The sequence below is a fragment of the Eucyclogobius newberryi genome, unplaced genomic scaffold (genome assembly GCF_026437365.1).
Source record: "Eucyclogobius newberryi isolate DKJ021-1_F unplaced genomic scaffold, fEucNew1.0.hap1 SCAF_8, whole genome shotgun sequence".
In the NCBI taxonomy this organism is placed as follows: domain Eukaryota; kingdom Metazoa; phylum Chordata; class Actinopteri; order Gobiiformes; family Gobiidae; genus Eucyclogobius; species Eucyclogobius newberryi.
The window spans coordinates 31,694,286-31,756,344 of NW_027316500.1; the positions used below are offsets into that span (position 1 = coordinate 31,694,286).

The 62,059-nt window shown below is 43.0% G+C and overlaps 2 protein-coding genes across 3 annotated transcripts in view; one reads left to right on the plus strand and one right to left on the minus strand.

Annotated features, from left to right (window-relative positions):
• Nucleotides 1-17,812: 17,812 nt before the first annotated feature.
• LOC140350815 (B-cadherin-like) lies at nt 17,813-32,939 on the minus strand. Its single transcript, XM_072436331.1, has 20 exons — nt 32,858-32,939; nt 27,212-27,264; nt 26,972-27,086; nt 26,556-26,644; nt 25,840-26,029; nt 25,199-25,260; nt 24,973-25,041; nt 24,629-24,727; nt 24,117-24,272; nt 23,440-23,584; nt 22,582-22,754; nt 22,362-22,490; nt 22,095-22,280; nt 21,165-21,409; nt 20,612-20,754; nt 19,299-19,390; nt 18,970-19,102; nt 18,366-18,575; nt 17,963-18,090; nt 17,813-17,869 (listed from the first exon to the last, which is right to left on the minus strand). Exons 1-20 carry the CDS (start codon nt 32,937-32,939, stop codon nt 17,813-17,815), a joined length of 2,556 nt encoding a protein of 851 aa, XP_072292432.1.
• A 9,125-nt stretch (nt 32,940-42,064) lies between these two features.
• The window catches only part of LOC140351354 (putative transcription factor p65 homolog), a 25,699-nt gene continuing 5,704 nt past the window's right edge, over nt 42,065-62,059 (plus strand). The window contains exons 1-8 of one of the 2 annotated variants that reach the window (XM_072437161.1): nt 42,073-42,111; nt 42,573-42,611; nt 43,572-43,711; nt 45,334-45,482; nt 48,386-48,477; nt 58,403-58,543; nt 61,282-61,386; nt 61,902-62,059. The exon at nt 61,902-62,059 is cut by the window's right edge and continues 61 nt beyond it. In XM_072437161.1, the coding sequence (XP_072293262.1) occupies nt 42,105-42,111; nt 42,573-42,611; nt 43,572-43,711; nt 45,334-45,482; nt 48,386-48,477; nt 58,403-58,543; nt 61,282-61,386; nt 61,902-62,059 (831 nt within the window). In that variant the 5' untranslated portion in view covers nt 42,073-42,104. Of the gene's footprint in view, nt 42,112-42,572; nt 42,612-43,571; nt 43,712-45,333; nt 45,483-48,385; nt 48,478-58,402; nt 58,544-61,281; nt 61,387-61,901 lie in introns of both variants that reach the window. The other variant, XM_072437162.1, reaches the window with a different exon arrangement.

Below are 62,059 nucleotides of genomic sequence, written 5' to 3' on the forward strand. Positions count from 1 at the left end.
ACGGGCACTGGAAGTTGTATGTGCGGTAGATGGAGGTCCGTTTGCCATCAAGACCATTCTTGGTTGGACTGTGAATGGTTCCGTTAAAGGAGATTGTTCTCTCAGTGAAAAGGGTCAGCAGCCTGACCTCACAGTGAATTGGATTTCTGTGGCAAAATTTGATGAACTGTGGGAAAAGCAGACAAATATTGATTTCCCTGAAACCCAAAAGGATAAACAACTCTGCCTGTCCAAAGAAGAGGAGGCACTGTCTTTGTGTGCTACTAGTGGCTTTAAGCTCACAAAATGGATCAGTAACCCACACACAGTTCTTGCAACTATTCCTCCTGAGGAGAGAGCTAAGAAAGTGAAAGATTTGGATTTGGACAGTGACATCTTACCTGTGTTGCGAGCTCTGGATGTGCAGCGGTGTTTGAAGTCGGATTCGTTTAAGATCGCACTCGAAAACCGTCCACTCACTAAAAGAGGAATCTTATCTACCGTCAGTTTTGACTATGATCCTCTTGGTTTCCTTGCACCCATCATTTTGATTGCCAAGAACCTCGTCCAAGGTCTTTGCAGGAGACGGTCAGGGTGGAACGACCCCTTGCCTTCTTCTGTGGTTAGAGATTGGATGGCTTGGCTGGAGGATCTGCATCTCCATGGACAATGGGATGTCACTAGGTGCCTGAAACGTGTGGACTACGGTGATCTTAAATTTGCTCCATCACTTTGCGGATGCAAGTGACGAAGGATTTGGAACTGTAACCTACCCGTTGCTCCATGATAGTTGTGGCAGAGCTCACTGTACATTTATGTGTATTTATGTGAGTGAGGTGCGTGTTGCTCTACTGAAACCTGTCACCATCCTACGTATGAAGCCTACTGCTGCAGCGATGGCCAGCAGGATGGAAGGAAGTTGAGGAAGAAAGAGCTGTGGATAGTTTTTGATCGTGGGAAAGGTTGAACTATCTACTGCTTCTTAAATCACAGCCATCACTGCCACCTTGTTTGTTTGAGAAGGACGATATATGCTTATCGCCGTTGGAAGCAGGTGCAGTATTAGTTGGACCTAAGCATTGGCTGAAGGAATATCTTCCGAATCTTCGTGTTGGACGGAACTAAATTTCTTGAGATATTGTGATGTGGATTATATGGCACAGCGCAATTCATGGATTACACTAAGAGTTTTGGATGTAACCTGCTTCCGAAGAGTGCACACGCTTTTTTGCTCGCTCCGCTTGATATCGCTGCTTTCCTTATTTATTTTGCTTTTTAATCAGTTTTTGTCTTCCAAACATTTTTGCTTTAGACTTTTTCAAGTAAACCAAGGATTTTAAGAACATTATTCCAGTTTTAACGACATATCTGACGCCAGCGACATGTCCGGGAGAAGAAGGGAGAAAGACTGTGAACGCTGTCGGAAATATCAACAAGAAATTAATGAGCTGAAAACACGAATATTTGTTTTGGAATCTGAAAAAGTTCTTCACGATACCATTCCTGTGTCAACCGACGGTAAGAAGAGCACACTTTTTACAAGAAAAACTGCTACTTTCAACCTAAACCGCAGTGACTCTGTGTCGTTTCCAAAACTGTCTAAAAACCAGAAAGACCAGGCTGTTTCTTGGAACAAACTTGGAGCAAAGCCTAAACGATACAAAGATAACGTGAAGTCACCTAAAATACAGCTCACCAACAGATTTTTACCACTTTCAGAGATGGAATTAAATGAAAAAAGGAAAGATGACGTGGCCAAAATACAGCGAGGAGGATCTGTGCCAGGAGCCAAGGTCACGCAGATTGTTTTAGTTGGCGATAAGTCACGTGACGCATGAAAAGATAAACACACATTCTTTTCCAAGCGCCACTGTTTCTGAGATAACGTCACTCCTTCCAAATATTATGGCTAAGCATGGAGGAGCTAAACAGCTGATTGTGCACGTGGGTGCAGTGGACATGCGGCGGGAACAGACTGAAGTTTTGAAAAAAGACTTCTTGAAGTTATTCGACGTGCTTGATAAAATGGAAATCAAAACATTCATAAGTGGACCTCTTCCAAACATTGACAGGAGGATAAACAAGTTTAGCCTGCTTCTTCAGCTGAACACATGGCTGTCCAAAGAGTGTTCCCCGAGAGGACTACACTACATTGAGAACTTCTATCTATTCTGGATACGAGAGGACCTGTTTAAGAGAAATGGCCCCCACCTATGCAGAGGTGGAGTGAGGGTGCTGACAGAGAACATGCTCCACGCTCTGAGGCATTGGACTGGGCCTGGACAGGGTCCTGAGCAGATAGTTAGAGAAGAGAGGAATGAGAGAAGAATTCCTGCTCCCTCAGCCAGAGACCGAGCCAATGTTTCAACATCAAAAGCACCACAACCTCAGCCTCCACCAAAGGATTCATCAGCAGCTGCTCCACCACCACCAGCAAAGGATTCAGCTCCAGCTGCTCCACATTCTCCTCCACCGCCTCCAGCAAAGGAACAATCTTCAAAGGCCTTGGACCCATCTGTGACAAGCCCAACAACATCCCTGTCATCGCCCCTGCCTTCACACCAGCCCTGGGTTCCCCCTGCAACATCTACTCCCACTAAAGATTCATTATTCTCCTTCTCATCTCCACTCTCACCCATGGGCCTTCCCAGCCATTTTGAAAGTCTGATCAAATCAGGCATTAAGATGGCTCCACTCACGCCCAATATAGCAAGGGCTATGCCGACTACACCAACAAAAGCCCCACCACCCATCCCCCCTCGCCTCTCACCTGGTCCCAAACTCTCCTTGGCTACAAAAGCCCCACCACCCATCCAACCTCGCCTTTCACCTGGTATCTCCCATAGCTAGGATGCACTGGGTCTCATCGTTGCCGGGACTTATTGTCACATTAAAAATCAAACCAACCCGGGGCCCTATGTAAAAAGAGCCCCCCCTAGTGCTATTTCTGTAGTCACATCATCACACAGATGGAAAAACAAAATGCGAGTCAGGCCCAATCTGAGAAATGTGATTCATATTCCCTGTGAAAAGATAAAGCCCAGTCTCACTGAAACTAGTCTGAAACTTGCTGTGCTAAATGTCAGATCCTTGTAACAAATCTCTCTTAATTAATAATTTTATTTCTTCTTATAATCTTGATTTTATATTTTTAACTGAAACATGGCTTGACAAAAACACAGGAAATGTAGTTCTGATAGAATCTGCTCCACCCAACTTTAAGTTTGAATCTGAAACACGAGAAAACAAAAATGGGGGTGGAGTCTGTGCTGTCTTTAGAGATGAAATAATTACCCGCAGGTTGTCTTTTGGGGTGTTTTCATCATTTGAGTATGTATCCTTTAAAATGGAGCTAAAACGGTCTCCATCCATTCTCTTCATTGTTTTATACAAGCCTCCCCAGCACTGCCAAAGTTTTATTGATGATTTTCCTGAGATGCTTTCAGTCATATGCACAGACTTTGATGGTTTGGTCATTACAGGTGATTTCAATGTGCATGTTGATAATATTTGTGACAGAAACGCTAAAGAGCTTGATGCTGTCCTTGAAACCTTCAGTCTTACTCAGCATGTGAGAGGCCCCACCCACAGCAAAGGACACACTCTAGATCTCATAATTACAAAGGGGGTAAATATTTCAAATGTTAATGTGATCGATGTTGCTCTGTCTGATCATTTCTGTGTCTTCTTTGACCTGTTTGTTTCTCCCAAACCTCCGGTTGGTCCTGCAGTTGTTCAGAGGAGACACATAAGTGATGGCACAGGTGCACTGTTTATGGAAATGATAAACTTTGAAAATGTCTCATGTTCGAATGTAAATGATTTGTTGAACTCTGTTACATCTAGTGTTTTGAATGTTCTGGAGACCATCGCCCCTATAAAGGCTAAAATGGTTAAAAATAAGCAGAAGGCGCCGTGGAGAAATGATGATTCGGTCAGGGCACAGAAAAGGGAGTGCCGCAGGGCCGAAGGGAAATGGCGCAAGTCAAAGCTCCAGGTTCAAAAAGAGATTTACAAAGAAAAGCTGAACATGTACAACCTAATCTTATGTAGAACTAGGGAAAGATATTTCTCTGAAATAATTGGAAGCTGCAGTAACAACTCGCGTGTCCTGTTTGCCACAGTAAACAGATTAACAAACCCCCCAGCTCAGCTGCCGTTAGAACTCATTTCCACATCCAAGTGTAATGAGTTTGCATTATTCTTTAATGACAAAGTTCAGGGCATTAAAAATGCTATAAATCCCACAATGCAAAAAAATACCCTAAAACCACCAAGACACTTAGAGCTAACTCACTTTGCACCAGTAACTGACAAAACTGTCCATGAGATCATCACCACCTGCCTTGATGTGTTACCCACCAGATTTCTAAAGTCTGTGCTGAACAGTTTGTTAGCACCATTCACTCACATAGTTAACATGTCGCTTCAATCTGGAACATTCCCAATGTCTTTGAAAACTGCGGTCATAAAGCCTCTCCTAAAGAAGAGCAGTCTTGATGCCGCAGTACTGAGTAATTACCGACCCATCTCTAATCTGCCATTTTGGGGCAAAGTCCTTGAAAAAGTTGTTTACCAACAGCTCACAGATTTCCTCTTAATAAACAACTCATTTGATGTTTTTCAGTCAGGTTTTAGACCTCATCACAGCACTGAGACTGCTCTTGTCAAGGTGACAAATGACATCCGCCTGAACACTGACACGGGCAAAGCCTCAGTCTTAATTCTGTTAGATCTGAGTGCTGCTTTTGACACTGTCGATCATGGGATCCTCTTACAGAGACTAGAGGACTGGGTGGGCATCACTGGCACTGCCCTAAACTGGTTAAGGTCCTATCTGGAAGACAGGAAGTACTTTGTTGAAATTGGTAGCTGTGTCTCAGACCACATGACCCTGACCTGTGGAGTGCCCCAAGGGTCAGTCCTGGGTCCCCTTCTGTTCAACCTCTACATGCTGCCGTTAGGTCAGTTGATACGCAGTGAAAATGTGTCCTATCACAATTATGCAGACGACACTCAGATCTATGTTTCACTATCGGCAGGTGACTATGGACCAGTAGATTCACTCTGTCACTGCATCCAACAGATCAGTTTGTGGAGGCAAAACAACTTTCTCCAGCTGAACTCAGACAAGACTGAAATAATCGTTTTTGGCCCACAGAAACAAAGAGAAAGTGTTAGCGGTCACCTCCAGAGTCTCGCTCTAAAACCTACAAACCAAATTAGAAATCTGGGGGTAATAATGGACTCAGACTTGAACTTTAATAGCCACGTCAAATAAATAACATCAGCAGCTTTTTACCATCTAAAAAACATTGCCAAAATCAAAAATATAGTGTCAAAACCAGATTTAGAGAGACTTATCCATGCGTTTGTCTCCAGTAGATTAGACTACTGTAACGGCCTGCTCATTGGCCTCTCCAAACCAGCTGTAAAACAGCTGCAGTACATCCAGAACGCTGCTGCTCGGGTCCTGACTAGAACCAGGAAGTATGATCACATTAGTCCTGTTCTCAGGTCTCTGCACTGGCTCCCTGTTGCTCAGAGAATAGACTTTAAAGCAGCTCTGCTTGTGTACAAGTCTCTCCATGGCCTAGCACCAAAGTACATCTTGGATATGTTAGTGCCATATGAACCATCTCGGACTCTGAGGACCTCAGGGACCGGCCTCCTGCTGGTGCCCAGAGTCAGGACAAAACATGGGGAATCTGCGTTTCAGTTTTATGCAGCTAAAATCTGGAACAGTCTTCCTGAAGATGTGAGACAGGCTTCTACTCTGACAATGTTCAAATCTAAGCTAAAAACAGTTTTGTTTAGCTGCGCATATGACTGAAAGGATTTTTTCTTTGCACTCTTCTCTTTTGTTTGTGATTTTATTAGTTTAGAAAATCAGTTGGATTGATAATTTTTAATTTAGTTATTTTTATTGTAGTTCTGTTTCTGTAATTACTTTGTGATTTGAATGCATTTTTCCTGCTGTGTGAAGCACTTTGAATTGCCTTGTGTATGAAATGTGCTCTACAAATAAACTTGCCTTGCCTTGCCTTGCCACTGTTCCTGATAGAAATGGTCTTGTGCGCACCGTGAGGATTAAAACTAAAACTAATATTCTGGACCAATCACTAAAGTCTGCCTTCTGCAGGAAGCAGAAGAGCAGTGAAGCTTGACGTTGGTCTTTTTTCTGACTTGCTTGGATTATATGAACTCTTCGATCGTTTTGGAATATACAAACTCTTTGATCGCTGTGGATTATACTAATTATTTTATCGTTTGGATTATGAACTCTATTGATTGACATTTTTTCTGAAATTAAAGACTGTCTATTTTTGCTCATTGTATGGTTTTCTGAATTGTCTCCTACAAGTTGTTGTTCCTTTCAAAATGGACAGCAACGTTCCTATAAGTTCTGGGCTGGAGAGAGGGCGCAACTCCAAAAAGTTCCCTACTTGCTCCACAAAACTCAGAACTTCAGCGGTTTCACTACCGTGTCCTAACGTGGGGAAATCCAGGCAGACAGGAGGCTTAGAGTGGAATGGGGATACACCAGGAATAATAAAAGTAGCACCTAGGGGAGGCTGACCTCCTATGTCAGGGGTGTCAAATTCAAATACACAGTGGGCCAAACTTATTAACACAACCTTTTTGCTTATATTGAAATCGGAGCCTATATACTCCCTGTATAAAACATGAATTACAAAATAGATACAATTTAAACAATAAATAAATCATAAATCAAATTAAGTCTCACAGCATTTACTTGAGTAATTTCAAGTTAAACATTTTCTTCAGGCAAGCAACAACCAAATGTAATATACTTCAAAGAAAAATAAAATGTCCTGTAGCAGCAAGAGTAAATATATAAATAAAAGGAACCTTTACAAACTGAAAAGGTGTCAAAGCACTGTTTGCTGTTCTATGCTGTTCACTTGTCAGAGCCAGATACTTTGTGTCTCATCTTGGATACAAGTTCATCCATGTCTGGGGTCAGGCTCTGAGCTGAGGAGATCCTCGCACCTCTGATACGGCAGGTCACCATGAGCCACCACCTCACCATGAGCCACCACCTCACCATGAGCCACCACCTCACCATGAGCCACCACCTCACCATGAGCCACCACCTCACTATGAGCCACCACCTCACTATGAGCCACCACCTCACCATGAGCCACCACCTCACCATGAGCCACCACCTCACCATGAGCCACCACCTCACTATGAGCCACCACCTCACTATGAGCCACCACCTCACCATGAGCCACCACCTCACCATGAGCCACCACCTCACCATGAGCCACCACCTCACCATGAGCCACCACCTCACCATGAGCCACCACCTCACTATGAGCCACCAGCTCCATGTTATCAACACATGTAGACACCTCTTCACAGAGATCTTTAACCGTGGCCGTGCCGTGCATTGACTGTAAACCCAAAACTCTTCTGTTACGCACAGGTTTGAGTCCACTCCACACATGAAAACTGAGAGCTGGGCAGTATCAGAAGTGTCAGTGTCTCATCCACGGCAATGAAATCCTTTCCCTTTTTCACAAGCTGGATTGGATATTGTCCTCGAGCTGACGCACACGGTCTGCAACGGTGTTTTGGCTCAGGCTCACATTTAAAAACAATGTCCTTTTTCTTATGTTGTATTCTTTCATCACAGCTACACTGTCTCCGCACAGAAGACATACGGCTTTGCCCTTCACATCCGTGAACATAAACTCTGCTTCCTGTCTCTAAAATCCCTGTTTTCAAAGTCCACTTTTCGTATAGTCATTTTTGGGCAGGACAGTTGGAAGTTGTCACAAGTGATGCCGATGAACAAGTGGGGCACATTTGCGGGCCGTACCGAAGCACACGCAGTGCATTGTGGGATTTGTAGTATGATGGTGTTGCGTGCGATATACCGGAGGGCCAGCTCTAATAGTAAATAGATTTTGTCGTGCGGGCCAAACATAATCCCCTCTGAGACCGGACGTGGCCCGTGGGCCTTGAATCTGACACATATGGCCTAGTACAGGGGTGTCAAATTAATCTGGGTCGTGGGCCGAACATAACGTAAAACATAAAACTATTAAAAATATAAGAAATAAATAGCTTTATATAGCCTACGCTGTTTTGAAGCAATTACTGGATCGATTTAAAAAAAATTACAAAACGTATTTAGAAAAACAAGTGTAATTTCACCAATACTGTGCTTCAGTTTATGTGCATTACAACTTCAGAGTTGATCTACAGAGATAAACATTTGACTTTATAACAAAATAAACTTCTCAAGATCTAAAAAACCTTTTAAATGTACTAACTAACATTTCCACGTCTGTGTAGTTCTCTGTATGTTGTGGCTACGATAGGGATAATGTATTTAGATGGATATCTTCCACATGAATTCCAATTTATGGGTTAAATAGTTATTTACTGTATCAGTATCAGTTGTACCACCCTGGATTGGTGCCAGGGACAGGTAAAGGCAAGCGCAGATTGTTTGATTGAGTGGACCAGGAGACTCGGATATGGGAAAAAGCTTACAGTTTATTATATTTAAAGACAGAATAAATAACACAACATTTGTATTTTTACTATTAAAATTCGGTAGACTACTCTCATTCACACATTCACACCTTTAAAACAGTGGACACCTTTAAACACGATTCACAGAAATAACAAGAGTAAAACAGCAGCCCAGATTGTCCCCTACGGCACTGAGCCCAATTACCCTACCAGAGGTGGCGCTGGTCCGTAGTAGGCAAGGCAAGTTTATTTGTAGAGCACATTTCATACACAAGGAATTTCAAAGTGCTTCACACAGCAGGAAAAATGCATTAAAATCACAAAGAAATCACAGAAATAGAAATACGATAAAATTAACTAAATAAAAAAATTTAACAAAAAAACACCTAGCCACAAAGGGTAACGTGTTTTCGGAGTCCAACTCCTTTTTCAATCCTATTTAAATCAGTCCAACTGATGGTACGTACTATTACACGTCCAACGTGTTTTGGAGTCCAACTCCCTTTTAAATCAATCCAACTGATTGTCTAAACTAATTAAATCACATAAAAGAGAAGAGTGCAAATGAAAATCCTTTCAGTCATATGCGCAACTAAAGCTTAGCTTAGATTTGAACATTGTCAGAGTAGAAGCCTGTCTCACATCTTCAGGAAGACTGTTCCAGATTTTAGCTGCATAAAACTGAAATGCAGATTCCCCATGTTTAGTCCTGACTCTGGGCACCAGCAAGAGGCCGGTTCATGTTTAGTCCTGACTCTGGCACCAGCAGGAGGCCGGTCCATGTCTAGTCCTGACTCTGGCACCAGCAGGGGGCCGGTCCATGTCTAGTCCTGACTCTGGCACCAGCAGGGGGCCGGTCCATGTTTAGTCCTGACTCTGGGCACCAGCAGGAGGCCGGTCCCTGAGGTCCTCAGAGTCCGAGATGGTTCATATGGCACTAACATATCCAAGATGTACTTTGGTGCTAGGCCATGGAGAGACTTGTACACAAGCAGAGCAGCTTTAAAGTCTATTCTCTGAGCCACAGGGAGCCAGTGCAGAGACCTGAGAACAGGACTAATGTGATGGTACTTCCTGGTTCTAGTCAGGACCCGAGCAGCAGCGTTCTGGATGTACTGCAGCTGTTTTACAGCTCGTTTGGAGAGGCCAGTGAGCAGGCCGTTACAGTAGTCTTATCTACTGGAGACAAATGCATGGATAAGTCTCTCTAAATCTGATTTTGACACTATATTTTTGATTTTGGCAATGTTTTTTAGATGGTAAAAAGCTGCTGATGTTATTGATTTGACGTGGCTGTTAAAGTTCAAGTCTGAGTCCATTATTACCCCCAGATTTCTAACTTGGTTTGTAGGTTTTCGAGCGATACTCTGGAGGTGACCGCTAACACTTTCTCTTTGTTTCTGTGGGCCAAAAACGATTATTTCAGTCTTGTCTGAGTTCAGCTGGAGAAAGTTGTTTTGCATCCACAAACTGATCTGTTGGATGCAGTGACAGAGTGAATCTACTGGTCCATATTCACCTGCCGACAGTGAAACATAGATCTGAGTGTCGTCTGCATAATTGTGATAGGACACATTTTCACTGCGTATCAACTGACCTAACGGCAGCATGTAGAGGTTGAACAGAAGGGGACCCAGGACTGACCATTGGTCAATCCACAGGTCAGGGTCATGTGGTCTGAGATACAGCTACCAATTTCAACAAAGTACTTCCTGTCTTCCAGATAGGACCTTAGCCAGTTTAGGGCAGTGCCAGTGATGCCCACCCAGTCCTCTAGTCTCTGTAAGAGGATCCCATGATCGACAGTGTCAAAAGCAGCATCAGATCTAACAGAATTAAGACTGAGGCTTTGCCCGTGTCAGTGTTCAGGCGGATGTCATTTGTCACCTTGACAAGAGCAGTCTCAGTGCTGTGATGAGGTCTAAAACCTGACTGAAAAACATCAAATGAGTTGTTTATTAAGAGGAAATCTGTGAGCTGTTGGTAAACAACCTTTTCAAAGACTTTGCCCCAAAATGGCAGATTAGAGATGGGTCGGTAATTACTCAGTACTGCGGCATCAAGACTGCTCTTCTTTAGGAGAGGCTTTATGACCGCAGTTTTCAAAGACATTGGGAATGTTCCAGATTGAAGCGACATGTTGACTATGTGAGTGAATGGTGCTAACAAACTGTTTAGCACAGACTTTAGAAATCTGGTGGGTAACACATCAAGGCAGCATGTAGATGAACTCAGACTGGTGATCTCATGGACAGTTTTGTCAGTTACTGGTGCAAAGTGAGTTAGCTCTAAGTGTCTTGATGGTTTTAGGGTAATTTTTTGCATTGTGGGATTTATAGCAAATTTTAATGCCCTGAACTTTGTCATCAAAGAATAATGCAAACTCATTACACTTGGATGTGGAAATGAGTTCTAAGCTGAGCTGGAGGGTTTGTTAATCTGTTTACTGTGGCAAACAGGACACGCGAGTTGTTACTGCAGCTTCCAATTATTTCAGAGAAATATCTTTCCCTAGTTCCACATAAAATGAGGTTGTACATGTTCAGCTTCTCTTTGTAAATCTCTTTTTGAACCTGGAGCTTTGACTTGGGCCATTTCCGTTCGGCCCTGCGGCACTCCCTTTTCTGTGCCCTGACCGAATCATCATTTCTCCACGGCGCCTTCTGCTTATTTTTAACCATTTTAGCCTTTATAGGGGCGATGGTGTCCAGAACATTCAAAACACTAGATGTAACAGAGTTCAACAAATCATTTACATTAGAACATGAGACATTTTCAAAGTTTATCATTTCCATAAACAGTGCACCTGTGCATCCATTTATGTGTCTCCTCTGAACAACTGCAGGACTAGCCGGTGGTTTGGGAGAAACAGACAGGTCAAAGAAGACACAGAAATGATCAGACAGAGCAGCATCGACCACATTGACATTTGAAATATTTACCCCTTTTGTTATTATGAGATCTAGAGTGTGCCCTCTGCTGTGGGTGGGGCCACTCACATGCTGAGTAAGACTGAAGGTTTCAAGGACAGCGTCAAGCTCTTTACCGTTTCTGTCACAAATATTATCAACATGCACATTGAAATCACCTGTAATGACCAAACCATCAAAGTCTGTGCATATGACTGAGAGCATCTCAGTAAAATCATCAATAAAACTTTGGCAGTGCTGGGGAGGCTTGTAGTAGCAGGCCTGGGACCCGGTACAGTCCCACAGTCCGGCCGGGTGCCAGAGCCGACACTCAGAAACTCCAAACTTTGATATGTTACAGTCTGTCAGTGTAGAATGGGGCCGGTGCGAACGTGCCTGAACCCACCAAGGGCACTTGGAGGGAAGTTCATGGTTTTGGGGTCGAAGGAGAGACCCGCGGAGTTACCAATCCGGTGCTCAAATCTGTGCACCATGTGCGCCTGGGGCAAGCAGTCACGGACTGTTGCCGTGGACACGGATACAATACGCGATCTTAATATGGATGAGGCGCCGCGGCTGGGAGGAATCCCGACGCACAAAACCTGCACCTAACGTCACGCACGGAGCGTTAAACCTGGAGAGCGTGCGGCACGAGTCATACAGCAAGGTTGAGCAGGGTTTGGTGAGCGCACGATGCGCAAACCAACCTGGTTAACGCGCTGGTATGATCGCTGGCTTTAAGCCTAAACTTTGGGTTGTTTTTGTACGATCAGAACTAATGCTCAGGTCCTCATGCCGCTTGCACTGCTCCCAGGTGGCGGGTGATGTCAGAAGTGAGAAAGGGCCAGTGCAGGTGAGGAAGCCTCCTTTTAAAGGTCCCATAACATGCAAAATCGACTTTTCAGAGCTTTTAACCTTCTTACATTGCTATTTGTGCTTCACATATGTACCCAGAGTGTTTTTTGATTGATTCCCGCAGTGTTTAGCTATATTACAGACTATCTCCTTTCCTCGAATCTCCAAACTGACGGGCGGTGGGGCAAGACCGCGTCATAAGGGCAAGCACGCGTCACCATCCCCCCTCTCCACCCCCCTCCCCTCCCGCCTCCCGCCTAAAGCCTCCCGCCCCCTTCCCCCTGGCTCCGTGCTGCTCGTGTCTCCCTACAAGCCTATTCCGGAGTTTTTCTGCTTCGATTTACGACGAAACACGGTTCAAAGAGGCCCAAAACGTCATTAATGATATCACACTCTTTACTATTATCACAATGGTGAAGGTTTATGTGGCAGTTGATGCAGCAACCGGGAAAATAAACTGAGAGAAGTTCTATCGGATACCGAAAAACCAGGAAATAAGAGCGCGATGGACATAAGACTTATATATAAGTATATCTATATATATATCTATATATATATATATATAGATCTATAGATCTATAGATATCTATAGATATATCTGTTCTGCGCACGCTGTAGAATAAACACCAGCTTTATTTAGTCTCAAAGTAGTGTTGATCTGAAGTTCTATCGTTTCTCCCCCACAGGACACACTACGTCACGGGTGGGCGGGGCACACACGCGCTCTGAGACTGCGTCACAGGTGGGCGGGGCACACACGCGCTCTGAGACTACGTCACGGGTTGGGCGGGGGAGACAGATTGCTCTTCGCAAGGGTGGGGGCAAATATCAAACCAAGCCGTTGGTGAGGGGGTCCAAGGTATGGGTGATATTTCTTAACTATTATGTTAAGGGTGTTGCACAACCCTTATTATTATCAGTACATCTCAGACATGTTAGTGCCATATGAACCATCTCGGACTCTGAGGACCTCAGGGACCGGCCTCCTGCTGGTGCCAGAGTCAGGACTAAACATGGGGAATCTGCGTTTCAGTTTTATGCAGCTAAAATCTGGAACATTCCTCCTGAAGATGTGAGACAGGCTTCTACTCTGACAATGTTCAAATCTAAGCTAAAAACAGTTTTGTTTAGCTGCGCATATGACTGAAAGGATTTTTTCTTTGCACTCTTCTCTTTTGTTTGTGATTTTATTAGTTTAGACAATCAGTTGGATTGATAATTTTTAATTTAGTTAATTTTATTGTATTTCTGTTTCTGTAATTTCTTTGTGATTTTAATGCATTTTTCCTGCTGTGTGAAGCACTTTGAATTGCCTTGTGTATGAAATGTGTTCTACAAATAAACTTGCCTTGCCTTGCCTTATGCACTTAGGATAGACTACGAAACGTGAAAAAAGCATGTTATGGCACCTTTAAAGGCCCAGGTCACAGGCCATAGTCTGTCAGCGGTTATGAGGACCTACTGCCACATGTACACCTGAACTGACTCACCACTAAACTTCTGCTCAAAAGTGCACTTCTCCCTCAGCAGCTCACACAGCAGTGCAGCAGAGCCCCTTGGGGGAGGGGCGGCCACCGGCGGCATTGTGGGACGCGTAGTTTTAGCGATAAAAACTACGATTCTATGAATCAATTTTTTTTTTAAAGAAAAAAATAATTATTATTATATATATACATATATATATATATATATATATATATATATATATATATATATATATATATATACAGGGTTCAGAATAAGCGGTATCGCATCGCAAAATGCGACGCAATTTCTCTCAAATGCGATGCATTCGTCAGAAAAAAGTGTTTCGCAGCTTTTGCGATACAAAAATGCGTGTTCAATTGTATAACCAAAGCGCCTAAAAAGTACTGATCACTCGTCAATCGATCGTCAATAACGGGATGACACATGTAGGACACTGTGTTGTCATGACGAGTCCCGCTGCTGTCTCAGATTGAGAGTCTGAAAGCGGGAGGAGCCACGTGCGGTAAAGTCGGACTTCCGAGGTCAATAGCTTTGTCTTTGCAGATCATTCACATGCCAAAATACTCATATTTACACTGCCAAGTGACACAACCTCGTTTTTAACAATCAGATGCGTATTTTGGGCGCCGCGAATTACACTGATCCAAATGTACAGCTGGAGCCAAGACGCGTGCTTAGGGACCATCATCAAATGTGTAGCCGGAGCCGAGACGAGAGTACTTAGGGACCGTCAACAAATAGCAAAACGAAAAATGGAATGGAACGTCAAATAGAGCGGTACAATTTGAATAACACATAAAATACACCATGATGAACGCCACAGCAACCTTTATTTTTCCATCAGAAGCTTAATACATATTTTTTGTGAGTGTAATGACAATTAATATGTAAAAGAGACTCCTGCAAATAGTCATCTGCTTGATGATGATATGGAAGAAAGTTGTAAATAAGGCCATCTGACTTTGTGTTGATTAATTTGTTCAACAACTAATTTTATTTGCAAGTTTTCTTTTTTTAATGTTTAAAAAGTGTTTAAAAGTTAGTTTGTTACAGAGTTGTTTTTTTTTAAATAGAATGTTTACAAATACATTTTAAATACATAATCGTGTTATATCAATGGAAATTGTTTAAATTGTGGATTGTTAGTCACTTTCGTGTTTTGCTATGCAATTATCAAATTGCTATACAAATTTGGAAAAATTAACGGATTGTTTAGCAGTGCTACTATACAAGTGAAAATCCTTGATCTGAGCCCTGATATATATATACGCCATGTCGTCCTCGCCATGTCGTCACGGTTGGCACTAGGTCATATAGGGAATTGTAAAGGAGGAAGTGACGACAATGCCCGTGACGACATGGCGAGGACGACATGGCGGGAGCCGGGCGGAAGTAAACAGGTGGTCGACCGTAGTAAACATGGCGAACGGTCCTGCTAATTCGGCTGATCCATCAATAATTTTCACTCTTGGGTCCAAACCTGAAGTTTACGATGCATTTGATGTGTACAAGGACCAAACAATGAGTTCCTGGCGGTGTTGTCTTGCTGAGAAACAATTTAAATGGGCGTGCATTGAATGTAAAACAAAGAATTGTGAAAATGTAAATCACATGGGTCTGGGTTTAACCCTAAACCCTAACCCCTGACCCTAACCTTAACCCTAACCCTAACCTTAACCTTAATCCTAACCCTAACCCTAACCCTAACCCTAACCCTAACCCTAACCCTAACCCTAACCTTAACCCTAACCCTAACCTTAATCTTAACCCTTAACCCCTAAACCTAACCCTAAGTTTTAGGTTTACTTCGTTTGGCTAAAACTAGTTTATACCATGACTTTGTATTAGCAAAAGTATAGCTGACTCATCCCAAAACAAACTAGACTGCAACAATTTTTTTAAACTTGAGATAATAAAACCCCGTGCAGGAGTCGAACCCTCGGACACTTTGCGCAAAACCGTGTCTCTAACCATCGGGCCAGCAAATCAGTCAATTTACAGTGGCAAGACAGTAGATTTATTTCTCTCACCACCAGGTGTACCAAAACCGTGTAGCAAAATGGTGAACCGCAAGTGATTTGGGCCGCAAGAGCGCCGCCATCTTGGATTTCGTCACTTCCTTTCCAATTCCCTATATGACCTAGTTCCAACCATGTCGTCATGGGCATTGTCGTCACTTCCTCCTTTCCAATTCCCTATACATGCGTTCTCACTTCCGGCAAATTACCAGTACATCCGGGAACTTGTACCCGCCGCCATTTTGACCGGGTGACGCTTGCAACAGCTGGACAGCACGTAATTTTCTACATCATACTGAACGCGGCATAGTACTTTACAACCGCACGGCTACTATATTCACCAAAATACTGCGTTGTTTTTGGATGCAATGTTCGCGTATTGGATAGTCAGAAACTTAGATTGCCGGGTGAAAATTCCCGGGCTTTCAATCAAATAGTCGTAGATACTGGGCCAATCCACATCAGGCCAGTCAGTCGGGCTGTCCTTCTACAAACCCTGCGGCATTCTATAGGGACATTCCGCTGGTATCAGACCAAGGAATGACAGCTTTGTCATGTACATTTTTCTGCCGTCATTGTCTAAAGAATTATAATATTCGTAGCTCATTATGCCGCGCTCAGTATGACGTTGAAAATGACGTGCTGTCCAGCTGTTGCAATCGTCACCCGGTCAAAATGGCGGCGGGTACAAGTTCCCGGATGTACTGGTAATTTGCCGGAAGTGAGAACGCATGTATATGACCTAGTGCCAACCCTAGCCATACCCTATCCAGATATTATAATAGATCCATGGTCAAAACGTGTTGGGAACGGCTGATCAGGCAACATTTAAGGCACATTATGTCATGTAGAAAAAGCCCGTAACCATGGAAATACAGAGGAGAGGCTCAAACACGGGGAGAACATGCAAACTCCACACTGAAAGGCCCTTCACCGCCCATCCCAGGACTGCAAGTAGTGCCAACAGTGCCACCTACTGGAGATTACCATGTGATGCGTCTTATCAAAGTGAACCGCTTTTAGATCATTTTAGAATAAGATAAAGATGCAGAAATGAGCAGAGACAGACTAAGTAGCTCATGTTTGTATGAAGTCAGATGTGTCTGACCAGAGAAGGTCAAGCGGAGCAGGAATTAGCCACGACTTCTAACTTTTGTTCAGAAAATGAATAATTCAACAATGTGTGGGGATCATTGGGTGTACAGTTCCTTTACAAAAATAGTGTAGTCATTATGTTTGTTATATATTTGAGCTGTAGAAGGTTGAGTAAGTTAAATATATGACTCATTATTGTTACAAACCACTTAAAGTTTAGATCTGACATTTAATGCAGTTTTTACTGAATTGCATTTGGAGGATTTATTTTATTCAGTTTTCACTCACTTGAGAATGTGTTACTGCGACAGGCGGACTATAAAGAAGAGTTTGTACTGTATTCTTTGGTACATAATTGCCATAAAAGTTTCCATTGCATCATGTTTATTTTTTTCCTCCTCCTTTTTATCAAATTAGTTTCCCTCAAAAAAGTGTTTTTCTGTGGCACGTTTCCACAACAAATAAAAGTAACAAACGCCTCTCAAATAATAACCATCACTTTTTATTTGCAGATTAAAAAAACACTGATTCACAGTCGTATAATAATTGTATATGAAAAACAATCAAAAATCCGGACAGCGTTTGCGACTGTCGAAGAGAAAGGACCAGAGAACTTTAAAAACTTTAAAAAACATTTTCAAAGTAAAGGATTCAAAACCAGTGACATAAAACAAAACCACCACATTCAGAACAGTAAATATAATGTCTGAAATTAAACATCGTCCTGTTTATAATATACGTGATTATTCAGGACAAAAAAAGAGCATAAACCGGACCATTTTAGAGTCAAAAATAAGGCATTTCAGCTCAATATCTCATCTAAACAGTAACTCTGAAAGTCAAACTCTTTTTACCCGTCACTGGAAACTTACATTCTTAAAAAAGCACAAATCAAGATAAAAAACATGGAATTCAATCACTTTTTGACTTCGAGTATATTTTGCAGACGGTTCTCATTTACTCGATACTCATGTCGTCGTCCAGGCCACGGTGGAGAACGCTCAGGTTGAAGATCTGAGGGAGACAAGGGAGATGAAGATGAGTGAGATGAAGATGAGTGAGATGAAGATGAGAGAGATGTAGTGTGAATAGTAGTGGTTTCAGCACCTGCTCGTCTTCTCCTCCAGCCTGCGGGTTTATGTAGTAGATATTGTCTCTGTCGTCTTCTTGAAGCACAGGTTCAATCTCATACACTCCTCTGCGTCGAGCGAAGAACAGCGGCAGCAGAACCATCACTGAAACCAAAAGTCAGGTAAATATGGACCAGAACCATCACTGAAACTAACACGAAAGTGAAGCTGCAGTAACTCTGAACCATCTGAACTGACATGTCGAAGTTCACTTTATGTCACGGACGATCCTAAAGCAGGATATATAATATGATAATATATAGTAATGTAGATCATTAGCTCCGCCCTGTTCACCCGACGCCGGCCCCTGTCCAGGGTGAACCCGCCTCAGGCCCAAAGTCCCTGGTGGTAGAACATGGATGAGTGTAAAGTGAACTCACTGAGCAGGAGCATGATCCCAGCCAGCACCCCCAGGATGATGGTTCCTCCTGCAGCTCGGCCTTCACACATCACGTCTGGACCTTTGCAGGAGCAGACCTGGGCCTTGACCGTGGACAGTTGGTTCTCACCCTCAGCGTCATACACCTGCAGCTGCACGTCGTAGAAGCCCGGGTCCAGGTCTGTGGTCAGGAGCAGGACGATCCCAGAGTCTGAGGAGGAACGGGTTTATCAGACTATTACAAGTTTATTGCTCTGCTGTCATTCATGCGTGTGTGTGTGTGTGTTGTGTGTGTGTGTGTGTCTCTGTGTTTGTGTGTGTGTGTGTGTGTGTCTGTGTCTGTGTCTGTGTCTGTTGTGTGTGTGTATGTGTGTGTTGCGTGTCACTCACTGCTGTCGTTCATGCGAGCTTGTGTTCCATGTTGTGTGTTGTGTGTTGTATGTAGTGTGTTCCATGCCGCGTGTCACTCACTGCTATCTGCACACACAGATACACACACACACACACACACACACATGCGTGTCTATGTGTGTGTGTTGTGTGTTGTGTGTGTGTGTGTGTGTTGTGTGTTGTGTGTTGTGTGTTGTGTGTCGTGTGTCACTCACTGCTGTCAGTCATGTGTGCGGTCCAGTTGGCCGTGGATGATCCTTGCAGTTCGACTCTGAACGGGGCAGAAAAGCCCGGCCCGTCTTTGTCGGTGACGCTCAGCAGGTGAGGCACTGGTTCTTTGTTACACACCTGAGCAGAGACAACACACAGGAAACACACAGGAGAAACACAGGAAACACAGGAAACACAATTGACATGCATTTGATTAAACACGCCACAAATGAAGGGAAAGATTGTAAAGGAAATGTCTTTAAATTCAACGGCCTAAATCACAGGCTTATTCTCTGGACCAAGGGTTATGAAATAATAATCAGTTTGTGCTGACCTTGATGTCGCGGTCATCGACGGACAGGGCGTTGTCGTTCACGTCCTCCAGCTTTATCTGCAGAGTTCCTGTTCCTGCGGCCGGAACCTCGTCTGGAGAGAAGAGGAGGAGGGACAACAATTTAAAGGAATAATGGAGGATTTTTTGCCGACTTGAGAACACAAGCGGAAGTGCGCATGCGGAAGCACATAAAGCCTCGCTGCTAAACGTGCGTTTGTTTATTAGCGCAACGGATCCCATCTCTCGTCTCCGTAGATTTCCGTCTCTTCTGAGCCAGCTCGAACTGTCTTTCTCTGTCTTAATTTTGTCCTGTACCCTGAGGGAACTATATTATAATAGATCCATGCGCTTAGACACACATCGACATATCAACCACGCATGCGCAGCCAGGGAAACGTGCTGCTATGCTAGGGACGAGCCAACGAGGCTGCAGCTGTGCAGTAGGTGCGTCCTATGATTGACATGTGAATGACCTACTCGGCTGTCTACGAGGAAATGAGACTCAGATTCGGCGCCAAAAAATCCTCCATTTTTCCTTTAAGACTTTATCCAGAAACGCTCCAGTTCACATCAAGGACAACAGGATTAGAAGATGATCAAATACCGTATTTTCCGGACTAAAAGTCGCACCTTTTTTCATAGTTTTGGCCAGAGCGACTTATATATGATATTATTCGTTATTTTCACACCGACAACCACAAGAGGGCGCTCTAGGCTCTAAGCAACGCAAGAGAAGAATCTGCACTTCCTCTACCTCCAGAGTTTGTGGAGTTGTTTAGAAGTGACACAGAGAAAGAAGAATTCAATGGATTTAGTGATTTGGGGTAAAACTGATGCTTTGCTAAACTTGTTAGCATGTTCTTTATGCTATAGTTATCTGAATAACTGTTCATATGTTACGTTAACATACCAGACACTTACCACAGTTCTGTCTGTGCCTCATGTAGCTGAAGGTGCTAGCGTTAGCATACGTCACGTAGCTGAAGGTTTTAGCGTTAGCATACGTACACCTATTCACCATGTTCTCTAATCTGTCATTATTTAAACTGCATTTCAAGATGAAATGTCTGTTCTTGGTCTTGGATTTTATCAAAATAAATTTCCCCCAAAAATGCGACTTATGCTCCAGTGCGACTTATATATGTTTTGATATTGATTATATATTGATGATAGTAACAAAAGTACAAAGATCATGGTTTAGAGAAGCCCACGATATTATTGATGTTGTCATGACAATATTTTGGTTGTTGTTGAAGCTGCCGTGACGATGCTGTAAAAGCTGCAGGAGGAGTGATTATTAGCGTGGTTTGTACCGTTGTCGTAGGCGCCGATCAGAGCTGTATAAATGTCGTTCTTCACAAACACAGACTCTCGGTCCATCGGCGACTTCACTGTGACCAGTCCAGTGTCTTTGGCCACGTTGAGCCAGCCGGCCGGGTCGCTCACGATACGATACCTGAGACACAAACATGAGGGATCACCTGACACGCCTCCCGCAAACCCCTCCCACAAACCCCTCCTACAAACCCCTCCCATAAACCCCTCCCGAGACGCCTCCCACAAACCCCTCCCACAAACCAATCCCACAAACCCCTCCCACAAACCCCTCCCACAAACCCCTCCCTCAAACCCCTCCCACACACCCCTCCCGAGACGCCTCCCACAAACCCCTCCCACAAACCCCTCCCACAAACCCCTCCTACAAACCCCTCCTGCAAACCCCTCCCACAAACCAATCCCACAAACCCCTCCCACAAACCCCTCCCTCAAACCCCTCCCGAGACGCTTCCCACAAACCCCTCCCGAGACTGCTACCACAAACCCCTCCCACAAACCCCTCCCGAGACTGCTTCCCGGGACACTCACATGACTTTCTGGTTGCGGGCCGTGTCGGGGTCGTAGGCCGTGTACTGGACCACCTCAGATTCCAAATCCAGGTCCTCGCGTTTGGAGACCTGCTTTACGGTGGGTTTGAAGATGGGTGCTTCGTTTACATCCGCAACTGTGACAACGACGGTTGCCGTGGCGGTGGGCAGCTTGATGGCGAAGGGCACCTCATTCTCCACGGCGACCAGCAGAGTGTGAGTCTGACTCTCCTCAAAGTCCAGGCCCTGGGACGGAGCGAGGCACAGGTTTATTTAAGTCAGGAAAAGACAAATCTGATGCTTTGTATCAGTCGTCTTTAAAAATACTCCAATGACACTACTTTGGCATCTCATGTTTTAGAACGTAAGAAAAGTGTTAAAAAGCGTTAAATGACTACGGCGTGTATGGAGGTGCAGCCAGTAGAGGGACAAAAGTCAACTCCTGACAAGGGAGTGTGAATTCTATAGGCGAGTAAAAAAGCTAGCTTTCCTCTGACATGCTAATGTGGCCATATTTGTGGAACAGTGGATTTTACTGTTATTTTCATGTTTATTTCGACTAATTTCTTATATTACAGCATTTATGGTACAATAGGCTGTTATTTCATTTAGTTACTTGGTGACCTTCTCACAAAGTTATCTCTTATTTGTTTTTCCTCAGAACATATTCTGATTCTCTGTTTGCATTTTTGAATGAACTAACGCAGTGTTGTGTTAAAGGAATAATAGAGAATTTTTGCAGATTTGAGAAATCAAGCGTTATGTTATGTCCCTCTTCTTTATACAAGTATGAGGTTGGAATATTGTTAGGTCTGAAGTCTTCTAGAGGGAAATATTGATGAAATCCACTGTTTATTCTTTAATATTTTGGCCTTTTTGTTTGTACAATCCACAGAACGACTACCATCACCACAATATGAGTCTTTTGTACCTTTGCAGTGGAGATGATTCCCTCCTGTTTGTTGGGGCCGGTTTCCACGAAGAACAGTCCATTTACGTTGCCGTCGACGATGGTGAATTTGGCGTTCCAGGCCGGCGTGTGGGCGTCGTCCTTGTCCGTCACCAGCATCTTCACCACCATAGTGTCTTTCTTATTCTCAGCGACTGTGGCCGTGTACTGAAGAAATGGAGAGAATAAGACCAGGACCGAACCAAAAACACAAACCAGGACTGAACCAGGTCTAAACCCCGCCCTCACCTGCGTTTGCTCGTAGGCCGGGGCGTTGTTGTTGCTGTCGGTTACGGTCAGAATGACTTTAGTTTTCCCGGTGAGTCCATTTCCTTCCATGTCGGCCGCCTGGATCTCCAGAGTGTACTTTGTGTTCTTCTGTAACAGACCAGATCCACAGACTTGAGGCCACAGCCACAGGGCAGACGCGGCAGAGTAAAGCAAGTGAGACCTTTAGATTGAAACACACCTCTTTGTCCAGGCCTTGAGCGTTCACTCGGATGAAGCCGTTGACGGGGTTGATGGTGAACATGTCGGATGAGGGAGTCTTTGGCTCCTGGTCCAGGATCTTGAACTGAATAAGAGTGTTAGTCGTCCCCTCCTCATCTGCGTCGGTCGCTGTCACCTGCAGGATGTTATAATCTAAAGAAGAAAATGCAGAGTAAAATGTATTTATCTATTTGTATTTATTCATATTTTATGTTTATTTTATTTTAATTGTATGTTTTTTAATTTAATTAAAATTTAATTCTAATTTAATTCTAATTTTAAGTTTATTTATTCTATTTTATTTTAATTGTATTTTTTATTTATTTTTTAGGGTTAGGGATAGGCTTTTATTTAAAAAAGAAAAAGGTTTACAAGTAAATGTGGACCAGTGAATTGGCCCAGACGGATCAGTGTTTGGATGTAAAACCCGCACACAGAAAAAGCCATGGACCGGACAGGCAGCAGATCCCAACAGTCATTATTCTTGTAAAATATGAAAACTGGACACATGTCAATCACACGTCACTCTCAATTTCAGAACTATGCATTTGGAACTCAAAACTCCGATCATGGACACAATCAATGGATACCTTTGGAATATATTGCTGGGAGCAGGGAAAACACAATCACAAACAATAGATGACACAAACTGGACCGACATCACTGGCAAACGGAAAATGGACCAATTTGAGCGACTCTGGAGTAAATGGGAGGATTATTTAGACCTGGTGTGCATTAGTATCATTTGGAAGTGTCTTTTATTTGCCATGTTGTGTGGAGTTGAATGAGCTGCGTGTGCGTTACATAAAGGTGCATAATGAACAGAGGTGATCATTACTGAGAGGTGACGACTCTGCCACTTCGCCAAAGTACGTGTCGTTGGTAAAGACCGGCCGGTTGTCGTTCATGTCGATCACAATTAATTTAATCTCCTCGAGTTCTTCATCCTGACCGGAGCCTTCAGCAACAGCATGAACCATGAGCTGAGAAAAGGACAAAGTGTTAATACTAAACATGAAAGGAAAGTCAACTCTTCCACATGAGCCATTTCCAAAAAGCATTCTAAAGTCTGTACTTCAGGAAAGTTTTGAGTGGAACATAAAGTCATTTCACTGGAGAAACTGGGATTAACCTCAGAATTTCACAAAATATGAAAACCACAGAATGAAGTCAACACTTTGAGTCATTTGACATGTTTTATGTATTTAAATAGAGCTTATGAAAGACATTTTGACTGATTCACAATGATCAGACAGGATTTATTAACAGAATGATATATACACTTAACCAGCCAGATCTAAAAAACAAAACATGGCAGTAATAATAAGTCTGGACGCTGAGAAAGATTTTGACTCCGTTTGTCGGCCTCAATTTAAAGTGTTCCAATCAATGATTTAGTCATAAGAAATATTGGGGCTTTTTACAACAGTCAAATATTCATTCATTCATTATTTTCTACCGCTTGTTCCCTTTCAGGGTCACGGGTGACTTTGGGCCTTAGGCGGGGAGACTCACAATGTAGTGGTCAGTGGCTTCTCTGTCCAGAGGCTGTGTCACATAAATCCTCCCAGAGGTCTTGTCCATAGTGAAGAGTCCCTCAGGAGGCTGATCGGCCCCGGGGCCCGTGATGCTGTAGTGAAACCCACCAGCTTTGCCTTTGGGGGATTCGATCTAAAAACACATTTACATCCAGTTCAAGTTTCTGCTGCTCTTTCTGCTCAAGAGGACGATTAACACTCCTGCAAACACTCCATAGGTGGCGCTGTTACTGTAAAAGGGTTAAATACTCTCCTACATATTACACATGAGTTATTGTTCTTCTTCAAACATGCTTTTTAGTACTTCTGCTTTTGTTTGAGAACTGAAAATAATGTGTTTAATATTCATTACATTTCACTTTGATTGAGACAGATTTTAGAGCTCTAAACTGAATGTTTATAGAATATTTATGAAGTGTTTTAATTACAATTGACATTTAGATTTAATGATACAACGGTCTTTGTTTGGGCCTTTGTGAAGTTTCTCACCCGAATCCCAACTGTCTTTGGGAAAGGACCTTCTTCGTTTTCAGGGAATTCTATAACAATAGGCCTCTTCCTCTTCAGGTCTTTAGGGAAAGACTCCTCCTGAAACGCACCAACACAACTTTAATGTTTAATACAGGCCCCGGTCCAGAGTCCGGTCTAGTCCCGGTCCAGAGTCCGGTCTAGTCCCGGTCCAGAGTCCGGTCTAGTCCCGGTCCAGAGTCCGGTCTAGTCCCGGTCCAGAGTCCGGTCTAGTCCCGGTCCAGAGTCCGGTCTAGTCCCGGTCCAGATGTCCTAAAGCCTGATGTGACCTATGATGATCGGTCCAGATGATCCTGGTTTCTTACGTTTCTTGTAGCTTCTCGTTTCTGGCGACTGGAAACGTCTTGAACAAGAACCTGAGCGACGGGCGGAGTCTGAACAGAAAGACAAACATTTGAAGACGTTTGTCAAAAGGAGAAAGAGTAGAAAAGAAATATACACAAACTACTGCATACATGCCAGTAGGGGGCAGCGCTGCACCAAGAGTTGAGGAGAAATCTATTTGACAAAGAAGAAAAGAAACAGATCTACCTCCGTTTGTCCGTGGGTGTGGTGCTTCTCGTGGTTTCCCTGGTGACGCTCCTGGTTCTGGTCTCCCTGGTGACGCTCCTGGAGCTGGTCTCCGTGGTGACGCTCCTGGTTCTGGTCTCCGTGGTGACGCTCCTGGAGCTGGTCTCCGTGGTGACGCTCCTGGTTCTGGTCTCCGTGGTGACGCTCCTGGAGCTGGTCTCCGTGGTGACGCTCCTGGTTCTGGTCTCCGTGGTGACGCTCCTGGTTCTGGTCTCCGTGGTGACGCTCCTGGTGCTGGTCTCCGTGGTGACGCTCCTGGTTCTGGTTGCCGTGGTGATGCTCCTGGAGCTGGTCTCCATGGTGACGCTCCTGGTGCTGGTCTCCGTGGTGACGCTCCTGGTTCTGGTTGCCGTGGTGATGCTCCTGGAGCTGGTCTCCATGGTGACGCTCCTGGTGCTGGTCTCCGTGGTGACGCTCCTGGAGCTGGTCTCCATGGTGACGCTCCTGGTGCTGGTCTTCGTGGTGACGCTCCTGGTTCTGGTCGCCGTGGTGACGCTCCTGGTGCTGGTCTCCGTGGTGACGCTCCTGGTGCTGGTCTCCGTGGTGACGCTCCTGGTGCTGGTCTTCGTGGTGACGCTCCTGGTTCTGGTCTTCGTGGTGACGCTCCTGGTTCTGGTCTCCGTGGTGACGCTCCTGGTGCTGATCTCCGTGGTGATGCTCCTGGTTCTGGTTGCCGTGGTGACGCTCCTGGTGCTGCACTCGGACCAGGGCGGTGAACTTGTTCCCGTTGGAGTCCCAGGAGTGGACGGAGAAGTGTCTGTGGCCGTCGTGCAGAGACACGTGTCGCTTCACCTGGACATTCGAGGGCGACGGGAACAAAAGCACCAGATGAAGTTAAAGGTTCATCTGAGTAACCGTGACAACTGAAAACAAGTCTTTCGTAGAGTTTGTCGAGTTGAGTTTTGTTGGATAAATATCACAGTTTTGGACAGTACACGAGACGCTTCTGCCTCTTTTTGAGCTCATGGTTAATGATCAAACCTTCTGATTGATAAATGAATGTCAGCGTTAGATAAACAGATGTCAACACTTTTCTTACTTTTCTAGACAACAGACTAAATGGGAACGACATAACTCAAGGACACGATATAGTCAATGAACAGAATCATCTCGACAGTCACACATTTCTGCATTTTCCTGATTTATTCTACAGACATTTCACATTTGTCCTCAATTATACGGTTTGAACATGTTTTTGCACATTTCTGTTGGATTGACATAAAAGCATCTGACTCTCTTCATGGTGAATGTCCCAAACACTAATGAAAGCTGTAGTTTTAGTCACCGCACACAGGTGTAACGTGTGCGTTTGTCTCACCGTGAGCGCTCCGTCGCTCTGAACGGAGAATCCAGAGTCTTCGCTGTGGAACACGAACCTCCTTCGATCCGAGCAGTCGCTGAACTCCACTGGAACAGAAACAAAACCTTCAGGATCGACACGAGCGATAAAGTGTTTCAATTACTCTTGAGCTATTTCAATTTGGCTTTTGCAAACAAATAATATATTTAAAAAGCTAAGAGTTTATATCTACATTTCTTGGTTTCAAATGTTCGTGACAAAACTGATCTGTGCTTTTTGTCTTTTACCAGATGTTCAAAACTAAATAAAGTGAAATCATGAAAGTAAATATTTGAACATGTTCTGACTGAACATTTCTTTCACATTTATTTATCCACCTTCCACAAAGGAGCTGAACCCTTTGGGAAAAGAGCGGCAGGATAAAGGTGTTGTACCTTTGCCGAGCCTCATGCCGGAGTGGAGCCGCCTTCTGTCGACTCTGAAGAGGAACGAGTCAGAGGAGAAACCAGGAGAACATGATGGAGCGTCTGTGGAGAGCGAGCATGAGGTCTGCAAGAGAACAAAGACTTTAGACCTTTAGTCTGAGATCAATATGGAAATATCACTGCAACTCAGATCATAAAAACATTCATGTGGAATCAGCAAAACTGTGAGGAAGAACTAACACATTTTACAAAACACACTTTAATCACCAGAACCGTGTTTTGCATGAACCAGTTTCCCACGTCTAAATGTGAAGATGTCACAATTACAAAATACACAAATATTCACTGTGATGGCAAAATACACAATGAGATAATGTCATGAACATTAGAGGTCAGAGGTCAGAATATGGGAAACTTCACATTTCAAATATAACAATATTTTACTGTTTGAATGCTGCAAAAGAACTGCAATTTACCATTATTTTACTATTATTTCAATTGTACTTTGTGGACTTTTTAAATACATTATTAATCTAATGAATGTAAAACATTCCAGAGCGTTTGTAGTTTAGTTTTAGAGTGCAGTTTGGGGCAGATTCACCTGAAGTGAAAATAATAAAAAGGACATTTGTGTCATTTTATTGATTCCTTATGATCCTAATTAAAATAATAATTGGACTGATAAAGGTTTGAAGACTCCATCGACTGATTAATCCTTATTTATCCTTTTGTCTCAGGAGCTTTGATTCAAACAAACCTGACGTGACTCGACATTCAGTCGATTTTAATCATCATTTTAGCTCTTTTTAATCTTCTGTCAGTGTTTTTATATTTTTGTTAAGTGTGTCTTTTCAGAAAATGCATCTGTTTAGAATAATCGGTGAATAAAGTGGAAAATTGTGCTGAATTGCAGTGAAAACAGCTCGTCCTTTGTTCACTCTGCTGCAATAACCCAGTCAATCATTCCATACATGACACTTAAATACTGTTAAGAACGTTCACTTTCAGTCCATAATTGTGTGTTTTTAAATGATGCTCAGTTAAAAGTCTTAAATTTGATGTTTTTCACATTTCAAACATTACATTTAACAATATTTTACAGTTTAAATTCCACAAAGGACAAAACTAGAGCCACAATTTAACATTTATTATTTTAGTTTTGTGAAACACAGAGTGAGATACAGAGTTTTGCCTTTTGGAGACAACAAACACATTTTGAAACAATAAGAGAGACTTCGTGTTCAGTTTTATCTGATCAAAATGATGCAAAGAATAAAACTGAACATGTTCCTACCGAGTTTGGCCTGAATAAGTTTGTGATATCTGAAATATGTGACAGAGTCGTTACAATTATCAGGACCGCTCTAAAAAGGGAGTTTGTTCCTGGATCAGGGACGAAATCAGTTTATTCTCTGTGGCTGAAATACTGGCAGTGACGACAACGTGACAAACACTGCAAAGGTCTCAGAGAAAGTATCACTCTTAAAGTATTAAAGTATCACTCTTAAAGTATTAAAGTATCACTCTTAAAGTATTAAAGTATCACTCTTAAAGTATTAAAGTATCACTCTTAAAGTATTAAAGTATCACTCTTAAAGTATTAAAGTATCACTCTTAAAGTATTAAAGTATCACTCTTAAAGTATTAAAGTACTACTCTTAAAGTATTAAAGTATCACTCTTAAAGTATTAAAGTATCACTCTTAAAGTATTAAAGTATCACTCTTAAAGTATTAAAGTATCACTCTTAAAGTATTAAAGTATCACTCTTAAAGTATTAAAGTATCACTCTTAAAGTATTAAAGTATCACTCTTAAAGTATTAAAGTACTACTCTTAAAGTATTAAAGTATCACTCTTAAAGTATTAAAGTACTACTCTTAAAGTATTAAAGTATCACTCTTAAAGTATTAAAGTACTACTCTTAAAGTATTAAAGTATCACTCTTAAAGTATTAAAGTACTACTCTTAAAGTATTAAAGTATCACTCTTAAAGTATTAAAGTATCACTCTTAAAGTATTAAAGTACTACTCTTAAAGTATTAAAGTATCACTCTTAAAGTATTAAAGTATCACTCTTAAAGTATTAAAGTATCACTCTTAAAGTATTAAAGTATCACTCTTAAAGTATTAAAGTATCACTCTTAAAGTATTAAAGTATCCCTCTTAAAGTATTAAAGTACTACTCTTAAAGTATTAAAGTATTACTTAAAGTACTAAAGTATCCCTCTTAAACTATTAAAGTACTACTCTTAAAGTATTAAAGTATCCCTCTTAAAGTATTAAAGTATTACTCTTAAAGTACTAAAGTATCCCTCTTAAAGTATTAAAGTACTACTCTTAAAGTATTAAAGTATCCCTCTTAAAGTATTAAAGTACTACTCTTAAAGTACTAAAGTATCACTCTTAAAGTATTAAAGTACTACTCTTAAAGTACTAAAGTATCCCTCTTAAAGTATTAAAGTACTACTCTTAAAGTACTAAAGTATCACTCTTAAAGTATTAAAGTACTACTCTTAAAGTACTAAAGTATCCCTCTTAAAGTATTAAAGTATCCCTCTTAAAGTATTAAAGTATTACTCTTAAAGTATTAAAGTATCACTCTTAAAGTATTAAAGTACTACTCTTAAAGTACTAAAGTATCCCTCTTAAAGTATTAAAGTACTACTCTTAAAGTATTAAAGTATCACTCTTAAAATATTAAAGTATCACTCTTAAAGTATTAAAGTACTACTCTTAAAGTATTAAAGTATCCCTATTCTTAAAGTATTAAAGTATTACTCTTAAAGTATTAAAGTACTACTCTTAAAGTACTAAAGTATCCCTCTTAAAGTATTAAAGTACTACTCTTAAAGTATTAAAGTATCCCTCTTAAAGTATTAAAGTACTACTCTTAAAGTATTAAAGATCACTCTTAAAGTATTAAAGTATAACTCTTAAAGTATGAAAGTACTACTCTTAAAGTATTAAAGTATCACTCTTCTTAAAGTATTAAAGTACTACTCTTAAAGTATTAAAGTATTACTCTTAAAGTATTAAAGTATCCCTCTTAAAGTATGAAAGTACTACTCTTAAAGTATTAAAGTATCACTCTTCTTAAAGTATTAAAGTACTACTCTTAAAGTATTAAAGTATTACTCTTAAAGTATTAAAGTATCCCTCTTAAAGTATGAAAGTACTACTCTTAAAGTATTAAAGTATCACTCTTCTTAAAGTATTAAAGTATTACTGAAAACACATTTTCAAACGTCATATTTCATTTGTGATGCATTTGATTGCCGAATGTTCACGTGTTGAAGCAAAAGGAGAAACTGGGTCAAACTAAGGACCAAAGTACGACTAAAGGTCATCTGAGGTCTAGACCAGGTCTCAACACAGGCCGGGATCTTTTCACCACATGATTTTATGTTGTGTGTTTTCACAAAACACCATCATAAAAACATAATGAAACATTAAAAACACTTTTCTTCTATAGCCTTTAAGACCATTCACATATAGAGACTTTTGTACAGTTTTTATGACAAAACAAGACACATCTTTACAATATAGACTAATAATAGTTAGTTTTAGTTTACTATAATAGGCCAAAATGAAATATTAATGTGTTTTGATGTTTAAAAATTCTGCACTACATAATTTAAGTTTTAATATCACAACAAACTAAATCTTTTGAATATAGCTGAAATCATTGTGTTAAAGTGTCAAAAGGGTCATTTTGTGATGTTAATTCATCACACTGACATTTGATATTGTGACATTCATACAAAAGAGTTAGTGTTGTTAAATGTAAAAGAATCCAGGTAAAATCCCCGTTTAAACGTCGCATTATTTCACTTAAACGTGTGAAAAGTGAACCCGTGGCGCCGGTGGCAGAAGTCTGACCTTTGACCCCGTGAAAGAAACTCAAACCGCACAGAAACCATGTTCAATCGCCGCCATTTCGGGGTCAGCGGCGCCGAAACCCACCGGTGCGTCACTGCACACGCAACACCTGCCGCCGCTGCGTCATGACGTCATCAGCGGCACGACGCCCCAGTTCAACCCAAAAGTGATTTCACGAGCATTTTTAGCTCAAACTGAGCATTGTATTGACTTTTAACTCGATTTACCAACACGTTTATAAGTCGAGCCCCAAAACGTCGCCTTGAGTCGTTCTAAACACGTGAAAACACCAACAAAAGCTGTACACACACAAGGGCCAAAAATGGCGCTATCAAAGTGCATTTAGCTCAAACTATTCACTTTAAAGACTAAAGTTATACATATTTTATCAAGTGGACGACAAGTAAAAGCTCCTTGGTGTCACTTTAAATCGTTCTAAACACGTGAAATACAAACAAAACACTCAAACCATAATCGATATTAACTTAGATTAACTTAAAGGATGTGGGGGTGGGCGTGGCTTTGGCTCGGGCTCCCATGCACTGGACATTATAAGATATGGCAAAGTATGACACAGTAGCACCCTGTATCATACAGCACCCCTGTATGATACAGCACCCTGTATCATACAGCACCCCTGTATGATACAGCACCCTGTATCATACAGCACCCCTGTATGATACAGCACCCTGTATCATACAGCACCCCTGTATGATACAGCACCCCTGTATCATACAGCACCCCTGTATGATACAGCACCCTGTATCATACAGCACCCTGTATGATACAGCACCCCTGTATGATCCAGCACCCTGTATCATACAGCACCCTGTATCATACAGCACCCCTGTATGATACAGCAACCTGTATGATACAGCACCCTGTATGATACAGCACCCTGTATCATACAGCACCCCTGTATGATACAGCACCCTGTATCATACAGCACCCCTGTATGATACAGCACCCCTGTATCATACAGCACCCCTGTATGATACAGCAACCTGTATCATACAGCACCCTGTATGATACAGCACCCCTGTATGATCCAGCACCCTGTATCATACAGCACCCTGTATCATACAGCACCCCTGTATGATACAGCAACCTGTATGATACAGCACCCTGTATGATCCAGCAACCTGTATCATACAGCACCCCTGTATGATACAGCACCCTGTATGATACAGCACCCCTGTATGATACAGCACCCCTGTATGGCAGCGTCTGTGACAGATATGGAACCAGACGAAGTGGGTCGGGATCCAAACAACAACATCAGAAATCAACATAGGACTAACCAGGTCCAAACCAGATCTAAACCAGGTCTAAACCAGGTCTAAACCGAGTCTAAACCAGGACTGAACCAGGTCTAAACCGAGTCTAAACCAGGTCTAAACCAGGACTGAACCAGGTCTAAACCAGGTCTAAACCAGGACTGAACCAGGTCTAAACCAGGACTAAACCAGGTCTAAACCTAAACCAGGTCTAAACCAGGATTAAACCAGGACTAAACCAGGACTAAACCAGGTCTAAACCAGGTCTAAACCAGGACTAAACCAGGACAAATCATATACATTCTGACAGATAATGTGGGACTTTTAGACATCACAAACAATCATTCCCCGGTGCAGTGTCCCATGTCACGTGCTGGACCTGTAAAATGACGTACTCCGGTGGGATTACAGCAGTATACAAGGACACAGGTTTGTATATCGATCAGAGGACAAGTTGTTCAATTTGAGGCATCATTTATTTATACATTTAGCTAGTGTTGTAGATTGGATGGTTTAAAGTGTTCTTGGTTCCTTTACAGAGTTCATATCCGGTAGCAGGGAGCAGCACTTTACAAGATAAAACAGGGTAAAGTAAAAAGGCAGCGGTGGTTGAGCTGGACGCCCTCTGACACCTTCACCTCTGAGGGCCGTACAGGGGCTTTAAACGAGGCTCTGAATGAGCCATAGCTTGACAGGACCACCGGACACACACACACCCGCTCCACAGTGAAGACGCACCCAGCTGCGCCATGAAGCGGACAGCGGCCCTGCCCCACGGAGGAGATGCACGAGCCCCTGAAGCAGACCCGCTGGCTGCCATGGCGACAGGCGCGCCCGGGACAGCAGCGGTGAAGATATTTTGCGTGATGGTGCAAAAGTGCTCACATCACGCAGTGACGTCGACACTGGCGCCCTTCACGGGCTCAATCGCCACTTTCAAAGTTCCAACTTTGCTATAATTATGCCATTATCTAAAGACGTGAAAACACCAACAAAAGCCGTTTGAACACACGACAAGGGCCAAAAATGGCGCAATCAAAGTGCATTTAGCTCAAACTATTCACTTTAAAGACGGTTATGTGTATTTTATCAAGTGACAAGTAAAAGCCCCTTGGTGTCACTTTAAATCGTTCTAAACACGTGAAATACAAACAAAAGCTGCTTAAACACTCGAACCATGATCGACTTTCTCTTAGATTACCTTTAAGGATACAGGGGAGGGCGTGACTTTGGCTCGATCATATTTGATGATAATAATTTATGTTATTTATACATTAGAAATCAATAATCCAAGTGCGGCTTAAACCAAGTAATAAAATAACCGCGCCCTTAAACTCGTACAATCACCAAGACAAGTTCTATGATTGTTCTTTGACAATGGCAAAATAAAATCTCACCTGTATCACGAGCACGACCGCGGCCAGAGCGGCCCACGCAGCAGACGACATGGAGTCAAGATCGATCAAAAAGTCAGTTCAAAAGTTTAGTAGAAAACGGTTGAAGAGTTTGAGGACGTCTATCTCGCGAGCTGGATGAGAAGGAAATGAAATCCCAGCGGGCGTCTGCAAGTGGTAAAAGTTACATTTCAAGGCCATGTGGGCAGAGAGGGTGGGACTGTGAGGCATGAGAGGTGCCACAGTCAAATATGGGACAAACTGGGATGTACAGCCATCTTCATAACTTCTTATTGTTTTATTCTTTGATTACTGCAGAAAACTACTTTCTTGGAGGTTGTAAAGTGGAGAGACTCTGGATGTTTTAGTTTATGTGCAAATGCATGATTAAAAAAACACAAGCAAAATCATCAAGTATTGATTTTAGATTAGATTTTTATTCTATAGAAAGAATATCATTTTAAGCAATCATTGTATGTATTTACAATATGCACAAATAATTACAATCATAATAGCAGCATTTACATCGTGATAAACAGGCTAATTAACAGTGTATCTTTCCATCTCAGTAATAAGTATAAGTCAAACTTTCTGCAGAATAGGATATACATATAAACAGAGGAATGATATAAGTATAACATTAACATGAGGCCATTACAATGAGGCACCAGGGAAACAACATTAGTCATCGAAATCACTTTCATCTGATTCAGAGTCTGGCAAGAACCCTTTGCCTTAAGACAGGAACATCGACCCTGAGAACATTGACCAAGAACATCGAGACGTCTTCAGGACCAGATCTGACTCGTCTCAAAACCTACTACAGATTCCCAGGAAACACAGTGACCAAGTTTATTTACCATATTTTAGATTTAGGTTTGATTTTGACCTTTTGAGGACAAATATATGATATCTTGGCAAATTGACAGTAAACAAAGATCAACGTCCTCGGATACATTTACCATGTCAGACAAAGTCAGTTCATCACTGGCACTACACACCAAACAACACACCGCTTGTTTCAGTAATACACCTGCACTGTAAACTGTCCTTGAGTGCTCTCGCAGTGCAGCATCTTTACCACTTTCTGGCACCATTTCTCCATCACTTGATGACGTCTCACCAGAAACTGACGTATCAGTTTCAGTGGAAGAATCCTGGTGGAGAAGTCCTGTAGTCTCTATGGAAACCATTTCACTCAGGTTTATTCTTGGTGGTTTGTGTAAATTCAGCTGTGGGAAGTCTCTCTGTAATCTCTTCTTCAGAAGATCGGATCTGTAAAAATTAGACAAGGAATAGAAATTCATACGTATTGGTGGATAGAAATGTCAAGCCACATTGGATAACTCATAACCTCAGGCTCAGATCAATGACTGATCAGTAATAAGAGATCCCTAGTGCCTCGTACATATATGTGGACTCCTGAAACAGGATTGGTTTCATCTTGAATGACATTTCATCAATAAACAGAGCTGTGATGTTTATCTGATCTTCCATGTTTTTCTTTCACAAACAATAAGAAGAATTTAATTACCGGTAACTTCCACGACCAGGGTGTTTTCTGATGAGTGTCTGGAACAAGAGCTTCTTCATTCTGAGGATTTCCTGGTTTTCAGTCGTGTCCGGATGACAGTGTCACAGAATGCAGTATATGCATCGTCAGACTCCCAGACTTCAGAAAACCTGTATAAAGCAAGGAAATGCAGTGATTGAAATATAATCGCTCGCTCCAAACAGAAATGTACTTGGATTCAACCTTTTTAAAAAGTATCTTGCAGTAATTACAATTCAACGAGATGGACAAGCCCAATTATGAATTTATCGAAATATATAGAAAACTTTCATCTTTTATTTGATGATCAAAATGTTACCTTTCATCGCTTGTCTTGTTTGTCCGAAAGCGTCTATATTCTTTGTAACACCTCTTGTAATCTAGTATACATCAAATCAATTTATTTTTGTAAGGCCCAAAATCACAACAACAGTCGCCTCTGAGGCCAAATCAACAATGTCTGTGGTGGCAATGGAGTCAGACAATCTCTGTGGTGGCGAGGGACGATGTCCCAGGGTCCTCTGTCCTTAGACTCTGCTTCTCGGCCAGGAAAAACTACAAAAAAAACCTCTTTGGGAAAAAAGCGTAGAAACCTGGAGGAGTTCCAGTGAAGGAGAGATCTGACTCTCACAGACGGACAGACGGACACGAGGAGACTGGAGCTGGACCCACTCTTCAGGCAGAAGAGGGACCGTCTGAGTCGAGCTGGAGCCACTCTTCAGGCAGATGAGGGACCGTCTGAGTCGAGCTGGAGCCACTCTTCAGGCAGATGAGGGACCGTCCACACGGGGCAAAGACCACTTCACCAGGAGAGGGACATCTGGGTCCACAGGTCCTCAGGAGTGAGAAAAAGAAAAAGAAGGCGGTGAACAGTTTGCAAGTGGAATTAAAAAATAAATATTGTTTGATAGAATAAGTAGTCAGAAGAAGAGGATAGTGCTCAAGCTGTCATACTTCCCCCCAGCATAGTTACTCCTAGGGCAGCGTAGCTGAAGCTGTGGGTTTATGTTTCTGTTCCTAACTAGCCTGACCATAAGCGATTTCGAAGAGGAACGTTTTAAGCCTGGACTTAAATGAAGAGATGATTCCATAATACAGGAGCTTGGTAGCTAAACGCTCTACCTCCTACAGTACTTTTAGAGACTCTTGGCACCACCAGAAGGCCGGCATTCTGAGAGCGAATAGCTCTGTTTGGATGATATGGTACTATAGCATCTTTGAGGTAGGATGGGGCCATGTCATTTATGGCTTTGTAGGTCAGGAGTAGAATTTTAAATTTGATTCTAAACTTGACGGGGAGCCAGTGAAGAGACTTCAGCACCGGCGTAATGTGCTCTCTTCTTTTTGTTCCTGTTAGTTGCAGCATTTTGAACCAGTTGAAAGCTTTTTATGGAGCTTTTAGGACACGCTGCGAGCAGGAGTTACAGTAGTCTAATCTAGTCGTTACAAATGCATAGATAAGTTTTTCAGCATCACTTTTAGGCAGGATTCTTCTGATTTTGGCTCTTGTTGCGCAAATGGAAATAGGCTGTTTTACAAGCTTGATTTATATGGGCTTTAAATGAGAGCTCCTGGTCAAATAAGACTCCAAGGTTTCTTACAGTAGAACTGGAGGCTACACTGACATTGTCCAGTGTGACTATCTGCTCAGATAGAGCGTCTCGTAGATGTTTAGGGCCAAGCACAATGACCTCGGTTTTTTCAGGGTTAAGAAGCAGGTAGTTTAGTGTCATCCAGGTTTTTATCTCCTTCACACAAGCACTAAGTCTGTCTACTTGATCGCTCTGATTTCATTGATAAATACAGCTGAGTGTCATCTGCATAGCAGTGGAAGTTAATGCCATGTGACCTGATAATGTTGCCTAACGGCAGCATATAAAGAGTAAACAGAATTGGACCGAGTACCGAACCCTGTGGCACACCGTAAATTACTTTAGAGCAAGGTGAGGAGCTCTGGTTTACATTAACAAATTGGTACCTATCAGATAAATAGGATTTAAACCAGCTGAGGGCTGTTCCTCCAACACCTACATCACATTCTAACCTCTGCAGTAGAATGTTGTGGTCGATGGTGTCAAACGCTGCGCTGAGGTCCAACAGAACCAGGATTGAGACCAGTCCATCGTCAGCGGCTAATAACAAATCATTTGTGACTTTAACTAGTGCAGTTTCAGTGCTGTGGTGGGCTCTGAACCCTGACTGGAAAACTTCAAATAAGTTATTGTCCTGCAGGTGGCGACAAAGCTGTTTTACTACAACTTTTTCAAGGATTTTAGAGACGAAGGGAAGATTTGAAATAGGTCTGTAGTTTACCAATAGGTCGGGATCTAGATTAGGCTTTTTCAGAAGAGGTTTAATGACTGCATGTTTGAAGGACTGTGGAACATAGCCACTTTCGAGTGAAGTATTTATTATATTAAGAATAGGGTCTATAATTAGGGGGAGAATGTCTTTGAGGAGTCTGCTTGGAATGGGGTCTAGGACACAAGTTGAGCTTTTAGAGGACATAATGGCTGAAGTTATCTCTGCTTGATCAACAGCTGTGAACCTTTCTAAGTTTACAGGTGGATTTATATGGGACGTTAGATTTACAGCTTGGGCTAGTTCAGGGCTAATAGCGGTGGTAATTTCATCTAATTTATCTCTGATTGTTTTTATTTTATTGTTAAAAAATAGGAGGAAATCATCAGAGCTGAGAGAAGCTGGGATTGAGGGCTCTACTGCGCTGTGACAGTTTGTTAGCCTGGCCACAGTGCTGAAAAGGAATTTAGTGTTACTTTTGTTGACTTCTATTAGATTTGAATAATATCTGGTTTGGGCCTTATGCAGAGCCTGCTTATAGGACAGCCGGCAACTTTTCCATGCTTTTAGGGGTTCTTCTGTGTGAGAGCGACGAAATAATCCCTCTAGCTTTCTAACTCTTTGTTTATGTGAACGCAGTTCTTGGTTGTAGCATGGGGAGGCGCGCTTTGGCCTAATGACCTTCTGTTTTAACGGTGCTACAACATCTGTATCTGCTTTGAATTCAGCTGCTTTGACCAAACTTCCTAGTAAAGGATAAGTAAAAGAATTTCAATCAAGGGCCCTTATATTCAACTCACATCATCAGAGTCTTACATACATCACATCTACACCTACGTGTAATAAACTAGGCACATATCGTCATAGATTGTGTACGCAAACAGCTGCCGCTAACGCGCGGTCTATTCCGTCGATTTCTATCCACTTCCGAGCACAAGTCACCAGCTTCCTCCAGCGGACAACAGCCAGTGGCTGTGTGTGTTCTTTTTCTACCGATGAGATGTGTGTGATGAACGTATAATCCCTATTTTTATTGCGTTTTCTATCGGCTCGAGAGACAACATGGCGCTCCAAGGGAGCCGCCATGTTTGTTGTTGTTGTAATGTCTCACCTGATTGGCTGAGTCAGGGGCGGACTGATTCAAGCGTAGATTTATCGTGCTATCAGGCTGAGAATATAGTTCCTCATTTAAATTATCACTGTTAAAAAAACGCGCGCGATGCGAGTGTAAAACCTTTGGTCCTGAGCTAAAATTACAATGATTCTGTCAAATATAGATTATTGAATCTATTATTTAATTCATTTCATATCATCTTTATTAAGGATACAAGTGCAGACGGATGTTACAGACAGTTAAAAAATAGAAACTAAAATATTTTTAGTATGCATTCAAATCACAAATAAATTACAGAAACAGAAATACAATAAAATTAACAAAATTAAAAATCAAAAATTACTTTTTACATTACTTTTTACATCTAACGTGTTTTGGAGTCCAACTCCCTTTTAAATCAATCCAACTGATTGTCTAAACTAATGAAATCACAAACAAAAGAGAAGAGTGCAAAGAAAAAATCCTTTCAGTGATATACGCAGCTAAACAAAACAGTTTTTAGCTTAGATTTGAACATTGTTAGAGTAGAAGCCTGTCTCACATCTTCAGGAAGACCGTTCCAGATTTTAGCTGCATAAAACTGAAATGCAGATTCCCCATGTTTAGTCCTGACTCTGGCACCAGCAGGAGGCCGGTCCCTGAGGTCCTCAGAGTCCGAGATGGTTCATATGGCACTAACATATCCAAGATGTACTTTGGTGCTAGGCCATGGAGAGACTTGTACACAAGCAGAGCTGCTTTAAAGTCTCTTCTCTGAGCCACAGGGAGCCAGTGCTAGTGCTAAATAAAAGAAACACAGATAAGCAATGAAAATGTGCCCTATCACAATGATGCAGACGAGTCAGAGGTGAATATGGACCAGTGGATTCACTCACTGGTCACTGCATCCAACAGATCAGTGTGTGGATGTGTGGACCGGCCTCCTGCTGGTGCCAGAGTCAGGACTAAACATGGACCGGCCTCCTGCTGGTGCCCAGAGTCAGGACTAAACATGCACCGGCCTCCTGCTGGTGCCAGAGTCAGGACTAAACATGGACCGGCCTCCTGCTGGTGCCAGAGTCAGGACTAAACATGGACCGGCCTCCTGCTGGTGCCAGAGTCAGGACTAAACATGGACCGGCCTCCTGCTGGTGCCAGAGTCAGGACTAAACATGGACCGGCCTCCTGCTGGTGCCAGAGTCAGGACTAAACATGGACCGGCCTCCTGCTGGTGCCAGAGTCAGGACTAAACATGGACCGGCCTCCTGCTGGTGCCCAGAGTCAGGACTAAACATGGACCGGCCTCCTGCTGGTGCCAGAGTCAGGACTAAACATGGACCGGCCTCCTGCTGGTGCCAGAGTCAGGACTAAACATGGACCGGCCTCCTGCTGGTGCCAGAGTCAGGACTAAACATGGACCGGCCTCCTGCTGGTGCCAGAGTCAGGACTAAACATGGACCGGCCTCCTGCTGGTGCCAGAGTCAGGACTAAACATGGACCGGCCTCCTGCTGGTGCCCAGAGTCAGGACTAAACATGGACCGGCCTCCTGCTGGTGCCAGAGTCAGGACTAAACATGGACCGGCCTCCTGCTGGTGCCAGAGTCAGGACTAAACATGGACCGGCCTCCTGCTGGTGCCAGAGTCAGGACTAAACATGGACCGGCCTCCTGCTGGTGCCAGAGTCAGGACTAAACATGGACCGGCCTCCTGCTGGTGCCAGAGTCAGGACTAAACCTTTCTATCTTTTGTGAGATTGCAATCCTCAATTTCACCACCAGGTTTCTCTAAAAACCCACACGGAGGTATTTCTCTAGTGTTTCTGCTCCTAATCTGAGATGTAACTGTCATTTCCTCATGTGCGACAAATAAAGGTTCTATTCTCTTATTAACCTATAACTCTTAACCTATAAATCTTAACCTATAACTCTTAACCTTTATAACCTATGACTCTAAACCTATAACTCTTAACCTGTAACTCTTAACCTTTATAACCTATGACTCTAAACCTATAACTCTTAACCTGTAACTCTTAACCTTTATAACCTATGACTCTAAACCTATAACTCTTAACCTGTAACTCTTAACCTTTATAACCTATAACTCTTAACCTATAACTCTTAACCTCTATAACCCATGACTCTAACCCTATAACTCTAAACCAATAACTCTTAACCTATAACTCTAAACCTATAACTCTAAACCAATAACTCTTAACCTATAACTCTTAACCTTTATAACCTATAACTCTAAACCTATAACTCTAAACCAATAACTCTTAGCCTATGACCCTTAACCTTTATAACTCTTTAGAGCTCCAGAAGCTTCTCCAGGTCTGAACTTTTGAAAGCACGAGATAAAGCTTTAATACAAAGCTTTTCTAGTTGAAGCCGTCGCCATGGAGATGTAACTGCTTTTCCCGGGATCAGGTCGATGACCGTCCACCGTCCAGGAGCGGTCAAAGGTCCAAAAGAGCCGTCATCTGGACACAGACTTTAGCTCGACACGCAGAATGACACGGACTCAAACAGAATCATGTCGATCTTTACTGAACATACATGATGAACACGCCCTGGACTCTCATTCATACATGTTTGCAGTGGAGAACAGGTAGAACATGCAAACACACACCAGGGCCTTTTTACTGTGAAGCGAGAGCACAAACCGCTGGGGGTGTATAATATAATAAACCATAACATAATCACAATATAATATCATATTTTCAACACAAAGCTTCAGTCACTTGTAGATTTATTTAGTGAATATGAATTAAAACCTTTTACTCAAGTAAGAGGTAAGTAAGTAAGAGTTACTTGCACGAGAGGCAGAAAAAACACAAAAATCTTAAAAATTACTCTTATGAATAAAACATTGTGAATAACCCTCTTGCTAATTGTTTTTCACTCTTAAATGCACACTCGACTTCCACTTTAGAGTATGTATCTACTCTAAAGTGACCAGATTTTTGCTTCACCAAAGAAGATTTTAAATAGAATTTGTGTTTATTTGCAGTCAAAACAGTTCACATCGCTTACTTTTGTTTTGTTCCTTTTGTATTAAACCTTTTATTGCAATAGTGTATTATTGTAACACTGTTGTTTGGCCAAAATTGAACGTGACCAACAAAACTGTAAGGATTTCTAATTGGTTTATAGTGCAAGGGCTACTATGGCAACTGTTGTGATTGACAGTAAACCGGGACACACGAGACGAGGCCTGTGCAAAACCGGGATAAATGACTGGTTCGGAGAAATGCACCGGGACACGGGACGTAACAATGAATACATACATACATACATTTTATTTATTTATTTTTTGTAAGTAAGTAAGTAACTAAGTAAGTAAGATTAATGCAATTAATACAATAATAAAAACGGGACGTAACTTGACAAATCGGGACTGTCCCGGGTGAATCGCGACGTCTGGTCGCCCTAATTTACTCGAATAAATCCGCGTAATAACCGCGTCAAACGGACGTCAGTGCGTGCGTGAAATCCCGCTCTGTGATTGGTCCGCTCAGTCCCAGGAGGCGGGTCTAGGGGGGAATTCCCGCACGCCAAAATTTCACAACTTTTTTTTCTTCTCTCGCCCCGCGTCAGTCACTCACGCGTCGCTTTCAAACACGGACAGTGCCTGGCGCTCGCCGCGATGGACGGTGAGTCACAATAACGCGTTTATTACACGTTCGCTACATTTTTATTACACGCGCGCGCGAGCCGGAGACAAACGCGCCGTCGTTTCGCGCGTCGCGTCGTTGCGGTTTGCTGCGCGTCTTCGCTCTCTCCCCGCGTTTACGTGGACGCAACGCGAGTTTGACGTGCGGCATTTTCACTCTTTTAACGCTCCCGAACCGCGTCGCGAACCTTTGTAAAGTCGTTATTGCGAAACGTGCGCGAAACTTCCTCTTTTCGCGGACGGTGACAGTTGCGCTTTATTGCGACGCCGGAAAAACGTCAAAACAATGAGCAAATCCGCGACATCCAACGTGCATTTTGCGTTCAATTATTCGTATTAACGTGCATTTTACGTGGAATTATTCGTATTAACGTGCATTTCTGTTGCATTTCTCCTGCGTGTTATGATCTTTTTGTTGATTTGAAGCTTTTGTCGCTGCAGTTCTCGTGCCCGCCATGCTCAGAGAAGACGCGCATTTCAGTAAGTATAAGTATAAGTATAAGTTTAAGTAAGTATAAGCCTGTTATTATCATAAACGTGACATGCAGCTGAGAAAAGAAGCCGCACGTCCTCATTCGAGCGCGTCGCGTGTTTTTTGGCTCGTGGAAGTGATAAACAGTCTCAAGTCCTTTTTTTAATCACGTTTAACTTAAATATTGTCCAAAATGACGATTGTTTTGTGTGTTTGCGACGAGGCAAAATGGAGGCGTAAAAAACACGTTCACGCCGATGTTTTTTTGGCAAATGTCCACGTCGTGTTCACGACAAAATATGTTACAAGACGAGTTTGTGTGGCCCGTGACTACACAGGAGAAGGACTGCTCAGAGTACTTGTAGTAAAGTCAAGAGTACACGTTTAAATGTGACATACGTGTACAATTACCAGGGTTTATTCTGTCTCAAACTGGGGCTTATCAGTGTTAATCACAGGATAATGGACATATTAACGTAAATGATCAGGTTTAATCTTTGTACGTGTCATTTCACTTCCTTATGCAGTACTTTTCATGTAAAGGAGTACTACGGAACCTTTCTGACAGAGTGCAGGTGAACGCAGGACTTTAAAGATCGTGTCAAGCCATAAAAAACACCTGTAAAGATAGATACGTTTAATGCCACAGCGTGTATCCATGGTAACAAGCAGGTGGCAGAACCCCCGGCTGGAAAAGTATCACATGTAGTTTTAATGTTCAAACTGTATTAAATGGTACAATATGTCACAAACGTGTTGATATTTCAATAATCCATCCAGAAACAAAAATGTGAAAAAATGTGATTTATTTTTCTTATTCAGTCTAAATTTGTCTTAATTTAGTCCTGGTTTTGTCTCTGTTAAGTCTTTAATCAATGTTAATGCATACATTTGTTATGTGTATATATATATATATATATATATATATATATATATATATATATGTGATGATACCGTGTGTGTGTCAGTGGGTGATCCGGAGGTGCAGATCTTTGAACAGCCCAAACAGAGAGGAATGAGGTTCAGATACAGAGTGGAAGGACGCTCGGCCGGCAGCATCCCAGGAGAGAGGAGCTCCGAAAACAACCGCACCTACCCCAGCATCCAGGTAACAATCGGCCCCACCCCAGAGTACAGGTAACAACTGCACCTGCCCCAGAGTACAGGTAACAACTACACCCGCCCCACACCTGCCCCAGAGTACAGGTAACAACCACACCTACCCCAGCATCCAGGTAACAACCACACCTACCCCAGAGTACAGGTAACAACCACACCTACCCCAGCATCCAGGTAACAACCACACCTACCCCAGAGTACAGGTAACAACCACACCTACCCCAGCATCCAGGTAACAACCACACCTACCCCAGAGTACAGGTAACAACCACACCTACCCCAGCATCCAGGTAACAACCACACCTACCCCAGAGTACAGGTAACAACTACACCTGCCCCAGAGTACAGGTAACAACCACACCTACCCCAGAGTACAGGTAACAACCACACCAACCCCAGCATCCAGGTAACAACCACACCTGCCCCAGAGTACAGGTAACAACCACACCTACCCCAGAGTACAGGTAACAACCACACCTACCCCAGCATCCAGGTAACAACCACACCTACCCCAGAGTACAGGTAACAACTACACCTGCCCCAGAGTACAGGTAACAACCACACCTACCCCAGAGTACAGGTAACAACCACACCAACCCCAGCATCCAGGTAACAACCACACCTACCCCAGAGTACAGGTAACAACCACACCTACCCCAGCATCCAGGTAACAACCACACCTACCCCAGAGTACAGGTAACAACTACACCTGCCCCAGAGTACAGGTAACAACCACACCTACCCCAGAGTACAGGTAACAACCACACCTACCCCAGCATCCAGGTAACAACCACACCTACCCCAGAGTACAGGTAACAACCACACCTACCCCAGAGTACAGGTAACAACCACACCTGCCCCAGCATCCAGGTAACAACCACACCTACCCCAGAGTACAGGTAACAACTACACCTGCCCCAGAGTACAGGTAACAACCACACCTACCCCAGCATCCAGGTAACAACCACACCTACCCCAGAGTACAGGTAACAACTACACCTGCCCCAGAGTACAGGTAACAACCACACCTACCCCAGAGTACAGGTAACAACCACACCAACCCCAGCATCCAGGTAACAACCACACCTACCTCAGAGTATAGGTAACAACCACACCTGCCCCAGCATCCAGGTAACAGCCACACCTACCCCAGAGTACAGGTAACAGCCACACCTACCCCAGCATCCAGGTAACAACCACACCTACCCCAGAGTATAGGTAACAACCACACCTGCCCCAGCATCCAGGTAACAACCACACCTACCCCAGAGTACAGGTAACAACCACACCTACCCCAGCATCCAGGTAACAACCGGCCCCACCCCAGAGTACAGGTAACAACTGCACCTGCCCAAGCATCCAGGTAACAACCACACCTACCCCAGAGTTTGTTTGTTTTTTAAAGCTGGAGGTTAAATCAAAGTTCCTGGTCATCTGCTCAAATATTATGGCCACAAAATTATAAACTGTAGAGTGACTTAAATTTGTTTTAAAAAGCAGTTTTATTCTGTGTTTTCCTCTAAGTGAGTTTTGAACTGGATCCAAATGAATAGAATAAACAGGATTAAGTTCACTGCGTGTTTGTGTGTAAATGAATATTTTGATCCCCAGATCCTGAACTACTGCGGCAAAGGGAAGGTGCGCGTGTCTCTGGTGTCCAAGAGCGAACCGTACAAGCCACACCCCCACGACCTGGTGGGCAAAGACTGTAAAGACGGAATATACGAGACGGAGTTCGGACCCGACCGCCGAGTCATCGCGTGAGTCCAACATCCAACATCGAGCCTGTAGACGTTATTCAGTCATTCATTCGTTCATTCATTCATTCATTCTTTATGGTCCTGGGCTGTTTGATCAAATTGTGATCTGCCGCAGTTGTTGGACCGCGAGACAAATCAAAACGAAACACAAACACTTTCGAGTGAATCCGTCCGGTTCACAATGACTCGTCACACTAATTAATGCCATTTCTGCTAACGATATTAGTCACTTTCACTTCATGATTATTTGGCGGCATAAAACCGCTCAGGAAACCGAAACCGCCGTCATTTGCACTCGCTGGTTTGAGGTTCTATTCCTGGACTTGAAGTTTGCATGTTCTCCCTGTGTCTTTCACTCACTTTGTCCCTTGATGATAATTCACTTCTGTTCATCGCAACTTTCAATTCGATATTTGTTTTGTTTCGTCTTATTACAAAGGACTAAAATGTTCTTTCAAAATGAATTTCCTGAACATAAACAATACATACAGCATTTCGTACAAAAAAATTCTCAAATCTCTTCCTCCAAAGTCTGACCTCCAAACCACACGAGGATTGACGTGTTTATCCATGACAATTAAACAGCTGAAGCTCGATTAAACTGGAGATTTTAATTATATTTGAATAAATCCGATGCCGTTAAGAGGGTATTACAGGGTGAAGCTGGAGAATAGGAACATGCAATAAAAAAACAGGATTAATAACATTTAAAATAGACTTAAGATTGTACATAAGTGTCTTGTATAGCAAAAATACAAATAAAACACCCACGTACAGTGAGCGACTACGGTTGTGTCCAGTGCAGCACACGGACAGCGAGGATTGCACTGGAGATGATTGCACTGGAGATGATTGCACTGGAGATGATTGCACTGGAGATGATTGGACATGACGTTATTGCACACGGTTATGACAGGCGGACGACACGTGTTCAGCGCTAACGGTGTTAAGCGCGTTCACTGACCGGTCCGACAGCAGCAGAAGGACAGACTTGAATGGAACTAATCGACTGTGAAACACGATATTCACATTGACATCATATTTTGATCGTCGCGGTAATCGTTCGCCAGACTCTAGAGCCCCTAAAACACATACCGTATTTTCCGGACTTTAAGTCGCACTGGAGTATATGTCGCACCAACCAAAAAAATGCATAATAGAGAAGAAAAAAACATATATAAGTCGCACTGGAGTATGAAATGCGGTTGCAAGTGTGAAAATAACAAATAATATCACATATAAGTCGCTCCGGAGTATAAATATAAGTATAAGTCGTACCTTGGTAGAAACTATGAAAAAAGGTGCAACTTATAGTCCGGAAAATACGGTATATAAGACCTTTTTAACAACAAAGTCAGTGTCATTATTGCATCAAATTGTCAAAGAGTACACAATATGTAACAATAACACACTTTATATGTGAATATTCTCTATCTCGGAGCCATAAATCGCCCTTTGTTAACTCGTTAACGTGTTTACAAACAGAAATAATCGTTTGACTCGTCGACCGCTAAATCGACCGTAGGTTGTAGCCCTGGAGGACGTTACATTGGCTTAATAACTGCCTCTTTTCACTTTTCCCTCCGTCTCCGAGCTCTGTCCGTCGTACGGTGCGTCGCGTTCGTGATGATGCATTGTGGGAATTCCCCGAGTGACATCATCCTCATTCACACAAGAGAGAGAGAGCGCTCAGTCCTCTGTTCGAGTGTTTAATTTGCATCTGTCATGTGGCCCGCGCCCGTACTAAAGTTATTTTTAAACAGAGCGCTCCAACGGCTCCGTCCGCCGCCCCCATCCGCCTCCTCTGTCCGACGCCGTCCGACGCCGCGCATTTAAATCGTGGATGTGTTTTGAAAATAAAAACACAAAACAAGTCGACGTGTTTGTGGGTCCAAGTCGTTCACTTTGTTGATGGAAGTAGAAGTACTAGTTGTAGCTTTATACGGTAGTTCAAGTACTTTTTGTACTTGAACTACCGTAGTAGTAACAGTAGTAGTTATAGTCTATTTGTCACCACATGATGTTTGTTTCTGGACTTTAAACGCGCTACAAGAGCTTTTATTACACGGAAAAAAGCAAGAGTTACATGAAAACGACAATTTTTTTAGCCTGTTTTGTCTGTAAATAACAATAATAATATGAATAGCTCACAATTCAGCTTAATTTGTGTCAAATTGTGTAAAAATCGTATAATGTTAACGATCCTTTTGCGATCCGCACATCTGATCGATTAATCGGGAGAATAAACGCCGCGCTGGACTAATCAATCGACTAATCTGCGTGTAATTTCTGTTTAGAGTAAAGGAAACATCGATCTATTGCCAGGCCGATTTTTGCTCGTCATGATCGGATTTGGCGTTAGTCAGACTTTCCCGCGGACAAATCCCAATTTCAGGAGCGTATCACGGCCGTCGCTTTGGGAACTGTGTAAAAATAAAGCGTGTCGTGCGTCGTCTTTAATTAAAACAGAGAGCGAGTCAGAAAGCAGAAGATTATGGCGACGTTGCTGCACTTTTGCCGTTTGTTTTATGGCCCATTCCCGTTTTGCGTGACATTTACAGTCTGATTTTAGTCTGAAAATGTCACATTAGTTTTGACAATTAAATCCATAATAGTTTTATATATATTTAATTTTAATCATGATAAATTGAATCGCTTCATGAACTTGAACAGATGTGTTTTTTGGGACGTTGACTTTGTTTCTAGTCTCAGCGTATCCCTTTTATTTATTTATGTTTAGTTTTTATGATTTGACAACTTTATATTTAGTTTTAGCAAGCAAAAAAGGGGGGAATAGTTGAATAAATCCATGACGGACACATTTTGGTGACAGTATCGGCGAGAGGAGAACGCGTTAATCGTCCGTGGAACAATCGCAGTGACGTTCTGCGTTCTGTTTTCAGCTTCCAGAACCTGGGCATTCAGTGCGTGAGGAGACGAGAAGTGAAAGAGTCCATCGTCCAGCGTATCACCAGAGGAATCAACCCCTTCAACGGTCAGTGACGGTCACGATGCTACCGTGACAACACAAAACCCGCTCTAATATTTGTACGCTTTAAACTGACTTCATATTGGTGAAGCTGGTCAGAGTCTGGAGGAACCAGAATGAGAACGTCACTGTTAATCAATAATACTATTCTATATTCCTCTGTGGTTGTTGTTGTGGTGAGGGAGGAGGAGAGAAAGGACAAGAGGGTGGAGGAACGAGGGAGGCGACAGCGGAGGAAAAAGGGAGGAGACAGTGGAGGAAAGGGAGAAGAGAGGGAGGAGACAGCGGAGGAAAGGGAGAAGAGAGGGAGGAGACAGCGGAGGAAAAAGGGAGGAGACAGTGGAGGAAAGGGAGAAGAGAGGGAGGAGACAGCGGAGGAAAGGGAGAAGAGAGGGAGGAGACAGCGGAGGAAAGAGGGAGGAGAGAGCAGAGGAAAGTGGGAGGAGACAACGCAGGTAAGAGGGAGGAGACAGCGGAGGAAAGAGGGAGGAGACAGCGGAGGAAAGAGGGAGGAGACAGCGGAGGTAAGAGGGAGGAGACAGCGGAGGAAAGAGGGAGGAGACAGCGGAGGAAAGAGGGAGGAGACAGCGGAGGAAAGAGGGAGGAGACAGCGGAGGAAAGAGCAGAGGAATGAGGGAGGATAGAGCAGAGGAGAGAAGGGCAGGAGAGGGGGGGGAGAGGGGCTTCCCCAGAGAGAGACATGATCACAGAGAAGGGAGAAATAGCTGCTTTATCTTCTCCGTTTCTTTGGCTTCATGTTCAGGACGAGTTCATTGTCCATTGTTTGATTTTCAGCTCGACAAATCAAACTGTTATTTCTCTTGTGAAATATGTGACTGAAGGCTTTTAGATTACTTACAAATAAAGTGAAATATTGATAGAAATCAGAAATAGTTTATTCTTTCTTGACATTTTGATTTAATGTCTTTGTTATAAAAGGTCTAAAGTCCAGAGACCTGGTTTGGTCCTGGGTTGGTCCTGGTCTAGACCTGGTTTGGTCCTTGTTTGGTCCTGGTTTGGTCCTTGTTTGGTCCTGGATTGGTCCTTGTTTGGTCCTGGATTGGTCCTGGTTTTGTCCTGGTTTGGTCTTGGTTTGATCTTGGTTTAGTCCTTGTTTGGTCTTGGTTTAGTCCTTGTTTTGTCCTGGTTTGGTCCTTGTTTGGTCCTGGTTTGGTCTTGGTTTAGTCCTTGTTTGGTCCTTGTTTGGTCCTGGTTTAGTCCTTGTTTGGTCCTGGTTTGGTCCTTGTTTGGTCCTGGTTTAGTCCTTGTTTGGTCCTGGTTTGGTCCTTGTTTGGTCCTGGTTTAGTCCTTGTTTGGTCCTGGTTTGGTCCTTGTTTGGTCCTGGTTTGGTCCTGGTTTGGTCCTGGTTTGGTCTTGGTTTAGTCCTTGTTTGGTCCTGGTTTGGTCCTTGTTTGGTCCTGGTTTGGTCCTTGTTTGGTCCTTGTTTGGTCTTGGTTTAGTCCTTGTTAGGTACTGGTTTTGCTGCAGACTTTAGAATAAATAACTTAAAAGACAAACAAACTATTTAAATGTTTAATTTTGCTATTTATTTATTTATTGCATCTTGTGTTTTTTACCAATATTGTACATTTAGATCTATTTATTTTGTTGCTGTATTATTGTGACGGGCTGATATTGACAGAAGTGAAAACCTTGATCTACGTTAAATCAGATCATCTTTCTGCCTTTAGAGTTCTCATGAAGGGTTCAGATAAGGACAGGACGACTCAAACACGCGCAAATGACACAGAAAACAACTCGAGGCACGTTTTACTGAGGAAACAACATCAAAACTTCACATCGCACGCAAATCGTAATCACTAATCTCCGTGAAAAGCACTTTTCCACACTCTGTCGCTTCGTATTGAGCAGAACTGACCATGTTGAAAAGACTCGAAGTTGTTTATAGCGGCTAAAACGGTGCAGATTTACGAGCAGTGTTCACTTCTCAGTCTCATGATTTCAGAACTGTGTGGTCTGTACTTCCTGGTTTTGGTCAAACGCAGACAACACGCTTTCTACTACACACATTCTGCATCGTTTGTATTTATATTGTATTGGCCTTTAAACTCGCTCTGGACTAACTTTGCTTTGGCAACTCAATAGCGCATTACTTTCGCCGTGTCGGGCATTCCCACGTCAGGATTCACGTTAGCGCTCCACCTTCTGTCAGCAGAGGGAATCGCCTTGAGGGAAATGTAAGCACGCGGCTGTGACGGATGTGATTTGAGACGGGAATGAGTCCGGTGATGGTTTATGGACCTCCAGAGACACGTATGGGACATTTGAAACTGGGTGTTTTATTGAGGCTCATCAACAAGTGACTGAAACAAGCGTGAATTAGACTAAAAACACCTCCAGGTCTGTTTTTGACGAGGGAACAATGCACACATGACTGTATATAGCGGTGGACAAAGGGACGCTGTATTCTCTGGCTCCTCCGAGTATAGCGGGAGAGTTCTCTATAACATTTTTTTGTTTTGTTAAATACTTGGTTACTACGCCTTTCTGTCATTATCTCCACATTTAGTACTACAACTGCGACTCCTTCTGCCACTAAACGTGCTACATATTTACATATTTGTGATCTTTCATTGCGTTCTTCATTCGCCGCCCAAACTCGCCGTTGATGTCTTCTTTTGTGCCCTTAACTCTAAACGAGGACTAAACTTTGATTGCAGTGTGTTTGGTTCTGGCGTGTTACTATAGTCGACGTTACCATTTTCCCAAACAGCTCGACTTCTTCTTTTTACTTTTACTTTCAAGTTCTGTCAGAACTCAACGTGTTTGTGGAGATTCAAACGACAGAGAACAGCTTTACACAGAACGAATGAAAGGATGTGATGTTTTTTTCCAATTGTGCCCATTCAATTTGCATTTATCTTGCTGCTTGCTGCCTTCTGAGGAGGAGCTGGCGGAGGTGTCTGGGGTGAGGGAAGTCCTGCTAAGACTGCTGCCACTGCAACCCGAGACAATTTCACTGTCACATATAAAGCTGCAGAATAATTAAATAACTGACTAATCATAAATCATGAAAACAGTGTCAGTTTATCAATGTTAACAGTTTATTAGAATAACTGTTGTTTTTGAAGGACAAAGTGTTTCAAGCGTTAACCCTTTCTCTCATTTTTGTTGTTGTTCGATCCAATCAAAACCTGTCAAAATCAGTTTGAGCCGAAGACTGTAATCATTCAGACGAGAGACTGTAAACAACAAAATATCCTGTTGATGAAAAGAAAACTGCAAATACTTTTAGACTTCTACGAACATGTCCTGAAATGCATGGAATTCTTGCATGGGATTATCAGTTCACATTTCACTCTTTTCTCACACATTTATCATCCTGGACGTGTTTGAAATGGTGTTTTTCTTTTGCTTGTACGTTCACGTTTCAGTCTGTTGTAAATACTGTAAATACTGAGCTTTGGCTGTTTTAAATGCATCAAACTGTGCGTAAACTGCAAGTCTAATTACGATCATCTGATAACTGCAGAAGTCAATCAGATTGTTAAGGGCGCTGTGAAGGTTTAACCCCCGGCCGAGTGCGCCGCTTGTGAGCGTGTGAAATCGTGAAATCGTCACTCTGTGCGTCGCCGCCCCCTTCTCGCTCTGTGTCACTCCGCCAGGCGACGACCACCGACGCCCACACGTTCCGCTTTTCCCCTGTCACCCGAACGCACCGCGGGACCCGCGCTTTGCACTGCAGAAAAGAACTCCAGACAAACACGTCTTAGGACACGTGTGACGCAAAACAGATGTATGTTTGTGCGCTTTTGACGTTTTAACACCTTTTTCTCGTCAAAACACGTACGTGGAGTTATGTTTAACATCTTTTGCATTTGAGCTCGTCCTCTCTGAACCTCACGAAAACACTCGGTTTCAAATTTCCCAAATTAGCGACGTCGAAGGTGGAGATTTGGAGGTGTTTCGTTCTGTATTTAAGTCCATAAATCATCTTCAGACTGTCGGGGCAAGCTAGATTTTGTTTATTCCCCCGTGGTAAGTCGCTCTGCTGGCAAGGAACAACTCAAGAGTCCTCTATTGAGACGTAAATATGCCGTATTCTCCCATTCTTCATCCGTCAAACCAAAATCACACTCTCTTTTTTCTATTTATGTTTAATATAATTAGTAGGTTGGCTGTCCAGATTGTTAACATTTATGTAATTTATTTAGATATTATTCCCCTTGAAAGTTCTGATTGATAAGCCTTCATAAAAAGTTCAGTCAGAGAGGTTTTAATGTTCAGTACTTTGTTTAATTTGTTCAGTTTTCTGTGCATTATTGAAGTAAAGGTGCTTAAGTGCATGTGTAATACAGAAGAATCCCGACCTAAACGTTGTGAAACTTACGCACAATCGAATCGCAGTCGAGAATTATTCAGGATTTAGAATCAACATCAGGTTTTTCAGAGTTTGTAGACGCTAAAACAATGAGTAAAGGGACGTTTAACACAGATTTGAACTGCACAGGAGACCAGAAGTCGCAGGTGCAGAGTCTATTCTACCGCACGACATGCTTACGTGCACACGCTTACACTCACACACACACACACTTACACGCACACGCTTACACACCCCTGTCCTGCTCCAGCCACAGAACCACCGATACCCGGCCTCGTCGCTCTGTTACGTCAGAAATGCGTCTCCTCCTTCAGATTCTCCGCTCGTGCGTGAAGAACAAACCACCTGCAAACGCCAAACCTCCGCCACGTCTTTCCCCGGCACAGACTATTATCATGTCCCTAGGTCTGCTACTCCTACCCTCTGCTGTTACTACAGTTACTGCCGTTACTACTACTGCTACTACTGCTACTACTACTACTGTTACTACCTGCAAAATGTGAATATCGAGCTTATCGTTTACAGCTAGAGGTGCAAAAAGAGCCGACGATGAAAAAGAAAGTGACGTTCCTGCACTTTTGTGATTCACTTTTACAGACATTTCTTGTTTGTCTGATAATTAAACCTCAACTAATATGTTTAAAGACATGAACATATAGAGATTTACATATTTATTGCGATATTGTGGAGAGTTTGTGACAGAATTGTGGATAAATATGTATAGAAAATAATAATTCCTCACCAAATTGACTTGATCTTGATTATGATTTGGTAGATCTGTATACTGCTAAATTTATGTATTTAGTTAAATGTAATCAAGTCCCTACATCATTGAGGATAAAGTTTACCCAGAGGGAAAGTAAATATAATTTAAGGGGAACGTGTATATTTGACAGACCTTATGTGAGAACAACGCTGAGGGAACATTTTTTGTCAAGTAAAGGAGTTAAATTATGGAACAATTGTTGCGATGAATTAAAAAATGCCACTTCTTTATTTCTGTTTAAAAGGATCTTTAAGGAAACAATCATAAAAAAAATTTTAGCAGAATGAAAATGCAGCTTTGTTATAATACCTTGAATGCTTGTGGAGGATACTTGTGAGCAGACTGTCCAGTATTATGTAGTGTTGTTTTGTTGATGAACTGTTGCTTGTGAACTATAAAATCTCCACCAATGTTGAGCGTTTGAGAGAAGGGTCGGCACAATAACCCTTGGCTTCTGCCTACACCTGGTCAAAAAACATTAATGTATCTCGAATTTTGTTTTGTGCTTGAATGTTGAGCACCTTTTGTTTTGTTTTTGACCAAACCACAATAAAAAGATTTTTTGCAGAGGCAGACGCCCGGCACAGACGTGTGCAGAGGCAGACGCTCGGCACGCTAGGCACAGACGTGTGCAGAGGCTCGGCACAGAGGCAGATAGGGATGGTCAAACATGGGAAAGAATCAATCTAAAAGCGATGTGTCCATCCCGGAGACGCCACTATGGCAACGTCAAATAAATATGGGAAAGAGTGTCTGGAGTGTCAGTGTGGGCCAGTGTGGGCCAAGAGATTTGGTTTTCCATCTGGCGGATCACTAAGCATGGACAAAATGTATAATTCATGTCAGCAAAACCCGTGTTGAAGCCCATGTTGAAGCGTGTGTTGAGCTGCCCATGTTGAAGCGTGTGTATTGAGCTGCCCGTGTTGAAGCGCGTGTGTTGAGCTGCCCGTGTTGAAGCGCGTGTGTTGAGCTGCCCGTGTTGAAGCGCGTGTGTTGAGCTGCCCGTGTTGAAGCGCGTGTGTTGAGCTGCCCGTGTTGAAGCGTGTGTATTGAGCTGCCCGTGTTGAAGCGTGTGTTGAGCTGTCCATGTTGAAGCGCGTGTGTTGAGCTGTCCATGTTGAAGCATGTGTATTGAGCTGCCCGTGTTGAAGCATGTGTATTGAGCTGCCTGTGTTGAAGCGTGTGTTGAGCTGCCCGTGTTGAAGCGCGTGTGTTGAGCTGCCCGTGTTGAAGCATGTGTATTGAGCTGCCCGTGTTGAAGCGTGTGTGTTGAGCTGCCTGTGTTGAAGCATGTGTATTGAGCTGTCCATGTTGAAGCATGTGTGTTGAGCTGCCCGTGTTGAAGCGTGTGTTGAGCTGCCCGTGTTGAAGCGTGTGTTGAGCTGCCCATGTTGAAGCGTGTGTGTTGAGCTGCCCGTGTTGAAGCGTGTGTGTTGAGCTGCCCGTGTTGAAGCGTGTGTTGAGCTGCCCGTGTTGAAGCGTGTGTTGAGCTGCCCGTGTTGAAGCGTGTGTGTTGAGCTGCCCGTGTTGAAGCGTGTGTTGAGCTGCCCGTGTTGAAGCGTGTGTGTTGAGCTGCCCGTGTTGAAGCGTGTGTTGAGCTGCCCATGTTGAAGCGTGTGTGTTGAGCTGCCCGTGTTGAAGCGTGTGTTGAGCTGCCCATGTTGAAGCGTGTGTGTTGAGCTGCCCGTGTTGAAGCGTGTGTGTTGAGCTGCCCGTGTTGAAGCGTGTGTTGAGCTGCCCGTGTTGAAGCGTGTGTGTTGAGCTGCCCGTGTTGAAGCGTGTGTTGAGCTGCCCGTGTTGAAGCGTGTGTGTTGAGCTGCCCGTGTTGAAGCGTGTGTTGAGCTGCCCGTGTTGAAGCGTGTGTGTTGAGCTGTCCGTGTTGAAGTGTGTGTGTTGAGCTGTCCGTGTTGAAGCGTGTGTGTTGAGCTGCCCGTGTTGAAGCGTGTGTGTTGAGCTGCCCGTGTTGAAGCATGTGTGTTGAGCTGCCCGTGTTGAAGCATGTGTGTTGAGCTGTCCATGTTGAAGCGTGTGTGTTGAGCTGCCCGTGTTGAAGCGTGTGTGTTGAGCTGCCCGTGTTGAAGCGTGTGTATTGAGCTGCCTGTGTTGAAGCGTGTGTTGAGCTGTCCATGTTGAAGCGCGTGTGTTGAGCTGTCCGTGTTGAAGCGCGTGTGTTGAGCTGCCTGTGTTGAAGCGTGTGTGTTGAGCTGCCCGTGTTGAAGCATGTGTATTGAGCTGCCTGTGTTGAAGCGTGTGTTGAGCTGCCCGTGTTGAAGCGCGTGTGTTGAGCTGCCCGTGTTGAAGCGTGTGTATTGAGCTGCCCGTGTTGAAGCGTGTGTGTTGAGCTGCCTGTGTTGAAGCGTGTGTTGAGCTGCCCGTGTTGAAGCGTGTGTTGAGCTGCCCGTGTTGAAGCGTGTGTTGAGCTGCCCGTGTTGAAGCGTGTGTGTTGAGCTGTCCATGTTGAAGTGTGTGTGTTGAGCTGCCCGTGTTGAAGCGTGTGTGTTGAGCTGCCCATGTTGAAGCGTGTGTGTTGAGCTGCCCGTGTTGAAGCGTGTGTGTTGAGCTGCCCGTGTTGAAGCGTGTGTGTTGAGCTGCCCGTGTTGAAGCATGTGTGTTGAGCTGCCCGTGTTGAAGCGTGTGTTGAGCTGCCCATGTTGAAGCGTGTGTGTTGAGCTGCCCGTGTTGAAGCGTGTGTTGAGCTGCCCGTGTTGAAGCGTGTGTGTTGAGCTGCCCGTGTTGAAGCGTGTGTTGAGCTGCCCGTGTTGAAGCGTGTGTGTTGAGCTGCCCGTGTTGAAGCGTGTGTTGAGCTGCCCATGTTGAAGCATGTGTGTTGAGCTGTCCATGTTGAAGTGTGTGTGTTGAGCTGTCCGTGTTGAAGCGTGTGTGTTGAGCTGCCCGTGTTGAAGCGTGTGTTGAGCTGCCCGTGTTGAAGCATGTGTGTTGAGCTGCCCGTGTTGAAGCGTGTGTATTGAGCTGCCCGTGTTGAAGCATGTGTGTTGAGCTGCCCGTGTTGAAGCATGTGTGTTGAGCTGCCCATGTTGAAGCATGTGTGTTGAGCTGTCCATGTTGAAGCGTGTGTGTTGAGCTGTCCGTGTTGAAGCGTGTGTGTTGAGCTGCCCGTGTTGAAGCGTGTGTGTTGAGCTGTCCATGTTGAAGCGTGTGTGTTGAGCTGTCCATGTTGAAGTGTGTGTGTTGAGCTGTCCGTGTTGAAGCGTGTGTGTTGAGCTGCCCGTGTTGAAGCGTGTGTGTTGAGCTGCCCGTGTTGAAGCGTGTGTGTTGAGCTGCCCATGTTGAAGCGTGTGTGTTGAGCTGCCCGTGTTGAAGCATGTGTGTTGAGCTGTCCGTGTTGAAGCATGTGTGTTGAGCTGCCCGTGTTGAAGCGTGTGTATTGAGCTGCCCGTGTTGAAGCATGTGTGTTGAGCTGTCCATGTTGAAGCGTGTGTGTTGAGCTGTCCATGTTGAAGCGTGTGTGTTGAGCTGCCCGTGTTGAAGCATGTGTGTTGAGCTGCCTATGTTGAAGCATGTGTGTTGAGCTGCCCGTGTTGAAGCGTGTGTTGCGCTGCCCGTGTTGAAGCGTGTGTGTTGAGCTGCCCATGTTGAAGCATGTGTGTTGAGCTGCCCGTGTTGAAGCATGTGTGTTGAGCTGCCCGTGTTGAAGCATGTGTATTGAGCTGCCCGTGTTGAAGCATGTGTATTGAGCTGCCCGTGTTGAAGCCTGTGTGTTGAGCTGTCCATGTTGAAGCGCGTGTGTTGAGCTGCCCGTGTTGAAGCGTGTGTGTTGAGCTGCCCGTGTTGAAGCGTGTGTGTTGAGCTGCCCGTGTTGAAGCATGTGTGTTGAGCTGCCCGTGTTGAAGCATGTGTGTTGAGCTGCCCGTGTTGAAGCGTGTGTGTTGAGCTGCCCGTGTTGAAGCGTGTGTGTTGAGCTGCCCGTGTTGAAGCGTGTGTGTTGAGCTGCCCGTGTTGAAGCATGTGTGTTGAGCTGCCCATGTTGAAGCGTGTGTTTTCTGGACTTCCCCTGAGTCTCAGTTGCCTCTGTTTCTTGTCACATTCTGCACATTTTTGGCGATATTGTTACAGCCGAAGCTCAAATAATCATAATTGAACAGAGTTTTCGCACAATTACAATATCAACTCATTGTTCAATAAACAACGGGACGGACAAGCATTTTTAGGGTCAATGTTGCACTAGCAGCAACATTTGTATAGTTGTTTTGGATATTTTGAGCATTCAAACAAGCAAATTTAAGTTTACGGTGAGTTAAACTTTGGCAATCGTTGCCCACGGAAAGAGAAAACAGAAAGAGAACATTTACTTGAACCAAAATAGTCCTAATATCTGTCAAAAAATTTTGTTTTTCTTATTATGAATTTAATACTTTCGACTTGTCAAACGATTATTTTTACTGCCCTTTGAGACTTTTTAAATGCATTATCGGCCAAATAAAGGTCGTAAAAGGACGCGCAAAGTCTTAAAATGATGAAAAGTATATGTACTTCATTCTTTTTTGTCATTTGATTTAATAATGCCATGTTGAGATTATTCAGGGCACAATCATAAAAAGAACAAGAAAATAACAATCTTGGCAATTTTACAAGCAAATCCACATGTTTTAGTTCAATCTGTTCCTTAAAAAATAGACCTAAATGTAAATAACTTTTTTATCTGGCTGTTTTGGTCAAATTTAAGGTCAGAAAGTGCAAATCTGCGGAATGTTAAACCATAAGAAAGAAAGAAAATTAAAGATGTCAGTGTTGATCGTGAATAATCGTTAAATTGTGAGATTTTTCTAGCTCATTTTTTCACATATTTTGCTTTTTGTGCCCAGTTCCCCGAGAGCAGCTGCTGCAGACAGAGGAGTATGACCTGAACGTGGTGCGTCTGTGCATCCAGGTCCACCTACAGGACGAGAGCGGCCACTACACCAGGGCTCTGAATCCCATCGTCACCAACCCCATCTACGACAACCGTGAGTCAAAGAAAATGACAAATCTCCCTTTTTTCTATGTATATATTTTTTGTTCATTCATTTATTTATTTATATATTTTCAAATGTTATGAAATATTGAATTGAGTTAATACAATAAAATAACTACTGATATATGAGACTTTGTTGAGAAATAGCATACAAAATGCTTTACCAATAACTATGAAAAACCCAAACAGGACCGAACCAGAATTAAACCCGGACTAGACAATAACCACTAACCAGGTCTGAACCAGGACAAACCAGGTCTAAAGCCGAATTAAACCAGGACTAAACCAGGTCTAAACTAGTGCTAACCCAGAATTAAACCAGGACTAGACTAAAACCAACCAGGTCCAAATCTGAATTAAACCAGGTGTAAACTAGTGCTAACCCAGTATTATACCAGGAAACAAGATTGTTTTGTTTTAACATTATTTGGAAGTTGGGTCATGGGCCGGATTAACTCACTTGGCAGGCATGATTTGGCCCCCGGGCCTTATGTTGATCTAGATAATAAATTCTGGCTTACTCCAGATGATCAGGCTGTGCTTTGTACATTAAACCTAAGCAGTTCTTATAAGAAACGTGGCTTGATGAAACACTTTTATGGCCACGGCGTCAGGAAACCTCCTCAAATCCACGTGACATGCTTTTATTGTATGTTTGCCATTGGTTTTAGCTCTTTAATTATGGAATTGAGTAATAAACCAAATCATTTAGAAAGTCTCACACGAACAATTCCAAAAACAAGCAATAGACAAGACGCTTTTTAAGTGCCACGTGCAAAAACACTCAAAAACACTTTATTGGTTTTGAGGCGTAAATATCATATCATAAATTCAATTAATCGCACAACTGACGATAATTGTCGCAGTCATGTAAAACAATAATTTCTATTGTACGTTGTGATTTTTTTAACAAATACACATTGAACTATTGTAACTGAAGGTGTTTAGATGGAGAATATTTACAAATAAAATATATTCTTGACGAAAATGAGACATTTTAAATCATTTTTCGATATTTTGATGTAATAACACAGCTGTTTTTGACACAAAGGCTGTTTCCCTGCACGTTTTGGGATCTGCATTTGTCCCGTTTCGTCCGGTTCACAGAGGACGCCGCCGCAATGTGCACACGGGAGTCGCTCAAACCGCTCTGGCACATTTTGATTCGTGAGAACGTGTTTCAGGCGGCAGCGGCGTGTTCCTCCCAGAGACCGAAACAGGAAGTAGTTTGTAAACCCGACCCCGAAAAAAAGCAGCGTTGCCATGGCGCGCTTCCTCTTTGGGGCCGATCACGTGACCCGTGTCTCAATTCGAGCCGCGACCGTGCAATAAAAGCTGAACTGTTTGTGCCAGGCTGATGTTTTATGGATGTTTCGTGGATCGTGTCGAATTAGGTCCAGATATATTTGAAAAGTGACACATTTTAAGCTAAATTTACTTATTTTTGTCTCTCTTTTAACCCTGTTCTGACATCGTTCCTCGTCACAAACTCGGCTGGAGCACATTTCATTCATAGTTTGATAAAGTCCTCTCCCCTCCGAACGTCAAAAACACTCTGTTCTGAATCTTCTCCATAACTGACGTTTTTTCCATCCGTGACGTGAGAATCTTCTGCTGTTTTTTAAATTTATTTTTAGTTTAGTTTAGTCTTTATGTTATCTTCAAGAGAAAAGATGCACCAGATTTAGCTACTGCTTCTTTCCATCTGCAGCAGGATACACAACAACAGTGATAAAAGTACACGTTTCATTACAATTACAGCACGTTACATTTCATTATTAACATTAGCTCAGTAAAATTCACCATGAAAACAAATCCATTTTAAAAAAGTACAAAATTAGATTAGATTGATAAAAAATACAGCTAAAATCTACCATGGCTGATATCAGGATGTGCTTTTGCAGGTTTCAAGTGAAGTTATGAATATCTACAGACAATTTCAGACAATTTCAATATATTTCAGACAATTTCAGACTGTCTGAAAGTCAATTCCACCATCTGAAAGTTAAAAAAGAAAAGGCAGATTGTGCGAAGGTCGAGGATCTTTTCGGGACGGTGCAGTTTCTGTCGATTGAGTCATTTGTTCAGATTGAAGTTTGACATATTTGATCCAACATTTCCAAATATAACACATAACCAAAGGACCGTAGACCGATGTCAGTTAAATTTGTCCAGTTCCAAATTGAGTCTGATCTTTTGCTGTTTTTAAAGCTTCTCCAGACTGAGCATTTCTCCCGTCTGATCAGGCTCACGCCCAGTAAATCTTCCTGTTGTTTATTATTAACCGTTTGTAATTCCCTCTGCCGCCAGTGACTAGGACTAGGTCACTGGCGGCAGTGACCTAGTCACTACAACTGTTGTAAAATACAACAGTAAAAAGGTTCTGTGTTTGACTTTGTAATTTTCTAGTGTGATGTCATTAATTACAAACAGAAAGTGAAATTATAAATCTAGAAAAATTGCTATTCTGTGATACATTTTTTGTAGCTAAATTCAAAATATATTTACCTCGACTGCATTTTAGTTCAATGAGTCGTCTGACCTGTAGGGGGCGCTTTAACCTCACTTGTACTGGTGAAAGTGTCCAAACGCAAACACAACAAAGTCCGTGTCTTAAAAGTCTGTGTAGAGGCAAAAGCTTAAACCTCAATACTGTTCATTTTCTGTTTTACAACCCTTTTTTTAATTAATAAGTCTTAAATTAACTGTGTTTGTGGCGTTGTTCGGCAGGATCTCCAAACACGGCGGAGCTTAGGATCTGCAGAGTGAACAGAAACACCGGCAGCGTCAAAGGACAAGACGAGATCTTCCTCCTCTGCGACAAAGTGCAGAAAGGTACGAAATCCTCTGCATCAACAACACGTTTATAAGACAAAGATGAATATTGAAACTACTTTATCCCACTAAAACAATAACTCCAGTAATGCCTTTTCTTACGGCATGATATTGTTCAAAAGCATGAGAATAAAACACTTTAGTACATATAAGTCCTCTCCCCTCCGAGCCTCAGAAACACTCGTTCTGAATCTCCTCCATAACTGACCTTTTCTCCATCCGTGACTTGAAAATCTTCTACTGTTTTTAACTCTATAAATCATCTCCAGACTCGTTCTTGTGACGTTTCCGCCGTCTAATCACGATCATGACAACTGCAAATTCCCACTGCAGCCCATAGATGGCGACAAAACTCAATTAGTGCCATAGGAAACGGTAGAGATCCTAAGGCACCGTTGTTTTGTTGTTGTAAAACATGGACACAATAGTTAATACATCTCTCCCGGTGTCAGTGTCAGCAGCGAGTGGCCGACAGTAAACAATAGCACTCACCTTTTCTCTCTCTTGTTTCCCAGACGACATCGAGGTGCGCTTCTTCTCGCCGGACGGTTGGGAGGCCAAAGGGCAGTTCTCGCAGGCGGACGTCCACAGGCAGGTGGCGATAGTGTTCAAAACGCCGTCGTACTACAACCCGTCCATCACGGAGTCGGTGGCGGTGCAGATGCAGCTGAGG

Excerpts from the sequence above, each read along its gene's own strand:
- LOC140350815 (XM_072436331.1), bottom strand. The coding sequence starts at position 32,939 with ATGGCAGCCAGCGGGTCTGCTTCAGGGGCTCGTGCATCTCCTCCGTGG. Across the intron at positions 22,281-22,361 it reads CGGCCTACGAGCAAACGCAG|TACACGGCCACAGTCGCTGA; the intron begins GTGAGGGCGGGG and ends CCATTTCTTCAG. Across the intron at positions 18,576-18,969 it reads CGCACACATGACTGACAGCA|ACTCTGGGATCGTCCTGCTC; the intron begins GTGAGTGACACA and ends GTTCCTCCTCAG.